The 72,089-nt window shown below is 38.2% G+C and overlaps 2 protein-coding genes and 1 pseudogene across 2 annotated transcripts; 2 read left to right on the top strand and 1 right to left on the bottom strand.

The window, feature by feature from the left end:
* The first annotated feature begins 41,623 nt into the window (after window positions 1–41,623).
* LOC131150609 (CASP-like protein 1) lies at window positions 41,624–46,131 on the top strand. The gene is made up of 3 exons (XM_058101434.1): window positions 41,624–42,232; window positions 43,550–43,676; window positions 45,741–46,131. Exons 1-3 carry the CDS (start codon window positions 41,910–41,912, stop codon window positions 45,963–45,965), a joined length of 675 nt encoding a protein of 224 aa, XP_057957417.1. The 5' UTR covers window positions 41,624–41,909; the 3' UTR covers window positions 45,966–46,131.
* A 3,277-nt stretch (window positions 46,132–49,408) lies between these two features.
* On the bottom strand, window positions 49,409–51,059 carry LOC131150608 (divinyl chlorophyllide a 8-vinyl-reductase, chloroplastic). The gene has a single exon (XM_058101433.1). The coding sequence runs from the start codon at window positions 50,820–50,822 to the stop codon at window positions 49,566–49,568; it is 1,257 nt and encodes a 418-aa protein (XP_057957416.1). The 5' UTR covers window positions 50,823–51,059; the 3' UTR covers window positions 49,409–49,565.
* A 2,641-nt stretch (window positions 51,060–53,700) lies between these two features.
* LOC131151196 (large ribosomal subunit protein eL27y-like) lies at window positions 53,701–54,124 on the top strand (annotated as a pseudogene).
* The last annotated feature ends 17,965 nt before the right edge of the window (window positions 54,125–72,089 follow it).

The following is a 72,089-nucleotide window of genomic DNA, read 5'->3' as shown; positions in this document are numbered from 1 at the left end:
ACCACACAATTTTGACTGATAAATCATAATATAATAAAGTGCGTGGGGAACATAAAATTTGCTGAAAACAAGGGTGTGATCATCTCTAGGGTTTAATTTAACTCAACTATATGTTTTACAAGAAAAAGGAGATGATCAAACCATTCACTTTAGATTTCCCTAAATACGTATAATAATCAAAACTATCATTTTCATAAGTCTGGTTCGTTTAGAAAATCACATATACCATTTCTAAAATCATATACATCAGTTTAATCAATTTATATTTCAAAAAGAGCTGACCTAATCTAATCCCCTTACCTGTTCTCGAAAAATTTGCCTAAAACCTTTAGAAACACGAAACCCTAGCCACTTAAATCTACCGAGGATCAACAACCTATAAGCCAGGAGGAGGGAGAGAGGATCGAGGAGCACGAGAGAGTGTTTCGAGAGGCTTAGGAGAGAGAGAGAAACGTGAGAGAGAATGAGAGAGCTCCCAAAAACCTAATTTAGAGAGAGAGAGAGAGAGAGAGAGAGAGAGAGAGAGAGAGAGAGAAATGAGAGTTATAAAATTGTTAAACTTGCTTCCTACTTAAGTAGGCTCAGCCCAAGGAAAACCATCGACAGTTTTCCAAAGCTTTACAAAATCACCGACGGTTTGGCACTTAAAATGTCCTCGGCACTTTTAATCGTCGACGGTTTCCTGAGATTCCCTGAAACTATTGACGGTTTCCTGAGATTCTGAAACCGTCGACGGTTTGGTCCTGTGCCAAACTGATTTCCTCTTTTCTTTCCCTTTCTCTTTTATTTTTATTTTTCCTTTTATTTTCTTGGTTTGGGTTCCTACATCCTCCTCTCCTTATAAAAAATTTCTTCCTCGAAATTTGATAACTAACTTTCACCACAATCACTGGATTATCACTGATCGGCTGGACCGACTCTAGGAAGACCCAGTGGCCACCCACATAGTAGCCCCGTCCCAAGTTTATTAACTATACTCACTTATCGCTGAGGAATACCCTAGTTACATACAATGTCTCTGGGAGATTAAAATAACTATTCAAAACTCTCCCAAAGACCATCCATATACTAAAACAAAAAATAAACAGATAAATTAAACAAACATATATACAAAACCAAACTCCTACTTATACTGCCATACTTACTTGTCTAGCATTGAACCTCATTGAATAACTGTGGGTACGTCTGACGTATCTCCTCCTCAAGTTCTCATTAAACTTCCTCTACTATGTGATTACGCCAGGGTACCTTCACTAGAGGAATTCTCTTAGTACGTAGCTCCTGTTCCTTACGGTCTAGGATATTAACTGGTATTTCATCATATGCCAAAGTGTCCTTAATCTACAAAGACTCATAACTTATCACATATGAAGGGTCTGGGATGTACTTCCTCAGCATGGACGCTTGGAACACGTCGTGGATCCTAGACAGTGCTGAGGGTAATGCTATCCTGTAAGCTACTGGACCAACCCTCTCTAGAATCTCAAATGGTCCGATGTATCTAGGGCTTAGCTTACCCTTCTTTCCAAACCTCATCACTCCCTTCATCAGAGAAACCCTCAAAAATATCATATCTCCCACTTCAAACTCTAGCTCTCATCAACGTGTATCTACATAGCACTTATGCCGACTCTTTGCTGTTTTAATCCTTTCCCTGATGAGTTTGATCTTTTTAAAGGTTTGCTGTTTCATTTCCGGCCCTAAAATTTGTCGCTTACCAATCTCATCCTAAGATTAGCACCTTCGACCATATAATTTTTCATATGGTGCCATCTCGATATTGGTCTGATAACTATTGTTATAAGCAAACTCAACTAATGACAGATATTGAATCCAACTACCTCTAAAATCCAATACACACGCTCGTAGCATATTCTTTAGAATCTGAACGGTCCTCTCTGACTGTCCATCGGTCTGTGGGTGAAATGTGGTACTAAAAGTGAGTTAAGATCCTAATGCTTCCTACAAACTCTTTCAAAATCAGGAAGTAAATCGTGGGTCCCGATCTGAAACGATGGACACTGGCACGCTATGCAATCTGACTATCTCCTGAACGTACAACTCTATCAATCTGTATAGGGAGTAGTTAACTTTAATTGGAACGAAGTGAGTAGTCTTCGTTAGTCAGTCAACAATTACCCAGATGACATTTTGTCCATGAAGTGCTAATGGTAATCCCGTGACAAAGTCCATGGAAATGTGCTCCCACTTCCACTAAGGAATGTGAAGTGGTTGCTATGGTCTTGTTGGCCTCTGATCCTCGGCCTTCACTTGCTAACATGTCAAGCACTGCTCTATGAATCTGGCACAATCTCCCTCTTCATATTATTCCACCAGAAAGATTCTCGTAGATCCCTGTACATCTTAGTGCTCCCTAAATGCACTGTATAGAGAGAATGATGTGCTTCTTCCAGAATGGTTCTTTTAATCTCAACATCATTTAGTACACATATCCTGGTGTAAAACCTCAACACCCTATCGTCTGAGACATTGAAACCTACCCTCAACCCACTATGTACTTTATCCATCAACTTCACCCGCTCTACATCTTTCATATGAGTTGCCTATGCTAGCAATGAATAACTGGTGATCTCCTTCCACTATCTCCACACCAAACCTTTCTAGGTTCATCCTGATCTAATGTTGAGCTACCACTGCCGATACCGACGCGTTCACTAACTTACGACTCAATGCATCTGCTACTGCATTAGCTTTTATTGGGTGGTAATTGATGGTACAGTCACAGTCCTTTATTAGCTCTAGCCACCTTTGTGGTCTCCTATTTAGTTCTTTCTGTGTGAAGAAGTATTTGAAGCTCTTGTGCTCTGTAAAGATCTCACATCTTTTACCATACAGGTAGTGCCTCCAGATTTTTAATGCATACACTACTGCTTCCAATACCATGTCATGTGTGGGATAGTTCTTTTCGTACTCCTTAAGCTGCTAATGACCCATCCATGCTGCATTAGAACACACCCGGGCCCTTTCTGAGACGCATCACTATAGATCACAAATCAACCATCTCCTAATGGAATGGTCAAAACTAGTGCAGTGACTAGACGCTACTTAAATTCCTAGAAGCTCTGATCGCACTCACTAGTCCAATCAAACCTCACATTCTTCCTTGTTAGCCATGTCAGAGGATCTGATAGTCTAGAAATCGCTTTACAAACTAGCGATAGTATCCTACCAGACCTAAGAAACTTCTAACCTCATGCACATTTTTTGGTCTCGTCCAATCAACTATCGCCTCTATCTTACTTGGGTCCACTGAAACACCTTCCTTGGATATTACGTGTCCTAGAAATGCAACTTGTTCCAACCAAAATTCACATTTCTTCAATTTAGCATACAACTTCCTTTCTCTAAGCACTTGAAGTACTAGTCTCAAATAAGCCTCAATGTCCTCAAGACTCCTCGAATAAACCAAAATTTCATTGATGAACACCGCTACAAACTAATCCAAATACCGATGGAAGACTCTATTCATCAAGTCCATGAATGTTGCAGGAGCATTGGTCAATCCGAAAGGCATAACCAGAAATTCATAGTGGTCATACCTGGTTCGGAATGCAGTCTTTGGCACATCCTCTGATTTAACTTTCACCTGATGATACCTATATCGAAGATCAATCTTGGAGAAGACATGTGTGCCCGGAAGCTGGTCAAAAAGATCGTCAATACGGGGTAACGGGTACTTATTCTTAACTATCATTTTATTGATTTCTCTGTTGTAATGACCTGCTTAATTTCCATAGATTTTTTTTCCATAACATAAGATAAACATAATCCACTTGAACTCGTGGGTACCAGGGATATAACAAAAATAAAAAACGGAAGCCTACGCAGTAGGAAATGCAAAAATCATAATTACTCATAACACCATACACTATACCATCCATCATAATAGCAGAGTTACTACATCCATTATATACACATCCCAAATAAGAAAGACCTAGGGACATTTCCCACAAAATCCAACCGTCCCCAAAAAAACTTACCCTTCAGACAGGACTGATCAATGGTACTATATCAGCGGAGCTTTCCCCACTCTCTTATCAGGGGCTCCTGAAATATTTATAAAATTTTGGGGTGAGACACCTCTCAATAAGGGAAATAAACTAATAATAGTGTGTGGTAACATGAGTATGTCTGTATTCTATCTAAAATCATACATAAACATATCAGTATAACTGTCTATATCATATCTGGGTAACATATAATCTCATATCATGGCAGAACGTACATGATTTTCATAAAAACAATTCATTTCATATAATATAATACAAAACCACCCTAGTAGGTTAGCTGGCTATTGTCATGTATTACCCCCACATGACTGGGTTGTGTGGCCCGAAGGTGAGACCTAACAATGGTTTTTCCGACCACGGCCAAGTCAAGTGTATAGAACGTAAGTCCGATGAGTCTGCCAAACCTGGTCCGTACACCAGGGGCGCTCACACTTCTTAAAACCACATTGACCATCTAATCTCACTCCACTCTGTACAACGACGTTAGCACAAATATCATGATGAATCATGAACACATAACATCGATACCGTGCAAGTGCTACCCTAAACCAAGCCAACCAGGTTCTGATAGCATATAACATATAATGAAACTGTGATACATGGATATTTCATACTATTAATTGCCAAAACAATATCATTATGTCGTTTTGCATATATACGTATATCATGAAAATCAACGGCTCGTACGCTGGTATTTCACATTTTACCATAGCACAGTTCGTATGCCAACAAATCATATCCATAGCTCAACCCGTACACTAGCAAATCATATCCATAGCTTGGCCCATATGTCAGAAAATCATATACATAGTACAACCCGTACGCTGGAAAAACATATCCATAGCTCGGCCCGTACGCCGACAAATCATACACATAGCTCGACCCGTATGCCAGCAAAATATATCCGTAGTTTGGCCCATACGCCAACAAATCATACACATAACTCGACCCGTATACCGACAAACATATAAAAGTCTCGGCCCGTATGCCGTTTTTCCATTATAAAAATCCATATCTTTATCATATTCCCAGAAAACAGTATTTCATAATAATTTCTACTCATGCCACATGAAACAGGTTTTTCGTATATTTAACATACCATCATTTTCAGTAGTATTTTCCAAATATAAAACTTATATATATATTTATTTTCCTGAAATAAAATGTTGTAATAACTTACATACATTTTCATAAAATAACTAGCTTAGTTTATCCCCTTACCTAATTCCTGAAAGCCCCTAACAGATATATTCCTGCACCTGTAGGGTTCACCGCTCAACACCCTAAAAATGATATTTCTTAAAACTAAACTTCAGTATTTTTCTATATACAACACTTCTTATAACTGTAGGGAAAACATATTATAAATAAAACACATTACCCTGGATTTGGGATGAATTTCAAATCGACTTTCCTCACTATTAACTTAGGCAGAATTGCAAAGAACTTCGCCACGAGCGTCGTGGTGGCCTCAGATCTTCAATCCAGCGAGAAATGGGGCTAGGATTAAAGAGAGAAGGGGAGGGAAACATAGAGAGAGAGAGAGAGAGAGAGAGAGAGAGAGAGAGAGAGGAGAGGTTTCTGCGCTAAAAATTATGTTAAAAATCTGAGTTTCATCTATTTATAGAGCCGGATTCGTCGACGAGACACGTCACCTCGTTGACGAGTCCTATAGAAAATTCGTCAACGAACTCGCACCCTCGTCGATGAGTTTTATTCTGCCTTAAATCCTCTCTCGGTATTTTCTCGTCGACGAGATCCTGAAGAGCCCTTGTCGACGAAATCCCTGTGTTCGTCAACGAGTCTTATAAAAATTTCTTGGGTTATTACATTCTCCCCTCCTTATAAAAATTTCATCCTCGAAATTTACTATCTACATTACCTTCTATCATCTCATAAAAGCAAATGGTCTACTTATTTTATTACTTACCCTCACTTATAGGGGAGGAATACCATGGTTACATTCCAAGTCCTGGGAGATTACATATACAAAAGAAAATTTCTTCCAAAACTAAAATGCTACACTAATTAAACCATTATATGTACCTGCAAAAGAAATATTACCTAACTACTTAAACTTCTTGAAATAGTTGTGGATACTTCTGCTTCATCTGCTCCTTGGAATCCCAAGAAACCTCTTCTACCGCATGATTCCTCCAAAAAACTTTTACCAGAAGAATCTCTTTGTTACATAACTCCTGCCTTTCCCTATCCAGAATCTGTACTGGTACCTCCTCATACACTAGTGAATCACTGAGCTCTAATTCACCATAGCTGATGATATGAGAAGGGTCTGGAACGTACTTCTTCAACATAGACACGTGGAATACATCGTGAATTCTGGATAACACAAGTGGCAAAGCTAGCTTGTAGGCACCAGCCCCACTTTCTCTAGAGTCTCAAATGGACCGATAAACCTATGACTAAGTTTACCCTTCTTTCCAAATCGTATAACCCCTTTCAACGGAGCTATTTTCAAAAATACATGATTACCCACATCAAATTCTAGATTCCTGCGGCAATTATTTGCGTAACATTTTTGTCGGCACTGAGTTGCACTGATTTTATCTCTAATAAGCCGAACTTTATCACGGGCTTGCTGAACAAGCTTTGGTCCTACAACCCTCCGCTCATCCACTTCATCCCAAATTAAAGGAAAACAACATCTCCTACCATATAAAGCCTCAAATAGTGTCATGCCAATGCTGGCCTGATAACTGTTATTATACGCAAACTCTACCAACGACATGAATGGAGTCTAACTACCCTCAAAATCCAATACACACACTCGGAGCATATATGTATCATCCTTTTAGTCTGCCCATCTGACTGAGGATGGAATGTCATACTAAACGATAACTGAGACCTTAGTGCCTCCTGCAAACTCTTCCAAAAACGTGACATAAAACACAGGTCTCGATCTAACACAATCGATATTGGCACCCTATGAGAACGAACTATCTTCTGAATGTAAATTTATGTCAAACGGTGGAGGGAGTAGTTGATCTTGATAGGTAAGAAATGGACAGTCTTAATCAAAAGGTCAACAATCACCCAGACGGCATTCTGGCCGTGCAACGCCAATGGCATTCTATATACAAAGTCCATAGATATGTGATCCCATTTCCACTCTAGGATAAATAGTGGCTGTAACTGCCCTGCCGGCCTCTGGTGCTTAACTTTTACCTGCTAGCACGTCAGACACTGGGCTTCATACTCGGCGATCTCTCTCTTCATACCACTCCACCAGTACGACTCTCGCAGATCTTTGTACATCTTTGTACTACCGGGATGAACTGTATACAAAGATTTGTGAGCCTCCTCTAGAATGGTCCTCCTAATATCCACATCAGCAGGAACACATAATCTGGAATGGAACCACAAAGTTTCGTCATCTATAACACAAAATTCCTACCTCTGGCCACTCTGCACTCTATCCATCACCTCTGCTAACTCTAGGTCTTCTCTCTGAGCAGCTTTAATTCTTTCCTGCAGGATAGGTTGCACTACTAAATTGGTAATGTGAGCCAGAGAATTACTCTCAACTAATTCAATGTCGAGTCCCTCCAGATCCATCATGATCGGATACTAGATCCCCATAGTCGTCAATGCTGATTCCTGCGATTTCCTACTCAACGCATTAGCTACCACGTTTGCTTTCCCTAGGTGATAACTGATGGTACAATCGAAATATTTAATTAGCTCCAACCACCTTCTCTGCCTCATATTCAGTTCCTTCTGCGTGAAAAAGTACTTCAAACTCTTGTGGTCGGAAAAGATATCACACCGCTCGCCATAAAGGTAATGCCTCCAAATCTTCAATGCGTGTACAACTGCAACCAACTCAAGATCATGGGTAGAATAGTTCTTTTCATATTCTTTCAACTGTCCGGATACATACGCCACCACCTTGTCATGCTGCATCAATACACAGTCAAGTTCCCTCAAGGACGCATCACTATAGATAGTATAACCCTCACCCCCTAACGGGATGATCAGCACCGGCATTGTAACTAGTCTTTACTTCAACTCTTGAAAACTTTGCTCGCAGCTGTCGTCCCATTCAAATCTGGCATTCTTCCTAGTCAGTCATGGCAGAGGTCCTAATAAAGCTGAGAATCCTTCAACAAACCAACGGTAATAACCAGCTAACCCCAAGAAAATCATGATCTCCTGGACAATCCTCGGTCTAGCCCAATTCACAACCACCTCAATCTTACTAGGATCCACGGAAATACCATCTCCATAAATAACATGCCCCAAAAACACGACCCTCTCAAGCTAGAATTCACATTTATTGAACTTGGCGTATAACTTCTTCTCCCTGAGCATTTGTAGAACTTGCCTCAAGTGCATCTCATGCTCCTGATAGCTCCTCGAATAGACCAGTACATCATCAATAAAGACAACAACAACCTGATCTAAATATGGATGAAAAATCTTATTCATCAAATCCATAAATATAGTAGGAGCATTCGTCAGACCAAATGGCATAACAAGGAACTCGAAATGTCTGTACCTGGTCCTGAAGGTCGTCCTCGAGACGTCTTCTGCTTTCACTTTCACTTGATGATAGCCAGATCTGAGGTTAATCTTCGAATACACCCGTGTACCCTGGAGCTGGTCTAACAAATCATCTATACGGGGTAGAGGATATTTGTTCTTGATTGTCACTTTATTAATCTCCCTATAATCTATATACATCATCACAGATCCGTCTTTCTTCTTCACAAATAGAATTGGAGCTCCCCACGGAGATACACTAGGTCGTATAAAGCCCTTATCAAGCAAATCTTGCAACTGATTCTTCAATTCTGCTAACTCCGCTAGTGCCATTCGGTAGGGTACTTTAGAAATCGATATTATACCTAGAAGTATATCAGTAGGGAAATCTACCTAACGATCAGGTGGCAAGCTTGGTAACTCATTTGGGAAAACATCAGTAAATTCTTTTACTATAGGCGTGCTAGCAAGTTTCAATTCATTCTCTGACATTTCTTTTACAACTGCTACAAACCCCTGACAACCACTTAGCAGAAGTCTCCTGGCCTGGATAGCTGAAACTAGCTGAGGCAGGGATTGCACTCGCGACCCTACGAACTTGAATTCTGCTCGTTCTAGAGGTCTGAATATCACTTCTCGTGAATAGCACTCTATGCTAGCAAAATTAGCTACTAGCTAATCCATGCCGAAGATCATATCGAATCCATGCATATCAAGTACTATTAAATTGGCAGACACAATTTTCCCTTGAATATCAACTAAGCAACCCCGGAGCATTCTACTACATCTCACTGTTGACCCAGCCGGTGTAGATACCAACAGTTCAATACCTAACAACTGTGTTTCTACCCCACATAGTCTAGTGCACTCCGAAGACACAAACGAGTGTGTGGCTCCTGAGTCAAACAATGCAATAGCTTTAAAAGAAAGCATGCTAATCATACCTGTCACCACGTCGTCTGTCGTCTCAGCATCACTTGGCATCAGAGTAAACACCCTAGTTGGAGCCGTATTCCTCTGCTAGCCCCACGCGGCACCTGATAACCTCCCTGGTATGGTCTAGGAGCTGGAGCTGTATCTGGTAGTGTAGGGCAGTCTCGGACCATATGTCCCGGTCTATCGCAGCGATAGCAGACCACACCACCAGCTCGACACTCTCCCTGGTGTCTCTTACCACAAGTCTGACAAACTAAAGGACCCTGCACCGCCTGAACCTCACGACCTCCAGTATCCAGCCTCCGCCCTCTGCCATGGTTTCCTTTCCTCCACTGACCCTATCTATGACCCTACTGATAACCTGTAAATGCAGATCTCTTCCTTTGTCCTTGCTCTTCTACATCCAGCCGTTCACCAACCTCTGCCAAGGCTGCTCTATCGACTAGCTCAGCAAAATCCTGGATCCGCAACACTACCACCTGCTTGAAAATACTCTGCCTCAAGCCTCTCTCAAACAGCCTCATTTTCTTCACCTCATCAGGTACAATGTACGGGGCGAAATGAGAGAGCTCGATGAAATGCGTAGCATACTGCTAGACTGATAACTGTCCCTACTTCAGACTCAGGAACTCTTCCACTTTAGCCTCCTTAACAATAGCTGTAAAATATCTATTGAAGAACAACTCTTTAAATCAGTACCATGTCATAGCTATCAGAGTCGTCCTCTGCTGCTCCAGAAGCCTCACAGCAGTCCACCATCTCTCGGCCTCTCTTGTCAGTCTATAGGTGGCGAAGAGGACCTTTTGTTTTTCGGTACACTACAATACGACCAAAACTTTCTCAATCTTCTTCATCCAGTTCTCAGCAGCAGCAGGATTGACTCCTCTTGAGAATGTCGGAGGATTCATCTTTGTAAACTTCTCTATGGTGCACCCATGGCCTGCATATGGACCACCCTGCTCCCTCGAGCTCCTAGCGATCTCAACTATAACCTACTGAGCCACATTACATAATACCGCGTCAGAGTCAATCCCACCTGCACTCGAGGGCTCTACCCCATCACTGCTGCTCGCATGGGCACTACCTCCTCCCAGATCCATCCTGAAAAACAACAACGCAACTTAGTAATCCTATCCTTATAATTTACCCACTTAACCTAGCCTCTTATTTCATCATTCTCAACTCATTCCTAACCCCAGTCCTACATTCTAGGAACATAACCCGACAATAGTTTACTATGGTTTTCCTGAAATCGTCACCCTAGGAAAAACACAGAAACTACAACGAAAGTCCTGCCTCTATCCTGTAGAACAAATCCTTAAATCATTTTGTATACTCTGGTATCGTTTCCGCTGCATTCTAAAGTCTATAGAACCTAGCAACCTAGACTCTGATACCAAACTGTAACGACTCCCTTTCGGGCGTTGTCACTTTCCTTATGAGCCTTGCGCCTATGGCAACAACGGGTACCTATCAGAGCACTCACTGAGATTGAGGCGTTACGTATTGCCATCCCTCAATTCAGCAAGCCCCCGAGCGGAGAGCCTTACTATGCCACAATCATTCATAAGCAAGAGTTCCCGAGGATTGAGGGTAACTACCCCTTTGCTCTGATACCAAACTATAACGAACTACTTAATTTCCATAGATTTTTTTCCCATAATATAAGAAAAACATAATCCACCTAAACCCATGGGTACCAAGGATATAACAGAAATACAAAACGGAAGCCTACGCAACAGGAAATACAAAAATCATAATAACTCAAAACACCATACACTATACCATCCATCATAATACCAAAGTTACTACATCCAATATATACACATCCCAAATAAGAAAGACCTAGGGACATTTCCCATAAAATCCAACCGTCCCCAACAAAACTTACCCTTCAGAGAGGGCAGATCAACGGTACTATATCAGCGGAGCTTTACCCGCTCTCCTATCAGGGGCTCCTGAAATGTTTATAAAATTTTGGGGTGAGACACCTCTCAATAAGGGAAATAAACTAATACTAGTGTGTGGCAACATGAGTATCTCCGTGTTCTATATAAAATCATACATAAACATATCAATATAACTATCTATATTATATCTGGGAAACATATAATCTCATATCATGGCAGAATGTACATGATTTTCATAAACATGATTCATCTCATATAATATAATACAAAACCACCCTAGTAGGTTAGCTGGCTGTTGTCATGTATTACCCCCTACATGACTGGGTTGTGTGGCCCGAAGGCGGGACCTGACAATGGTTGACCGACCACTGCCAAGTCAAGAGTACAGTTTGTAAGTCTGATGGGTCTGCCAAACCTGGTTCGTACACAGGGGCGCTCACACTTCTTAAAATCACATCGACCATCCAATCTCACACCACTCCGTACAATGGCGTTAACACAAATATCATGATAAATCATGAACACATAGCATCGATGCCATGCAAGTGCTAGCCTAAACCAAGCTAACCAAGTTCTGATAGCATATAATATATAATGAAACTGTGGTACATGGATATTTCATACTATTAATTGCCAAAACAATATCATCATGTCATTTTGCATATATACGTATATCATAATAATCATCGGCCCGTACGTCGGTATTTCACATTTTACCATAGGTTGCCCCATACGCCGAGAAATCATATCCATAGCTCAACCCGTACGCTGGCAAATCATATCCATAGCTCGGCCCGTACACCGACAAATCATATACATAGCATGGCTCATACACTGGAAAAACATATCCATAGTTCGGCCCGTACGCCAGCAAATCATACACATAGTTCGGCCCGTACGCCAACAAAACATATCCATAGCTTGGCTCGTACGCCGGCAAATCATACATATAAATCGGCCCGTACGCCAGTAAACAAATAAAAATCTTGGCCCGTACACCAGTTTTCCATTATAAAAATCCATATCTTTATCGTATTCTCAGAAAACAGTGTTTCATAATAATTTCTACTCATGCCACACGAAACACATACCATCATTTTCGACAGTATTTTCCAAATATAAAACTTATATAAATATATTTATTTTCCTAAAATCAAATGATGTAATAACATACATACATTTTCATAAAATAATTAGTTTAGTTTATCCTCTTACCCGATTCCTAAAAAGCCCCTAAGAGAAATACTCCTGCACCTGCAGGGTTCCCCGCTCAACTCCCTCAAAATGATATTCCCCAGAACTAAACTTCAATATTTTTCTGTATACAACACTTCTTATAACTGTAGAGAAAACAGATTCTAAATAAAACACTTACCCTAGATTTGGGATGAATTTCAAATCGACTTTCCCCATGATCAGCTCTGGCAGACTTGGAAAGAACTTCGCTAGGAGCGTCGCAGTAGCCTCAAATCTTTAATCCGACGAGAAATGGGGCTAGGATTGAAGAGAGAATGGGAGGGAAACGTAGAGAGAGAGAGAGAGAGAGAGAGAGAGAGAGAGAGAGAGAGAGAGGAAAGGTTTTTGTGCGGAAAATTATGTTAAAAATTTGAGTTTCAACTATTTATAGAGCCGGATTCTTCAACGAGACACGTCACCTCGTTGACGAGTCCTATAGAAAATTCGTCGACGAACTCGCACCCTTGTCGACGAGTTTCAGTCTGCCTTAAATCCTCTCTCGATATTTTCTCGCTGACGAAACAGGACCTCATCGACGAGATCCTGAAGAACCCTCGTCGACAAAACCCCTATGTTCATCGACGAGTCCTGTAAGAATTTCTTGGGTTATTACACCTGTAGTCGATACACATTCTCATAAACCCGTTTTTTTTTTCACGAACAACATTGGTGCTCCTTAGGGTGACACACTAGGTCTGATAAACCCTTATCTAGTAGTTCCTGTAGTTGCTCCTTTAACTCCTTTAGTTCAGCCAGAGCCATTCTATATGGAGCCTTAGAAATTGGTGTCTTCCCTAGAGGCAAATCAATGGCAAACTCCACTTCATGATTATGAGGCAAACCTGGTAAGTCTTCCGGAAAAACATTTGATAACTGTAATGCCCCAAAAATTTTGGCATTATTTTACTTAATAAACTTTCATACCACAAACTATAAACAAAGTCAACCCGAACCCAAAGTCAACTTGAACCCAAAGTGGGGTACCGGGGATATACCTGTTCATAAATACATATCAACTATGCAGAGGAAAACATGATATACTTGAACCTTATACACAATACAAGATTCCTACTAACTTTATAATTATACATATACATCCCCAAAAATCCATACAAATAATCTAGGGACTCACACAAAATTCCTCTTCTAACTCAAATACTTACCCTGCAGCTAGGCCAGTACTAAAACCTCCTTTATCTCGGAGCTTGCTCCGCTCGTCTGTCTAGTTTTCCTAAAATGTTTGAATTCTGGGGTGAGACACCTCTCAGTAAGTGGGATAGATTAGCATCAGTGTGTGGCACATGAGTTTTATTGTGCTATAAACATATACTGTACATAAGTAACTGCATATGATAAATCAAGTAAATATGTTCTGTATAAATCTAAAGAATTCATTTTTCAACATAGACATGCTGTGTCATAATAAATTTGTAACGTCCTGCAAAATTTTTTTTATACTAATAAATACTATGAAATTCCACTACTCCGTTATTTTCTAATTAATATACAACCATCAACCTAAGCAGCAAGAAGCTGAAGTCGAGTATCCACCACCATATACATATACAATACAATACAAAAGTGCTAAATACTCCCAAAATATACATACATAACGGAACTAGGGCCACACAAAAATACCCCTCTTTCCCAAAAACACTCACCCTACTAGTAGGGTAGCATTGTAGCCCCTCTACCTACAAGCTTGATCTGCTCACCTAGTTGGATCAACTGAAAAATATCAATTAAATGGGATGAGGTGACGCTCAGTAAGAAGAAACATGTTATTACTAGGGTGTAGCAAGTGAGCCATATACTTGTAAAATCTGATTTAAACAAGATACTATATATATAACAAAACTGAGAAAAACCTGAATACCTGTTATCATATAAAACATGCTTATATAACTTAACATAAACTGATTATTCAGAATGTGCTATTCATAATACTGATAATACTTATAGTATAGCTGTCGTTTGTAAATCTGATCATAATATGTATAAATAATAACTGTGAAAATTCCCTAGATGAATAACTGAAGTAATGAATTAACCCCTCATAATAGTGTTGTGCGGCCCAAAGGCGGGACCTAACCTGGCTGGCCGACTAGGGTAAGTCAACTGAACTCCGACAGTCAGATTGGCCCCCTTAACCCATATATAATGGGGAGCCTATCCACAACATAGGCAAGATCGCTTCTGAATACCACCTATTATTTGAATAGGGGTTGCACTCTGAACTAAATATAGCTACGGTACCATGCTCTGCTGCTGAATATGGTCCATCAGGGTCTGATACTATATACATAACTGATATTTCTAAAAAAAAAAATATTGTTTTTACCATGATTCTGTAAGATCTGAAATAACCATAAAATCATATAAATTGTTGAGTAAACTGTAATAACAGAGTTTCTGAGATATCTGCGTATCTGAATAACTGAAATATCTGATTTACTGTATGAACTGAATGTTATGGTTTTGAAATAGGTATATCATAATATTTTGAAAATACTAAAAAATACAAGTTTCTGCGTGTATGCTGAAAATCATGGTATTCTGAAAATTATGGAAACCTTGTACTGAACTAATACTAACTCATGTCACACAATTAAATATCAACATTATCAAGTTCTAAAACTGCATAAATAATCTGAATAATAATTTTCTGAAAACATATAATTTATACTGAATCATAATAGGTTTGCCTAGCATAGCATATTTCACTTACTTGATTTTGCTAAAATCCCTTACTGCATCGGGTCCTACACCCGCTGTGCTTCCCACTCAACACCCTAGAAACCATATATCCCAGAAAAAAAATGTCATTATTTCTACGTCTACAACATTTCCTACAACTGTTGGAAAGCCAAATTTTGACAAAAAGGTTTTACCCTGAATCTGAGATGAAATCTAACTTCGTCCCACCGATGATCTGCTCCAGCAGACTTAGGGAGAACTTCCCCAAGAACGTCGTGGTGGCCTCAAATCGTTGATCAGGCAGCCGATGGGGCCGAAATTGAGGAGAAAGGGAGGAGGAGCCGTAGGGGAGAAGAAAGGGAAGAATTTCGGTTAATTTTCTGCGATAAAACTGAGTTTAACACTATTTATATGGCGGCCTTCATCGATGAGCCACATCATCTCGTCGATGAGGTCATGAAGAAGGTTTTTTGACGAACACCATCTCCTCGTTGATGAATTTCAGAATTTAGAAAACAGCCTCTCATTATCTTTCGTCGACGAAATATACCCTCGTCGACGTGACCCTATGTTATCCTTGTCGACAAATCCCCTATATTCGTCGACGAGTCCTTGATTAAATTCTTGGATTATTACACCCAAAGTGCAACATAAGCCTGCTACCTCCTTCTATTTCTGTTTCCACTTCTCTCCCTCTTTATTATTTAAATACCATTATTCTTAAGGTCACTACATTCTCCCCTCCTTATAAAATTTTGTCAACGAAATTTACTATTCATATAACTTATCATCCCTTAAAGGCAAAACGGTCTACTTATTTTATTACCTGCCCTCACATATGGCGGAGGAATACCATGGTTACATGGGTAGTTCTGGGAGATTACAATTTTGAAAGAAAATTCCCCCAAAACCAAAATACTACCTATCATATACACTACATTACAATTCCACTGTGCTAAACAAAATAAAATTACTATTACTTTAATTATACATCATCGTTGTATTCACTAAACAAGTGGAGATATGTTCGTCTGATCTCATCTTCAAGCTCCCACAAGGCTTCTTTTATCGCGTGATTCTTCCACAAGACTTTTACTAGTGGTATCTTTTTACTGCGCAATTCCTTCTCTTTTCTATCTAAAATCTGTACTGGAGCTTCCTCATACGCTAGAATATCACTGAGCTCCAATTCTGTGTAGCTAATAATATGGGAAGGATCTGGGACGTATTTTCTTAACATAGAAACATGAAATACGTCGTGAATCCTGAATAAAGATGGTGGTAAAGGTAGCCAATAAGCAACCGACCCAATCTTCTCGAGTATCTCAAATGAGCCAATAACCTAGGGCTCAACTTACCCTTCTTCCCAAACCTCATAATCCCCTTCAATGGTGCTATTTTTAGAAATACATGATTACCCACTTCAAATTCTAGTTCCCGGTCGCGAGTGCCAACTCTGTGCTGTATTGATTGTATCTCGAATGAGTCGAACTTTATTATATGTCTGCTGCACTATTTCTGGCCCCAAAACTCGCCTCTCACCCAGCTCACTCCAGTATAAAAGGGAATGACACCTCCTACCATAGAGTGCTTCATAAGAAGCCATGCCAATGCTAGCCTGGTAGCTGTTGTTGTAGGCAAATTCCACCAATGGCATATACTGAGTCTAGCTACCTCCAAAATCCAATACACACGCTCACAACATATCCTCAAGTACTTGAGTCGTTCTCTCTGTCTGGCCGTCTGTATGAGGATGGAAAGCGGTGCTAAATGCTAATTGAGTCCCCAATGCCTCCTGTAAGCTCCTCCAGAACCACGATGTAAAACGTGGATCATGGTTCGAGACTATGGATACCGGCACTCCATAGGGTCAAACAATCTCCTGTATGTAAATCTCTGCTAACCTGTTCATAAGGTAGCTAACTTTAATAGGCAGGAAATGAGTTGTCTTTGTCAGCCTGTCAACAATTACCCGTATGGCATTCTGGCCATGCGGCGCCAGCGGTAACCCAATAACAAAATCCATTGATACGTGGTCCCACTTCCACTCAGGAATGAAAAGTGGCTGCAACTGACCAGCCGACCTCTAGTGCTCACCCTTAACCTGCTGGCATGTCAAGCACTGCTTCACAAATTCTGTTATTTCCCTCTTCATGGAAATACTCCCGTAGATCCCTATACATTTTCGTACTGCCAGGATGAACAGTGTATAAAGATCTATGTGCCTCTTCTAGAATTGTTCTCCTAATACTATCATCCGTAGGCACGCACAATCTGGTGTGAAATCTTAGAGCCTCATCATCATAAATGTTGAATTCCTCTCCCTGACCGTCTTGTATTCTAGCTATTACCTCTACTAATTCTGGATCATCCCCCTGGTCAGCTTTAATCCTTTCATAAAGTGTAGGCTGCACAACCAAACTGGAAATAAGAGCCTGAGGATCATCCTTCGCTAATTCCACACTGAGCCTTTCCAAGTCCATCTGAATTAGGTGCTGAACTACTACAGCTAGCTGTGCTGTATCTTCTGATTTACGGCTCAAAGCATCAGCCACCATATTTGCTTTACCCGGGTGGTAACTGATGGTGCAGTCGTTATCTTTGATGAGTTCTAACCACCTCCTTTGCCGCATATTCAATTCTTTCTGTGTAAAGAAATAATTTAGGCTCTTGTGATTAGAAAATATTTCACCTTTCTCACTATATAAGTAATACCTCCATATCTTTAGCGTGTGTACCACTGCAGTCAATTCTAGATCGTGAGTAGGGTAGTTTTTTTCATAGTCTTTCAACTGCCTAAATGCATACGCTACCACCCCACCATGTTGCATCAGTACACAACCGAGCCCTCTCAAATATGTGTCACTGTAAATCACATACCCATCACCTCCTGATGGAATCGTCAGTACTGGTGCAGTGATGAGCTGCTACTTTAATTCCTAGAAACTCTACTCATATTCTTCATCCCACACAAACCTGGCATTCTTCTTGGTCAAACGTGTGAGAGGCCCTACCAAAGATGAAAACCCCTCAACAAATCAAAAGTAATAACCTGCCAGTCCCAAGAAACTTATGACTTCTTGCACATTTTTCGGCCTAACCCAATTCACCACCACATCAATCTTGCTGGGATCCATTGAAATATCGTCTCCTAAAATCACATGACCCAAAAACGCAACTTGCTCAAGCCAAACTCACACTTGCTAAACTTGGGGTAAAGCTTTTCCTCCCTAAGTGTCTGCAGTACTAGACCCAAATGCACCCCATGATTCTCAAAATTCTTCAAGTACACCAGTATATCATCAATAAAAACCACTACAAATTGATCTAAATACTGATGAAAAACTATATTCATCAAATCTATGAACACAACTGGTGCATTCCTCAGACCAAAAGGCATAACGAGAAATTCATAGTGCCCGTACCTGGTCCTGAAGGTTGTGTTTGCAACGTCCTCTACTTTTACTCTCACTTGATGATACCCTGATCTGAGGTCGATCTTAGAATACACTCATATACCCTGGAGCTGATCAAACAAATCATCTATACGGAGTAGAGGATATTTATTCTAACCTTGTTGATTTCTCTGTAATCAATACACATCCTCAAAGACCTGTATTTCTTCTTTACAAACAATACTGGAGCTCCCCATGGTGATACACTGGGAAGTATAAATCCCCTACTCAGCAAGTATTGCAACTGATTCTTCAATTCTCCTAATTCAGCTGGAGCCATACGAAAAGGAACCTTAGAAATCAATGTTGTCCCTGAAGGTAAATCTATGGAAAAATCCACCTCGCGTTCGGGAGGCAACCCTGGTAGCTCCTCTGGAAATTATCGTACGACCGGGCTATTTTCAAACTTCGATTCATTCTCTGACGCTTCCTTTACAAAAGCCACAAACCTCTGACTTTCATCCCGAAGTAAGTTTGCTTATCTGTATGGCTGATATTATCTGCAACGGAGCATGTACACATGAACCAACAAACCTGAATTCTTGCTCACCAGGAGGTTTGAAAATTACTTCCTTCTTATGGCAATAAATACTGGCATGATTAATTGCCAACCAATCCATTCCCAATATTACATCAAACCCGCACATATCAAACACAATCAGATCTGTTGGTAGCACTCTCCCCTGAATTTCTATTGGATAGCCCTTGAGTACCTTTTTACACCGCAACACTAACCCTGACATTGTAGCTATCGACAACTCTATATCTAATGACTAGGTCTCACTTCTAGATAATTTAACATTGGATGCAAAGACAAATGAATGTGTAGCACCTGAATCAAATAAGACAATAACTAGATATGATAACACAGTAAAAGTACCTGCCACCACATCTGTGGCAGCCTCAGCATCACTCGATGTCAAAGCGTAAACTCTCGCTAGGGCCGCATTCCTCTGCTGACCTCCTCAGGTCGCCCGATAACCTCCCTGATAGGGCCTGGGAGCTAGGACCTGGTCTGGCGGACTTGGGCATGCACGTGCCATGTGGTTGGGTCTCTCACAATGATAGCACACATCTCTTCCTACTCGGCACTTCCCCAAATGACGTCTCTCGCACGTCTGACATACCCGAAAAGTCGGCGTACCCTGATTCTCGCGAGGTCCTGTCGTCTGCCGTTGATCACCCCTATCTTGATCTCCTCTCCATGGACCCCTATTGGAGCCAACCTGAAAATCCTGAGGTGTCGGCCTCTTTATCTGACTCTGAGCTGCTAAACCCCTCTAAATACCACTCTTAATGATCACGGCTCTGTATACAACTTCCGTAAATGTCTGAGCCCTGAAACCAATCACCTGCTCAAAAAAATTCTGCCTCAGTCCTTCTTCAAACTTCCTTATTTTTTTTCTCTTCATCAGATGCTAGATGTGGAGCAAAATGTGACAACTCGATAAACCGAGCTGCGTACTAGGATGCGGTTATTTGCCCCGGTACTAGATGCATAAACTCTGCTACCTTCACGCTTCGAATGACAGAAGGGAAATATTTCTTGAAGAACAGCTCCTTGAATCGATCACATGTCATTGGTACTGAAATCGGCCTCTGCTCCTTTATCAGTCGCGCTGATATCCACCAACGCTTCGCCTCCCCTATCAGTTTAAATGCTACAATCTGGACCCAATTCTCAGCTACAACCAGGTCATCTCTTCCAGCAAAGGATGGGGGCTTCATCCGCGTAAACTACTCAATCGTGCAGCTACGCTCCCTTAAGCTCCTAGCCATCTCAACCATCACCTGCTGGGTGACGCTGCGTAGTACTACATTTGTATCACCATCACCCATGCTGGAAGGTCATGACCTGTCTCCCCCAACATTCATGCCAGTGCTTCCTGGATCCATCCTAAAAACTCTAAGAATCTTATCTCCTACACAGACCTAATCTATTTTATTCCCTTCAAATCCCATATTCATAACTAACTACCTTCCCCGATCTTAATTCATAATCCAATTCTACAACCAAGACACACGACCCGACGATAGTTTACTATGGCTTTCCTGAAATTGTCACCCCAGGAAAAACATAAAATCCACCACGGAAAATCATGTACCCAGACTACAGAACAAACCTTAAATCATCCCTTATACTCTGGTATTGCTTCCGATGCACTCTAAAGTCTACATAACCTAGCAACCTAGGCTCTGATGTCAAATTGTAATGTCCTGCAAAAAAAAAAAATTTATACTAATAAATACTATGAAATTCCACTGCTTCGTTATTTTCTAATTAATATAAAACCATCAACCTAAGCAGATAGAAGCTAAAGTCGAGTATCCACCACCATATACATATACAATACAATACAAGAGTGCTAAATACTCCCAAAATATGCATACATAACTGAACTAGGGCTACAAAAAAAAATACCCCTCTTTCCCAAAAACACTCGCCCTACTGGCAGGGTAGCACAGTAGCCCCTCTACCTGCGAGCTTGATCTGCCCGCCTAGCTGGATCACCTTAAAAATATCAATTAATGGGATGAGGCGACGCTTAGTAAGAAGAAACATGCTATTACTAGGGTGTAGTAAGTGAGTCATATACTTGGAGAATCTGATTTAAACAAGATACTATATATATATAACAAAACTGAGAAAAACCTGAATACCTGTTATCATATAAAACATGCTTATGTAACTTAACATAAACTGATTATTCAGAATGTTCTATTCATAATACTGATAATACTTATAGTATAGTTTTCGTCTGTAAATCTGATCATAATATGTATAAATAATAACTGTGAAAATTCCCTAGATGGATAACTGAAGTTATGAATTAACCCCTTATGACAGGGTTGTGCGGCCCGAAGGCAGGTCCTAACTTGGCCAGCCGACCAGGGTAAGTCAACTAAACTCTAATAGTCAGATCGGCCCCCTCAACCCATATCTGATGGGGAGCCTGTCCACAACATAGTCACGATCGACTTTTGAATACCACCTATTATCTGAATAGGGGTTGCACTCTGAACTGAATATAGCTACGATACCGTACTCTGCTGCTAAATATGATCCATCAGGGTCTGATACTATATGCATAACTGATATTTCTAAAAAAAATACTATTTTTACCATGATTCTATAACATCTGAAATAACAATAACATCATATAAATTGCTGAGTAAACTTTAATAACTGAGTTTCTGAGATATTTGCGTATCTGAATAACTGAAATATCTGATTTACTGTATGAACTGAATGTTATGGTTTTGAAATAGGTATCATAATATTCTGAAAATAATGCAAAATACAAGTTTCTGTGCGTATGCTGAAAATCATGGTATTCTGAAAATTATGGAAACCTTGTACTGAGCTAATACTAACTCATGCCACACAATTAAATATCAACATTATCAGGTTCTGAAACTGCATAAATAATCTAAATAATAATTTACTGAAAACATGTAATTTATACTGAATCATAATAGGTTTTCCTAACATATCATATTTCCCCTACTTGATTTTGCTAAAATCCCCTACTGCATCGGGTCCTACACCCTCTGGGCTTCCCACTCAAAACCTTAGAAACCATATATTTCAGAATAAAATGTCACTATTTCTACGTCTACAGCATTTCGTACAACTACTGGAAAGCCAAATTTTGACAAAAAAGCCTTACCCTGAATCTAGGATGAAATCCAACTTCGTCCCACTGTCAATCTGCTCTGGCAAACTTAAGGAGAACTTCCCCAAGAGCATCGTGGTGGCCTCAGATAGTCGATCTGGCAGTCGACGGGTCCAAAATTGAGGAGAAAGGGGGGAGGAGCCATAGAGGAGAAGAAAGGAAAGAATTTCGTTAAATTTTATGCGATAAAACTGAGTTTAACACTATTTATACTGCAGCCTTCGTCGACGAGCCACGTCATCTTGTCGACGAGGTCACGAAAAAGATTCGTCGATGAACACCATCTCCTCGTCGATGAATTTCAGAATTTAGAAAACAACCTCTCGGTATCTTCTCGTCAACGAAATATAGCCTCGTCGACGAGACCTTATGTTATCCTTGTCGATGAATCCCATGTATTCGTCGACAAGTGCTTGATTAAATTCCTAGATTATTACACCCAAAGTGCAACGTAATCCTGCTACCTCCTTCTATTTTTGTTTCCATTTCTCTCCCTCTTTATTATTTAAATACCATTATTCTTCAGGTCACTACAAAATTTCTGTATAATACTAAAATTATGTATGCATATAAATCATCTTATGCATATAAATCATCTACTATATCTATATAATACTGAAATCTCTATATGCATATAAATCGTCAGTTATATCTGTATAATACTTAAATTTTGCAAGCATATAAATCATCTGCTATATTTATATAATACTGAAATCATTCATAGGATGGCTAGCTAGCTGATATCATGTAACACTTTCTTAATTTCAGGGTCAGCAGGTACACACATCCTGGAACGGAACCTCAAGGTTCCATCCTCTGAAATACTGAAATCTGCCTATTGACCATCCTGTACTTTCTTTATAAGCTCCACTAACTCCGCATCACTCCTCTAAGTCACTTTAATTATTTCCTGTAGAGCCGGCTACAACACCGGATTGGTAATAATTTCCTAGTGATCGCCCTCTACTAGTTCTATCCGAAGTCTCTCCAAATCCATTTGGACCGGATGTTGTTTCGCCACTGCAAAAACTGATGCACCCACTGATTTCTGGCTCAAGGCATCAGCTACCACATTAGCCTTTCCTAGGTGGTAACTGATGGTGTTATCATAATCTTTAATCAGCTCCAACCATCTTCTCTGCCTCATGTTTAGTTCTTTCTGCGTGAAAAAGTATTTTAAACTCTTATAATCCGTGAAAATTTCACACCTACCCCCATAGAGATAATGTCTCCAAATTTTCAGCGCATAAATCACTGCTGCTAATTCCAGATCATGGGTAGGGTAATTCTTCTTATATTCTTTCAACTTTCGAGAGACATATGCTATCACTCTCCCCTGCTACATTAGAACACAACCGAGTCCTTTAAGCGATGCATCACTATAAATCACGAAATCCTCTTCACTTGAAGGAATCATCAACACTGATGCAGTGATGAACCATTACTTCAACTCCTGGAAGCTCTACTCACATTCATCGGTTCACTCAAACTTCCCCCCTTTCCTAGTCAATTTAGTCAACGAAACCGATAATTTAGAAAAACCATCAACAAATCTGCTGTAGTATCTAGCCAATCCCAAGAAACTTTTGATTTCCTGCACATTTTTCGTTTGTATCTATTATACTACTGCTTCAATCTTGCTTGGATCTACTGAAATACCACCCTTGGATACCACATGTCCAAGGAAGGTAACCTGCTTTAACCATAACTCGCACTTCTTAAGTTTCTTATACAATCTTCTTTCCCTCAGCACCTGAAGCACTATTCTCATATGTTCCTCGTGCTCTTCTAGGCTCTTTAAATATACCAGTATGTCATCAATAAACACCACTAAAAATTGATCCAAATACTGGTGAAAGACCTTGTTTATCAAATCCATAAACACTGAAGGAGCATTTGTCAGTCCAAACAGCATAACCAAGAATTCGTAGTGGTCATACCGAGTCTTGAATGTCATCTTTAAAACATCCTCTGCTCTAACTTTCACCTGATGATACACAGACCACAAATCTATCTTCGTGAAATTCGGTGTCCCCTGTAACTGATCAAATAAATCATCGATACGGGGAAGCAGGTACTTATTCTTGATAGTCACTTTATTAATTTTTCGATAGTCTATACACATTCTCATCAACCCATCTTTCTTTTTAAGAAATAATACCGGTGCTCCCTAGGGTGACACACTGGGCCGAATAAATCCCCTGTCTAATAGTTCCTGTGACTGGTCTTTTAATTTTTTAAATTTCGTCAGTACCAATCTGTACGGCGCTTTCGAAATCGGCGTTGTCCCTGGAACTAGATCAATAGTAAACTCTACCTCACGATCAGGAGGTAGTCCCGGCAAATCCTAGGAAAAATCATCGGTAAAATCCCTCACTATCGGGATGTCCTCTAATCTCAACTTATTTTCTTATATCTCATTCACCCAGGGCACATATCCCTGACAACCCTCTAGCAACAACTACCTCGCCTGAATGGCAGATAACAACTATGGTGAGGTACGCACACAAGACCCCACGAATCTGTACTCGTATCCTCTTGGAGGTCTGAACACTACCTCTCTCTGATTGCAGTCAATACTGACATAATGGGCAGCTAACCAGTCCATCCCTAGTATCACATCAAACTTATGCATATCAAAGACCACCAGATTAGCTAATAACGATCTCCCTTGAAAGCAAACTAGATAGTTTTCGAGTACCTTCTCATATATCCCTACAGCCCCTGTCGGCGTAGCCACTAACAAACTGACTCCCCACTGTTGTCTTTCTAACCCATAAAATTTAACAAACTCTCAAGCGATAAAAGAATGAGTCACCCCTGAATCAAACAAAGCAGTAGCCATAAATGACAGAATTGAAACTATACTTGTCACAACATCTCCTACTGCCTCAGCATCCCTTGGTGTCAGTGCGTAGACTCATGCAGAGGCGATATTCCTCTATTGTCCGCCTCGGGGTGCCTAATGACCTCCTCTGAATGGTCTAGAAAAAAGCGCAATAGCTGGTGATGCTCAATAGTCCCTCGCCGTATGCCCAAGCTAATGGCACTGATAACATATCATCTCCCTGCCCCGGCACTCTCTCGAGTGTCTCCTGTAGCATATGGGACAAGAAGGGGACATTGTCTGCCCGGTACTGCCCAATCTCCCACTACCTGTCTCCATCCTCATCTGTTATCCTACCTCCTACAAGGCCCTCAACTAGACCATGTCTAAAAATATGAAGGCAAAGACCTCTTCCCCTGACTCTGTGCCGCAGCACCTCTCTATAGATAACTTTTAATCACTATGACTCTATCCACTACCTCTATAAATATTTGGACCCGAAAGCCTATAACATGCTCAAATCTACTCTGTATCAAGCCCTCCTTGAACTTCCTCGCTTTCCTTTCCTCATCTGGTACTAAATACAGAGCAAACCTAGACAGCTTAATGAATCTAGTTGCATTCTGTTGTACTATCATCGGTCCCTACGTCAAATACAGAAACTCCGCTGTCTACAAATAGTAGCGGGAAAGTACCTCTCGAAAAAGATCTCCTTGAAGCGGCTCCACATCACCGCTACTAGGTCAGGTCTCTACTCCTTCAATAGTCTCGCTGATCTCCACCAGTGCTTTACCTCCCTTGTCAGCTTAAACGTATCAAATAGTACTTTTTGCTCATTTATACATGAAAGAACTGCCAATATATCCTCTATATCCTGAACCCAGTTCTCAATCACAAGTGGGTCAGCTCCTCCAAAAAATGATGGGGGTCTCATATGCGTGAACTTCTTAATCATGCAGCTCCACTCCCAGGAACTTCTAGCCATCTCTGACATCACCTGCTGGGTGATGCTACGTAACATTGCATTGGGCTCTCCGCCCCCCATACTGATAGGCTTTACATCATCACCCCGAGTATGTGCACTACTACTCCTTGAATCCATCCTAAAAAACGGTATAACACAGTTTTAGAACTCTATCATCAACTCACTAACACACCCAGCAGCTAAAACCCACAAGATATTCCGCAATGGAAATTCCTCTTAACATACACAATCCCCATTTAAGATTCAATCCTACCACTTAGAAACAAGAACTGGCGATAGTATCTATTGTTTTCCTAAAATCGTCACCCCAAGAAAAATAACAAAAAAACCATGAAACTCCTGCCTCCAGGTCGCAAGACAGAACCCTAAATTCCAATCTCATCCTCTAATAATCACCAACTCGTAACTCAATATATCTATCCACTATTTTCACCAAAATTCATTCCTATACTCTGGTATTGTATTCCGCTGTTTACTAAAGTTTGTAGAACCTAGCAACTTAGACTCTGATACCAAACTATAACGCCCCAATTTTTCATATCATTTTTGTTATATAAATAAAAATATAATCATATAATCACGTATCAGCCACGTCAACCTCTGATACCACCATACATAACCCGACCCGAAAGTGTGTACACTCTCAATATTTGGAGGCATTATCTATATGGAGGGAAATGTGAAATATTTACGAACCATAAAAGTTTGAAGTATTTCTTCACTTAGAAAGAGCTAAATATGAGGCAAAGAAGATGGCTGAAACTTATTAAAGATTATGACTGCACTATTGGCTACCATCCAGGGAAAGCAAACGTGGTAGCTGATGCATTGAGCAGAAAGTCAGTGGGAGCAGTATTATCTGCAGTGGAGATTCAGTACCCTATTCTGATGGATTTGGAGAGATTAGGCGTGGAGCTGATAGAGGATAATTACCAGTCATTCATTGCTAACCTGGTGATTCAGCCTATGTTGCAAGAAAGGATTAAAGCTGGCCAAAATTATGATTTAGAGTTAGCGGAGTTGATAGAGAAAGTGCAAGATAGACAGGAGGAGGATTTCAACGTATCAGATGATGGAGCCCTACGGTTCCATACCAGACTATGTGTTCCTACAAATGTAGAGATCAGGAGAATTATATTGAAGGAAGATCACAAATCCCTATACACCGTATGTCCAGGAAGTACTAAAATGTATCAGGATCTATGGGAATCCTTTTGGTGGAGCGGCATGAAGAAGGATATCGCTAAATTTGTTAAGCAGTGTTTGATGTGCCAGCAGATAAAGGCTGAGCACTAAAGACCCGTGGGGCAGTTTTAGCCACTCTTTATTCCAAAGTGGAAATGGGATCACGTCTCTATGGATTTTGTTACTGGGCTACAACCAGTGCGATAGGGGTTGAATGCTATTTGGGTGATCGTTGATCGTCTGACGAAGACTGCTTACTTCATCCCTATTAAAGTCAGTTATTCCATGGACAGATTGGCAAAAATATATGTTCAAGAAATAGTTTGCGTCATGGTGTATCGATATCTATAGTCTCAAACCAAGATTCCTGGGCTTACCTTACGATTTTGGAAAAGCTTTCAGGAGTCTATGGGAACATAGTTAGCATTCAACACTGCTTTTCCCTCTTAGATAGATGGTCAGACTGCAAGAACGATCCAGATATTAGAAGATATGCTTTGTGCATGTGTGCTCGATTTTAGGGGTGGCTGGACCCGGTTTATGTCGTTGGTTGAGTTTGCTTACAATAACATCTATCAGACCAGCATCAACATGGCACATTACGAGGCACTTTATGGTAGGAGGTTTCGTTCTCCTCTTTTCTGGGATGAAGTAGGCGAGAGGCGATTTTTGGTTTCGGAGATGGTGCAGCAGGCATATAATAAAGTCCAATTATTAAAGAAAGAATCATTACTGCTCAGAGTCGCCAAAAGAGCTATGCAGACACTCGCCGCTGAGAGTTAGAATTTGATATGGGGGATCAGGTATTCTTGAAGGTAGCTTCTCTGAGAGGGGTTATGAGGTTTGGGAAGAAGGGTAAGCTGAGCCTTAGGGTATATTGGCCCTTTTGAAATACTAGAGAGAGTGGGGTTAGTTGCCTACAGGCTAGCTCTGCCACTAGCTTTGTCTAGAATGCACGACGTATTCCATGTAGCCATGCTAAGGAAATACGCCCTAGACCCGTCCCACATAATCAGTCATGCAAAAATAGAGCTTAGAGATTCACTAGCCTATGAGGAAGCACCAGTACAGATCTTAGACCAAAAGACACAGGAATTGCGCACCACGAAAATTTAGTTGGTGAAATTTTTATAGAGAAACCATGTTATAGAAGAAGCTTCATGGGAGCTTGAGGAAAAAATTAGACAGAAGTATCCATACTTATTTAATGAATTATAGTATTAGTCAGTGTTGTTTAGATAAAGACAAAGTTGTTTAGTGTAGAGAGATACATATATGGTTGTATTTTAGATTATAGGATAGGTAATGTTTTGGTTTTGGGAGAATTTTCTTTTATGAGTATATTTGTAATCTCCCAGGACCTTGAATGTAACCACGGTATTCCTCCGCCATAAGTGAGGGTGAGTAATAAAATAAGTAGCCAATTTTTCTTAATGGATAGAGTTCAATACAGGTAATTGGTATACAAATAGTAAATTTTGAGGACGAAATTTTATAAGGAGAGGAGAATGTAATAACCCAGATAATTATTGGAATTAATTAATAAATAAAAAGAGAGGGAAAATAATTTTAAATGGGGTCACAGTAGGGCCTTTTTGACGATAATAACCCTGATAATTATTGGAATTAATTTATAAAGAAAAGAGAGGGAAAATTAATTTTAAAGGGGGTGGTAGCAGGGCTCCGTGTTCGTCAATGAAAAGTATTCTTGGGCTTGTCAGCATGGATGCGTGTCTCGTCGATGAGAAGTTACCGAGAGGGCATTTTCAAGGTCTGAATCTCGTTGACGAGGAGTAGGTGTTCGTCAACAAGGCTACAACTTGGACTTGTCGACAAGGTGACGTGGCTCGTCGATGAGGCCACGTGGACTAGTTTTCTATATAAAGCTAAAAATTGTTTTTCCTGCGAGCATTTAAGATCCTATTCACTCTCTCTCTCTCCCTCTCCCTCTCTCTCTCTCTCCAAAAAACGCACCCTCTCACTTCTCTCTAAATTTCTGGCTCCGATTCTCCCCGGTTCGACGATCAGAAGCTACCACGGTGATCCTGGGGAGATTCTCTACATTATAGCTGGAGCAGAAGTTCAATTTGAGTAGTTTGGAAACCATCTTAAAATTTGGGTAAGTAGATTTTTAAGTATTTTAGTATTACCAGTATTATTTGAAGCTAGATTTTGTATACCATGAAAATATACTGGTGTTTGGTGGAATAAATTTGGGGTGTCATATTTTCAGGAATAGGGTGTTTTGGGCCCCTATAGTCATGGGTTGAGGACCCCAACAAATATTTGTTCAGGAGCTCAGGTAAATTATAGTTCAAGAAATTATGAATAGACAACCTCAGGAAATATGGGTGTATTGATTTACTCGAAAATTTGTATATGTAAATGCAGGTTTTTGGGATTAGTACACTGGGGATATAGGAGTTGAGTGGAGGCCAGCCTTCCAGTCAGATAGGTAAGGAAAATATGCTAATCTAAGAATTTTAGAAAGTATATTAGAAGATTATGTATATGTATATACTATCTTATTATTTAGTTTTTCCAGAATATTATTATTATTATTATTATTATTATTATTATTATTATTATTATTATTATTATTATTATTATTATTATTACAATAGGAGTTACATATTTTAGAGCATGAGAATCTAATTTCTTAATCGTGTGGCATGAATTCATAACAGTTTAGTAAAGTATTAATACAGTTTTACAAATATCATGTTTTACAATATACTAGCAAAAGATATCAATATGCAGTTTCCAGAAAATATGATTTATAGTATTTTTTCAGAATGCCATGACTACAGAACCATAACACTCAGTTATTCAATTATTCAGTTATTCGGTCAGATATTTAGATTATGCAGATCAGTTTTGAAATGTTATGGTTATTTCAATATCATGATAAAAATAGTAAGATAATTATATATATCGTACCATGAGGAAATATTCAGTCAGATTCAAACAGCAGAACACGGTACCTTTGCTATTTCAAATCAGAGTGCAACTACATATTTAGATAGTGTGTGGATTCCATCTACCGTTCCATGAGAGATTGCAGTCTTCCCATAGAGCTGGGTTAAGGTGGTCGGTTTGATAAGGTAGAGTAGTATCGTGCCCGGAGAGACTACAGTGGGCCAGATTGTTGATTGATAGAATTTCATATTGACTTACCTGGTAGGCCAACTAGAGTTAAGACCCACCTACGGGTCGTACAACCTTGTCATGAGGGGTTAAATCATGACATTCAGTTCCCAAGGTATTATCACAGTTGTTTCTATATATACAGATTTACAGTGCAGCTAAATTTTTATTATAATACTAGAATTATGTGCAATTAGAAAACTCAGATATACAGTTGTATTTTAAGTTATAATAAATGTAATATGTACGGTATACTAGACTAACAGTTTCATAGTTTCAGTATTGTATCAGTATATTAATTGTGTAACTCATGGGCCACACACTAGTGATAGCATATTTCCTCTTACTGAGTGTTGCCTTATCCTAATGACTTAACATTTTTCTGGTGATCCAGTTAGACGAGCAGATCAGGCTCATGGGTAGAGAAGTTCTTGCGTTGCCCTTTTTGGAAGGGTGAGTGTTTCCTAGGTGTTGGTTGTTTGGGGTAGATCCTAGGGTTTTTGATTGATGTCACTGGGTATTTTGTGATGTATGTCTTGGGACATTTTAGATTTATGGTATTGTAAATATAGTTTACAGTTTTATTTCTACAATTGCTTAGAAATGTAATATGATCAAAGTTTCCTCAGTGCTCCCTTGGGGCCTGAGATGTTTTTAGAAAATAATACAGAGAGATTTTGCTATATATTTTATATATTAAGTGGGAAAAAATGGCATGAAAAATCATGTCATTACAAGGTCTAGCTCGATTTTCTGAAATATTTAAATGATTGGGTAAGACACATCTCAATAAGACGGAATAAATTATCTACAGTGTGTGGCAGTATGAGATTCATTATATCATAACATATAATCATTGAGTGATAATATCTTTGATAAAATATACCATTTCCACATTCATAATCATATATATAACACAAGCTTTTACTTTCATTTCCAAAACCATTCACACGCAACCCATGTTTACCAGCGAAGTTCCTGAGAATAGGGGAGATTACACGCCCATACATGTAGCTCCCCTTTGTTCTGATACCATTTGTATCCTCGCCCGATTAACTCAAATTCGGCTACAACTGATGCTTATCAAGTTACTTCCCTTAGTTAGTAAGCCCTCAGGCGGAGAGTTTTACTTCGCCTCAATTATTTATGTTATTAGCTCACACATATCCATTTCTATTTTCATTTCACTATCCAGCACATGAGTATCGTTAGTACCCAGTACCAATATCATGTCTGTAACTCATGGCTACCTTGAGGATCTATTTTCCACGCCATGCTTCCCCCCCCCCCCCAATGGTCAGGGTTGTGCGGCCTGAAAGCTGGATCTAACTGCGGTTGGCCGACCCGATTAGATCAAAATATCATATCATATATCCTGCGTTTGTAGTACGACTAGCTGGCCTATAGCCCTAATTCAGACTCAAGGGGCACAACAACTCTACTAAACGGCTCAGTCTACTGCCACGTCACACGCTCCAAGAGTCCGTGTGGTTGCATTATGACCACTAGCAACGGTACCGTGCTCAATATCACTACCCATCATTAGGGTTTCCATATCCATCCGTGAGGGTTATCATTACCACATACCTACAATCATTATGCGGTATTGGCATTTCATCAATCACATTTCATTGATCCCATTACAGCTTTCGCACTTCACAATGTTCACATTTCCCAGTATTTACATTCATCATTCTTAATTCAGTATTCACATTTCAAAAATCACATATCAATTTCCACATTTCAATATTCATATTGCAGAATCTACATTGCAATATTCCCATTTTTAATGTTCACATTTCATCTCATACTATATATATATCATTTCACGTTATTCAGCATTTCTCAATAAAACATTTCCATATCTCATTTTCATCATTTCTCGGAAGGTACTTTTTAATACATATCACTTTTCATCATCTTTCACATTTCAAATCACATATCTCAATTCATATTTCATAACTTCATATTCTCAATATAAATCAGTTAACCCAATTACAAATACATTTTAGTATAAATCATATGTCACACAAATTTTCATCTGATATTCATATCATAATAAATTTCAGGTAAAATATCATATTTCCATTTCTTATATTTTCTCAACCAATAATATTCAGAAAATACTGCAATAATTTATTCCCCTTATCTGAATTACTAAGAGGTCCACTAACACCCTAAAGTATATGCTCATCGGCGTTCGTAGCCCAAAAGCCAAAAATTCACATTTACCCCAAATTATTCAACGCAGCCTCCACAATATTAACATTTAATATTCCCTATGCCCCAAACACTCCAATTTAACCATTAAAACTAACATTTAACACCCTTACCTCTGATTTGGAGTGGTGCCCCAGAACCGCAAACTGAAAATCTACTCTGCTTAAGTTGCAGAGAATCTTCCTAGGAACCTCGTGGTGGTTCCTAATCATCAATCTAAGTTTTAATGGAGCCGAAATTGAAGAGAGAAGAGAGAAAGGTTTGTAAGGTTTTGGGAGAGAGAGAGAGTGTGTGTGTGTGTGTGATTTTTGTTTTGTTATAAACAAATGACTCGCGGGACTTCCTTATCAAGCTCACTGCAGAAAAAATCGTCTACATTTTCTTCAATGTTCAAAAAATCGTCGACGGTTTGGGTTTTAACCCGCCCATTTTCACTGTTTTACCTATTACCAGCTCGCAGTAAAAAGAAAACCGTCAACGGTTTCCATCGGCCCTCACGAAACCGTTGATGGTTTGGGCTTCCCAAATCGAATTTCCTCGTTTTCTTATTTTTCTTATTATTTAAAATTTCTCGGGTCTCTACATTCAACCTGCAAACTAAATTTTCTTTTCCTGGTTCAACGAATCCCTCTGGCTGTACCATATAGATTTGTTCCTCCAAGTCATCGTGAAGAAACGTCGTCTTCACGTCCATTTGTTCCAAGTGAAGATCATAATGGGCTACCAACCTCAACACAATTCTGATGGAAATATGTCAAACCACTGGAGAAAAGATCTCATCATAATTTATCCCCTTCTTCTGTGAGTATCATTTAGCCACCAACTGTGCCTTGAATTTCTCACCTTCCTTTTTTGAAATTGTGTCTTTCTTCATGTAAACCCATCTGCAACCTATCGGTCTCTTCCTATCTAGAAGCTCCACCAACTTCCAAGTTTGGATTTTACGTAGTGATTCCATCTCCTCAATCATTGCTTCCATCCATCTACCTTTCTCCTGACCATGCACTGCCTCTTGAAATGTAATTGGATCATTGTAACTGGTAAGAAAAACATAAGACACCAACTCTTCAAAACCATACCTTGGCGGAGGTCTAATAGTGCATCTAGATCTTTGTATAGGAAGATCATCAACTTGCTGGTTTTCCAAGCTAGAGCTCCCTGCAACCATAGGACCATGATCATTTTTGTTGCCTTGAGCTTCCAACTCCACCTCATAACATGTTTATCACTGCCCCAGCTTTTTGGCTCTAGTTTCTGTTCATCAAAATCTTAAGTACGCTTCACCATAGCCTTTTCATCAAAGACTACATCCCTGCTGATCACCACCTTATTTGCCATTAGGTCCCATAACTTGTACCCCTTTTACATCCTCTGGATATCCCAAAAAAATGCAACGACGAGACTTTGGGTCAAGCTTAGACCTCTCCTCACTAGATACGTAAGCATAGGCTTGACACCCGAATACCTTTAATCTAGAGTAGTCTACTGCATCTCCCGTCCAAACCTCTTCTGCCACTCTACCCTCTAGTGACGCCCTTGGTGATCGGTTTCTCAGAAAACAAGTCATACTGACAACCTCGGCCTAGAAGTTCTTCGGTAGCCTTGCATTTAATCCGAGACACTGAGCCCTTTTAGCAAGAGTCTAGTTCAACCGTTCTACCACACCATTTTGCTGAGGTGTCTGGCGAACTCTAAAGTGTCTCTTGATGCCCTGCTCCACACAAAACTCCATAAACCGAGAATCAGCATACTTGGTCCCATTATCCGACCTTAAGTATTTGATTCTCCTCCCTGTCTAGTTTTCTACTTTAGCTTTCCAAATCTTAAACCTAGAAAATGTATCTGATTTATGACACATGAAGTAAACCCAGACCTTCTGTAAGTAATCATCTACAAAACTTACGTAATGCACATGTCCACCCTTTGATGCAACTTTGACTGGGCTCCAAACATCTGAATGCACATAGTCAAGAATACCCTTTGTCTTGTGTATAGCTGATCTGAACTTTGCCCTGTTCTGTTTTTCAAGAACACAAATCCTAAAAAATTCCAGTTAACATGATTTCAAGCCCTTCAAGAGTTTCCTTTTGTGTAGTTCCTTCATATCATGTTCCCCCATATGCCCAAGGTGCATATGTCATAAGACAAACTCATCTGATTCAACATCTACGGCTGCAACTCCACCTACAACGGTAGTTCCTTGCAATGTGTAGATATTCCCATCCAGTTTCTGCCCTTTCATTACAATCAGATTACCTTTCCATATCGTCAGAACTCCACCTTTGGACTTGTAATTAAAGTCATTACAATCCAAAGTACCGAGTGACATCAAACTCTTCCTCAACTCTAGTATATGTCTTACATTACACAACGTTCTCACAGCACCATCAAACATTTTTATCTTTACATTTCCTATGCCAATGATTTCGCAAGAAGCATCATTACCCATAAGAATTGATCCAGAATTCACTAACCTATAAGTGTTGAATCACTCCTTATTCAAAGTCATGTGATAAGAACATGCTGAGTTAAGTATCCAAGAGTCCGTTAGATTATCCGACCCCGCTAAAACTTATAGAACATCACTATCACTATATGTTGAATCTCCTTCTTGAACAACATTCGCAGATTTTGAAATACCCTCATGTTTTTTAGAATTTCCCTTTTTCCAATCCAAACACTCTGGTTTCACATGCCCTTTTTTACCGCATTTGTAACACCAAATTTCTTTCTTCTTCTTGGATTGATTGCGAGATTTCTGACTTGATCCATGTTTGAATTTTCCTTTGCCTCACTCGTTATTACCCTTTACCACAAGTCCTTCTCCTTCATCACATATTTTCAATCTTTGATGAAAATTCAATAAAGCACTTGTTACCTCTTCAAGATCAAGAGTTTCTTTTCCCAATGTAAGAGTGGTCACAAGATTTTCATAGGTATGAGTTGAGGGCAAAAAATTCAGTAACATCAAAGTTTTATCATTCTCATCAAACTTAACATCAACTCTTATCAAATCACTAATGATTTGATTAAAGACATTAATATGTTGATCTAAATTTGATCCTTCAACCATTTAAAGTCAATACAAACATTGATTAAGAAAAAGTTTATTATTGAGAGATTTTTGACATGTATTGGTTTTCTAACTTTCGCCATATAGCAGCTAGAGAATCCTCCTCCATCACCTGATAGAGTACTTCATCGGTCAAACACAAGCGTATTGTAGAAGCTACCTTTGCTTTCAAATCTCCTCATGTTGCCTCATCCATTCCATCGGTTGAACATCAAATAAAGTCTTAGTCATTCCTTGTTGCACAAGAATATTCTTAACTCTCCTCTGCCATAAACCAAAATTTCCGGTTCCATCGAATTTGACAATGTCAAATCTCGCCAGAATGACATATATCAAAGTACACAATTCACTTCACAAATGATCACTCTCTCGATCAATACATGCCCAAAATTACATATATAACAATCTTTCGGAGGTTTTCCTCCAATTACCCAACTACCCCAACATTCAAGTTCAAATTTTGAATTTCTTCTCACAACCCAGACACACTCGTCAACGAGTACAGGAGATTCGTCAACGATTCAAAGATGACCACTCGTCGACTAGTCTATCCTTTTGTCGACAAGTCTTTAACTCTGAGATTTTCTAACTCTCGATATCTACTCGTCGATGAGCACAGGGCACTCGTCGACAAGTCACTATTGTGCTGTCTTTTTATATTTTTCTTCCTTCTTTGTTTATGAAATTCAAAATATAAGAGTCACACCATAAACAACACCAATAAATGAGGACCATTAAATCATGAGACGAACAACAATTCGAGTGAACCCCACTTTTAATCATATGGCTACCAATCAAACATTAGAGTATCTAACTGCAACAAAATTTTTTCGAATGTATGATTATGTTCACATGCACAAGAAAAGGTTATGGTCAAACCTACATCTCATCAAGCTAATTAAACGATTAGGAGTAGGTATTAACTTTGACAAAAAGTAGGAAAAGAATAAATAAAAGATAGAGAAGATGATGGGCATTAGAAAAAATTTGATTCCATTTTCAATGTTTTCTTGCCACTAAATCTTTCATTTTTTTAACACCGCATTTAAAGGAGAAATTTTTGTTCGAAGTTGATCTTTCCTTATCGTGGATCCTATTAATATATATATATATATATATATATATATATATATATATATATATATAATACTACCCAAAAAAAAATTAAGAAATATGTTTAGTTAGAAATATATATCTTTTGTGAATTTAGATATAATTCAAAAGTCTCACTTGTATATCCCCCAACAATCATTTTCCCCATTTGACGAACATCTTCTCTCATGAACGGTGACCGCCACCATCACTGGCGGTCGCCGACGCCAACAACGGTGGCCACCCAACCCACAGTTGTTATTAGACCCTGGCCAATATTTTTAGATTATAGTTTTTATTTTTGAAAAATTTAAGTTATATTTAATTATTAAACATATTTTTAATAACAAAATATGCATAAGATCACTTATATTATGCCCAGAAGAATTATGAATTTTAATTTGTACGGGTCATGAATTTAGATCAAATTTAACTTAATTTTATATTATATGTTGCTTAAATTCAAGTAAATCTAAATTTAAATTCTAAATTTAAAATTCTAGGTTATTTTTTTATTTTTTTGAAAGGTTACTATTTTTATTTTCTAAAACAAAACAAAAAACTCCCATACAATTTTTTTTTATTTTCTAAAACAAAAAAAATGCCCATGCAAATTGTTTGAATCCTTAATCAAACTTGTGACTTTGGTGACCCCAAAGTTACGAGTTTGATTTCCCCTTGAGACATTATGCCTGTGAATTATGACGGGTGCTAAGGTGCTTGAATGGAGGGGATGGCTTTCACCCCTCTGAGTTTGGTACTGCGCCATAGTGTCCAAAGTGGCGCGATGGTGGCTAGAGTCCCTAAATTATCAAAAAAAAAAAAAAAAACCAACATGAGGTATTTATTTCAGCCTAAATAGCCAATTAATCTTCCTACAAACTTGTAGGAATAGGTTATGGCTCATCTTCAGAGTTCTTTAATTCGAAATTAATGCATAATTTTATCTTTAATTAATTAATTAATAGGTTTTGGTTTGACTAGTTAGTCTCAATCATTTTCCATAGAATGGTAGGTGTTATATCGTTGTCCTCACAAACTTAACCCTTGATTAAGATAGATGGTAAATGTGAGTAATTTAAAAGGAGCCCTCAACCCTTAATTTTTCTTTTACCATTGTAATTTTTTTATAAACTAAAATAGAATTTGATGACGACGTAACTCGTAAGGTAGTGTTTAAAAGCACAAATTACGTATCTTCAATTTAGATTTGTATAAATTTAAATAAAATTTAATGTAATTTTATGCTATATTACTATTTAATTGGAAGCATAAATTTTGAATATAGGAATTGAATCTTGCATATTCAAAGGACATTAAATATAATTATATATTTAATTTTGTCCAAATCTATATAAATTTAAATCAAATTTCTCACTCCGTCCATGCTCCCCAATGCATAATACATTTTATTTTAATTTATACAAATTCAAATCGAGACTCAAACTCCATATTCTCAAATGCAGTGCAAAAGGGGAAGTATCCCTTACAAATCAAAATTCTATTAAACTATAGTTTTAATCTGATAAACATATTTAGCACGTACCATCACCCTTCCTCTCTATTTATGATCGATCATTAAACTTGGAGAACGTGGAATTTAAAAAATTAATCCATTAAAGATGAATATTTCTTGAAATAATGGTATATACATAATACTGGCTACATGCTACCTTGTTATATATTCAAGATAGTTTATCGGAAAGACTTGTAAGAAACGATCTCTTTTACGTACGTAGGATTAGGAATCACCAATTGTAAGATGTCATGTTAGGATTTGAATTCATACAAGTGAGAAGAAATTATTAGACCAAGTTAGGTCATCTAATCAAGTCATGTTTTAGACAAATAATCATATCTTTATTTTCGAATGATTAGGTGATGTTGTCTAATAATGATATTAATGTTGCCACTTCCCATATTCAAAATATAATTATTTTCATTAAATTTGAAATTCTTGGCTCCTCACTCTATGTTCTCCTAATTTTTATTTTTATTTTTTATTTTTTGAAACGGTGGTATCCAAGGCCCTTTGGACTCTTGACTAATCCACCGGAATAATAAGTCTACCTCTCTACCCTTCTTCCCTTAAATGTCAAGGTATTATCTAAAATAAAAAACCATAACCCTCAAGACTCGACCATGATTATTTAACTATTAAAATCTTAAGTTTACCACCTAAGCCAGCTTGGGAGAAATTATTAGATAGACTAGGTCTACCACATCATCTATAGACAAATCCAATTAAATTTTTTTTTTTTTCTTTTTATAACACGGGGACTCTAGCTACCATCGCGCCATTTTGGACACTATGGTGTGAAACCAAACCCAAGGGGTGAAAGGCAAATCCAATTAAATGTTGACAACTCTTAAGTAGACATCTCAACAAATCCTAACAATTGTTCCTTCCCAAAACAAGCTCTAATTTCCTTTCTCGCTTAGGATATAAATGCATTTTTTTGCCCTTTTTAATGCAATTGAAATATATATATATATATATATATTAAAATAAAAAATCATATTGAAAAGGGGGAAAAAAATATTTTGAGTTTGGAACATAATATAGTCTTATTTACTTGAAGAAATGGAAAAAAAAAAAATTACATTCCCAAATACCATGAATCTAAAATTCAGAATATAAATAAATGTTCGTATATATATAAAGTTGTAATAGAATATAAAAAGATTATAAAAGTCCGTTTCTTAATTCTTTAAGAAAATGTGTCACGTTGATTACGTTTTAGGACAACTTATATATATATATATATATATATATATATTTGAGTAATTATATAAATTTTAGATCCATGGAACTAGGAAATGTAATTTTTTTTCTTTTCTTCCTCAAAATAATTTTTCTTTTTTACTTTTCAGTGTCATTTTTTAGAACTTATTTTTAGAGAGAAACAATTGACTATGATTTGTTGATGCATCTACTTAAGAGCTATCAACATTTAATTGGTTTAGCCTATGATGTGGTAGATCCAGTCTACCCAATAAGGATTTCTTTAAAACTAATAACATAAACTTACATAATAAATGAAAAGACTATTAGGATTTCCTACAATTAATATGGAATCTCAAATAATAAATAAAAGAAAACTTGATTTATTTCCTACAGAAAATTCAAATAAAACACTTGTAATTACAATAGGATGACACGTGGAGATTAAAGACTACTTGAAAACTATTGCTACCTTGTTATATATTTAAGATGATTTGGGTATGTTATTACTATAAAATCGAAAAAACTTAACGATCCCTTTGTATGTACATGTATGTAGGATTTGGAATCACCAATTATAAGATACCATGTTATTTTTTTTTATTTTTTATTTTTTATTATATAAGAACTTCAGCCACCAACATGCCCTTCGAACCACCTGATGCGGCACCAAACCTACGGATCAGCGTCCTCCTCCTAGGTCTCGCTGATTAGGTAAAGTTCGGAATGCGGACACGGCTTCCGTGCATCAGTTGGACGTTCGACCAACCCGACCCCTAGGACACATCTTCATTACCATCCATGGTCCTCGCTAGCTCACAGAGAACTCTCACCATCTACGGTCCCCGCTGGCTCACAGAGTGAACTCTCACCATCCACGATCCCCACTGGCTCACAGAGTAAATTCTCACCATCCACAGGTACCGCTGGTTCCGTGAGTATATCTACTTGAAATTGAACCTCCAATACCCTTTCTTATATACTGATGTCTTTCCACCGCTCCATGCCCGTGGGGGCTACCATGTTAATATTTAATTCCATACAAGTAAGGAGAAATTATTAGATGATGACAAACAATCATATCCTTACTTTCAAATGATTTTTAAAAATTTTAGCGAGAGGTATGAATTTGTGTAGATCTTGCATGACTTTTGTGTGCTTCCTCTTTAAAAGTTATCACATTAATTGTTTTAAGCACTCATCATGTGACAACTACAACACAAAAAAAAAAAATTAGTAATCAATAATACCCTTGTTCTCCATTGACAAAAAAGGAAAAAGGGAAAAAGGAAAAACACAAGCTACTTAATTAATTAATGCCTTTCTATGATTTTCATTTTCATTAAATTTGAAATTATTGGCTCCTTACTCATCTATGTTCTTGTTTTTCCAAAATAATGATATCCGAGATCTTTGAACACTTGACTAATTCATGGGGAGAACGGATCCACTCCTCTACCCTTAAACCCTGTTCATTTAATTGAAAAAGTCTTGAATTTATTACCTAAGTCAATCTTAAAAGATATGTTCTTGTAATTTTTACAGCTAATCCATGCAATATGCATATACCAATTGTACAATTTCTTCAATTCAAATTTTTACACTATTCCACATAAACACGACAAAAATGAACTATCACAATGATAGGATGGTGGTTAAATACTAAAATCGATCATGCCCTGTAAACATATGTAACGCCAATCCCAGACAAGAAATTTTTTAACATTATATTATCGCCTGTATCAATCATGAGCTGGCTGGCTGCCTATCTTCGTCACTTACCATCACCTATTAATATATATAAAATCAAATTATCGTCGATCAAACAAATCAACAAATCATAAGCGCACACGTATATAATACCAAAGCATCAACGTTAATTCTGTCAATATCTTCCACCAGATTCATCTGACCAATTAAGCACATCCATCCATATATGTCCCGTGAACTCTATCCAAGCTTGCTTTTCCAATCCCTAATCCTAATTAAGAACACTCCTATTACAAGTTACTGAATACATTTGACAAATCCATTTCTAATCAGATATTTCATATTTTTCAATTCGTTCTTACGTGTGGGAAACTCAAACTCCCTTCACGTACCATACACCACCTAACAGTATATATACATCCATACCATACATACACTTACCTCTTATCTACCGAGGCTTTCGTTAATTGGGCAACACTTAGGTACGTACGGGAGTCATCATGGCGACCACGGATGATAAGCCGGCGGCGGCGGCGGCGGCGGCACCGGAGGAGTACAGCAAGAAAGAGGCCGTGGCGGCGGCGGCGGCGCCACAGGCGGGTTCTAGTATTGAACAGGGAAAGGCGCCGGCGGGGCTTCGAGGAGTTTTACTGCGAGCAGACTACTTGGCGGCGGACGTGGGGCTGAGGATATTAATATTCGCGACGACGCTGACGGCGGTGGTGGTGATGGCCACCAGCAAGCAAACCAAGTTGGTTCCGGTGCCCGTCCCCCCCTTCTTAGCCCCCGTCGCTGGTAAATTCCAAAACAGTCCGGCCTTCATGTAAGTACTACTCTGCATGTGCGTGTACGTATATATACTAGCATTTAATGTTATATAGCTTGGTGGAGGAGGTAAAGGTGACTCCTTGTCCCACAGTTGCGGGGGAAGAATCTAATGTTGAACCTTTTGTAAACTCACTCTCTTCTCTACGTGCGTCAATGAGATCTCTCTCATTATTTTGAGACCCAGCAGACATATAATGATAAACCATTCAATAAATAACTTACTATATTTACCTAAACAACTAGGGGAGCATAATTCAGCTGAAACTGAATTAACCTTATAACTCTATCGATTTAGTTTGATTCAATTTTTATTTTTACTGAATTTTGATTTTTGATTTTCGACTTGATTAATATGAAATTTCGTTCTTTCAATTAACATGATTCTTTAATTCATACACATAATACAAGAAATTTTTGAGGAAGGAATCATAACTTGTAAACTTCAGTTATGCATGACTTGAAAAGATATGCCTCTACTATTGAAGACTAATTAATTAACCTTGAACGTAAGCTTAGCATAGCAACCAAACAATTACGTCTCGGGCGGAAATTACCTTTCAAACACACTTCTCCTTTTTTAGTTTTATTTTATTTCATCATTTCTATAAGCTAGGTACCACCACGTGCGCAGGACCAAACCAACACCCATTTTGTTCCTACCAAACACTGAACAACATAAAACTTTTGATGGTTGATTACAAAGACATGAACCACCAAAACACAGCAGGCACTAATAGAGTGTTTTTGAAAAAATGTCACCCAAATTTGGTAATATAGCTAATTGGGCGAGTCAAAATCAATTAATCATGCAGTGACATTAGCTAGATTGCAGTGTTTGATGCCTTACACTAAAAAAAAAAATGCAAAATAAAAAAAATACAAACCCCATATTTGAAGAGGTCTTGAATTTGAAGTTGTAATGAATTTAAATAAAATATAATATAAAATTGTATTGAAATTTGTCTAAATCCATCCAAATTCAAATTTAAGATCTGAAATTCATGCTCCCAAATTTCACCAGAGAAAGAAACTAGTAATGTCAAGTCATGAGGCTAACTAGAATGACTTGATGCTTGGAAATACACTCCACTCGGTAGAAATCTAGCTCTTGCCCATTTCATAAACTAGAAAAGCTAACAAAACGGGCTCTACATGTTACATTTCACAAATGAAGTCGGGACAATTCTTGAATGTATTGCCTATTAAGAAATTTTTGTTTTATCTTACTGTAGAACAATCTCTATCTTCTTCTTGTTATTAGCATTAGATTTAAGAAACCAATATTTAATTATATAGTTATATTCCTGTGCAGATATTACATAGCAGCATTATCAGTAGCTGGCCTGTATAGCATTATTTCAACACTGGCATCTTTGTCAACCATCTCAAAGCCAGCTTTCTCAAAGAAGATATTTCTCTATTTGGCATTACTCGATGTGGTAAGCTAGCTGTTACCATTATATTCACTGTATAATAATCAGTAAGAATAATCAAACAGCCATACCTCTGGACAAGATATAAAACAGCCAAACAACTGCAAGTTCGAGAAACTGCATCGATCAAAGAAGCTCCTATGCTCTCTGTGTAGTTCATAGGGTAGATGCCAGAAAATTAAAACCAGACTTCTCTCCTTTTCTCTCCTGCACAATTTGTTGATTGGGCTTCAATTGTTTCTGAAAATATTCTAGTTCCTTTCCATCCATAGGTGGTAAAAAGTCCCTGCCATGGCACTGATGGCGGCAGCATCAGCTCTAACTCTGCTAATAGCATCCCCTTTCTTAACTTCAAAAAACATGAACTCTTATCTCATTTCTAAATGTTCCAAGACAAGCTCAATTGAAACTGCTTCTTATGTAGGAGCAGTTGTGCCCCCACCCCTCACGCCCCCTCACAAAACCCAATCCACTCTTGAGTGTTGACAGCCAAAGAAGAGATGAGGCATGCTTACACATTTGCATCCATCAGTAACACCCTTCCCCATGAAAACATATTGAGCTAGAAGCCTGAAGCTAGCTAGAGAATACAACTATTTTTCTTTTCTTTTCTTCTTTTTTTTTTTTCTTTCTGGAATAAATCAGACACAGGACAAACAATGCCTCGGTATGCATCCTCTTCCCCACACTAGGCCCTCTGCCATTGCACAGATAGAAGCTTTTCTCTCATGATATACCAATCACCCTTCATAGAAAACTGACCATTATGGTCTAGCTACTGTCCACATGAACCAACATTGCCCAACAGAGATTGCCCTAATAACTTGCTACAAGTTGCAACTTCAAAACATCTTCATCCACTGCAGCACGAAAAATTCACCTCTTACTGCTACTTATATCAACTTTAGTCCGCATGTGTTTGTGGTTTCAATAGTTCTTCCGTGGTTGTTAAAATATTTATATGACAACTTCCAGATAAACACCCTTTTCAAATATTCTCTAATAGAGAATCACTATCCTAACAGAAACATAGAAATTCGTAATCATTCTTTTGCTTGGTTGTTTTGTGAAGCTGTGCCATTAAAAGCTTAAAAACTATCAGGTGGTAGGTCAACAATGTATATCAAGCTATCCAGCACTCTCACACAAAATCAAACCCATCTCACATGTGAAGAGGCAAAATGTTGAAATTAAATGGATGCACAAATTCTAACAGAACGAAGCACACTACAACAGACAAGGGAAAATACAAATTATAAGACCTGAACTCAAGACCTCCTGATACCATGCCAGATCACCTCTTGACCTAAAAGCTCAAGCTGATAACTGGTGTATATTACAAGACTTGAACTCATGAGCTCCTGATACCATGTTAGATCACCTCTTGATCTAAAAGCTCAAGCTGTTAATTTGTGGACCAACGGTGTATATATCATGCCATCCAGCGAAGACCATTTTTGTAGTAATAAAAGCAGTGCAAGGCAACAAACCACTATTAACACAGCAACATAAACAATGACGTTAAAAAAAAAACTACAATGCCTATGGTGCAGCCCATGTTACTCATATGAGTCACTAGCCTAATATAAACCTAGAAATTTGAACCCATTCCAAATCTCTTTATACAGTGTAAAAAAAAAATAATAAAAACGAAGATGTTAACACAGTAGTAGGAGAGATGATGTTAACCAACCTACGGTGTCTATGGTACAGAATTTTTTTTCTTGGCTATGGTGTAAGTACTAACTGGACATGAAAACAGAAACTGGTACTCATTCATTATACAGTTTGCAAGATGATAGTAGTAATAAAAGAATGTGTTCCCAGATATACAATGCCTATGGGGCAGAAGTTAGTGAGCCACTAACTTAGCAGATGTTAGTGAGTCGCTAACGTAACATACACAGAAATATGTATTCATTGCAGACTATACCAGTAAATTAATAACCTAATACAAAAATGCAAGATTTTACTCATTCTCACCCTCACCATACGTTTTTGGTTGTATTCTGTTCCATTAAATACCAATTCCTTAATGGTGCTAACAAACCTAAAATGTCTATGGTGTAGCTAATGTTGGGGCTGGTAGCCTCAGCCACAGGCACAGCAGGGGGTGTTGGATATATAGGATATAAGGGCAATTCACATGCCAACTGGCTCAAGGTGTGCAACATTTATGACAAGTACTGTCGATATGTTGCAGTATCTATTTTTATCTCCTTGGCGGCCTCTATTCTGCTCCTGCTGCTCGTGATGCTCTCCATATTCTCCCTGCACTGTCGGAGTCGCCCTTAGATTGGTTTCTAAAGTCCGGACAGTTGAATGCCAGCTGCATCCTTACTGAAATTGTGTTACATTGTGAACCTTAATGCTGTTTATCTGTCAAAATCTGTAGTTTGTATATGTCGTTGTCTACTTCTGCTGAATCTTGAATTTAATTTGTCCTCTATTAATATTTAAACTGGGAATTGGGGGTGTGATTAAATACCTTAGAGGAAAATATGAAAACAACATAATTTTCATCAGCCTTTGGTTCCAAAAAAATGGAATAGCCATTGTACAAGGATATAACCGTATGCATATCCACACATATATAAAGGTGGTGTCCTTTTAAGACAAATGAACATACAAAAGTTGGTGTTATTCCAATCAACATAGAATAGACTAGGAATATTATCCCCCCGTCTCGGGGTGAAATTTTGGAACAAAAAAACAAATGAGGCACAAACTACGTATAAAATTTGCCACCCTGCAATAATGACAATTTTCTTGGTTATATTATGGTATGAAAAATTAGCCCCTTTTAAAGGGTTTGCATCTTGTACAATGACCTTATCACCAACTCTCCCCTCTTTCAACTTGGACTTGCAATTAGGTTCTTTTTTCCACCACGGTCATGCAATTGGGGATGAACTTGAAAGTGTCCAATACTAGTTTTTATATTTATACATGCTAAATTTGGATCTATTGAATGAAATATTTATTAACTTGACTTTTTTTAGATATATTTTTTTAACGCAAAGATGAAATCCTAGTTTTTTCCATGCTCACCACAGGAATGTCTATAACTACGCTACTCCATGTAGATTGAAATAACAACTTTTGCGTAGCATTTGCTTAAAATGACACTAACTTTATTTCATCAAACAATATATTCCCATATAATAACTATTTCATTCCCACCATCCATTTCACAAACTAAATGTCACACCCTAAGGTTTTGCAGGCGGACTGGAGTGTTGATGAGCTTTGTGTAAGGCAACATCCAACATTCTGACCCCAAATAGGAAAAAGAAAGAGACTTCAAATCAACTTGACACAGCATGTAAACAAGACCTGTTTTAATTTCCTAATTTTGATTGTATTTTCGTTTTTTTTTTTTATTTAGGGTAATTTTACAAGTGTCATATTTCAAAATTCTAGGATATTATTATTTAGAAGGAATATTCTAGGGCACTATTATTTAGGAAACTAGTATTAGTATTTTGTTTTATTTAGGTTTCTTACAATAATTTTCTCATTCCAAACAGCGTAAGCCTATAGGCCCTTATGTATTAGTTTTTAGACATTAGAATTGAAAATTAAAGTAGTTGGACATTGGTCCTGCATCACAACTCAAGGAAATAGTAGTGTAATGAAGTCCTAAAACTGCATCCTTTTGGGGGTAACATACTAATAACTAACATATGAATACAATAATTGACACACATCTCTGGGTCATTTATATCTCAAGCCTATTTGTCTGATACTCAATTTAGTGTTACAACACCCTCAATTCAATTTTTTGTGATGCCCTGCATATGACTAATATTTGTAGTGGCTGGAGGTGAGGAAAGAAGAGATTAAAGAAACATTACAAAAGCACACTCCCCCCCCCCCCCAAAAAAAAAAGGAATCATTCAAATTTGTAATAGCCTTGGTACCCATTCATCCCTTTAATCGAAATGGTAACAATAAGCCTAACAGAGTGACAAGCTATTGTTTTTTTCAGATATGAAACCTGCTGGCATTCTTACAATAACTAAAACCACAAATTTTCATGCCCAACATAGCCCAAGGGAAAGGGACATGATCGTATTTGGCTGTTTAGAGCTAAGTCCTACAACCAACCAGATGTCTAGAGCCATATGCAGACCAGTCCCAGGCCAAGCCAAGACTAGCTTGGAAGTTTAGGCTCAAGTTGGAGCTAATAAATTTTTTCAGACCTCATTGCCCAAGAAAAATATATCTTTTGGCCATCTTAGTAAATAAAAACAGTAACTATGTTATAGATTACCAATATGTCTCACAAAATTATTGCTCTTGTTAGAAATGCTAATCAACTGAAAGAAATCGACTTCATTTAAATAATTTCAAAAGTTAGAATACATGGAAGGAGCATTCTAGAAACTATAAAAATGAAAATATCACTACACATGACAATAAAATCACCCCATTTTTATTTTCCATAAACATTTTAAATTTTTCATTTCAAATTATACCTAGTTCTTTTTAGGATATGTAGCAATCAAAATGGCTGCTGCACACATGATCTAGTGGAGTTGTCAAATGTGGCTTGCTGCATCTCTCCTTTAACTTTCCCTATTTTCAATATTCATACTCTTGACACATGCTTAAGTTCACAATTTGAGGCTAATAATTACAATCCCTTTTCCCTCACCTATTCTGGATGGAAGGATATTCTGCCAGAAGCAGTTGTCTGGTTCCTCTGGATCGAACACCTGACCTAGTTTCTCAGCACTTCTTTGGGGTATAAGATAAGTACTACACTAACTTATGGCCTGTTTGGTCTCGTTTCTGTTTTCAGTTTTCAGTTTTCTGTTTTTATTTTTGTATAGTGAAGAAATAGATTATGAAAAAATGTTTGTTTACTTGCCATTTTTCACTTATGTTGACGATTTTCAGCTGTTTGTCAAATTTCATGGTTTTCAGTTATTTTGACAACTTCTTGCAAGAATATTTTAGTATTCATAATTAACTTTTTTGGATTAAATCATTCATTTTGTCCATACTATTTAATCAAAAATTAAAATAAAATGGCCATATAAATTTAAAACATAATTAAAATAAAAAATAACCATAAAATTTCAAAAAAAGAATACAAGTCATTTACAAAATATTTTTACTATAATAATAATTAAGGGAATTTTGAAATATAATAATTAAGTAAAATAATTATAATAATAATTTTTATTTTTACTATGCTATTTTAAATTTATATTACTTTGTAGTTTTATTATTTTAATCATATGTTGTAATTGTTAATTGATTCAAGAAAAAAAAAGAGCATTTTTTTTATTCAAGTTTTTAATTTATTTTAGTTCTAAAAATATTAACCAAACAAGTTGCTGGTTTTTGGATTATAGTTTCTATTTTTTCTTTTTAGTTTCCTTTCTAGTTTTCATTTTCATAAATTTTGAAAATAATACAAACAGCCCCTTACATGTTACATCTATCAATAGTAGATATTTCTTTGACACTTCCATTTAGCATCAACCTGAGAAAAAAAAATATTGCTCTACAAAAAGAACACTAGACAAAATAACAAATCAGAATGGGTAAAATTGAGCTTCAAGGCATCAAAATCTAACCAGTGATAACAAGTAGTGCTCAAGTATATTACAAATGATTAATGCAACAAGTACATTCATATGGGCATCTAATTGAAGAGCTATAAGGCATTTTACAATATTATTTTCCAAACAGTAAAAAAGATTTTTTCTGCATACTGAAAACGGTTTAACAAATTAACGAATTCATTTGCAAAACTGCACAACCAAGATCAGTTTTTATACACACAAACCATACGTGACATACCTTAAAGTAGATCAGGTTACAACAAAATCAGTCCAATTGATGACTCGAATTTACAAACTTTAAACTGGATGGGAACATCTAAAAAGTTGTTTGTTCCCCTAGTTCCTGACCAGCCATTCCTTCCCTCAGCACCCTCTCAAAGAATTCTTCTAATGTATCTTTTCCATAACTTGGTGTCTTCTCAGCACTATATTCTCCTGTCTCTGGATCCAAAATCAACATACTCTCAGCAGCATAATACCTGCCTATTTTCCCAAACTCAACAGCATCTTCCATGGAAGGAAATATCTTTACAAGGAAATCAAGTACTCCAATAGCAAAATCCATTATACCAATCGGCACCTTCAAAAACTTGGGCTCTCTCCCGAGAATTCTAAACAATATCTCCCCCTGCTCCAATGGTGTCAATGCCTTTCCCGGCCCGCCAATTGGCAAAACACAATTAATCTTATCTTCACTCAACACACAGTCTGCAATAAATGAAGCCAAATCCTGTTCACTGATGGGCTTGCAAGCGCACAACTTCCCGTCACCAAACATCACATAAGGCTTTCCATCTTTCACCAATTCAACCTGCCCTCCCAAACTCTTAAAAAATGCTGTTGGCCTCACAATACTATAAGTAAAACCCTCATCCTCTCTGGCTTCTTTCATCAATTCGGCTTCGAATTTCAGCTTTGCACGCTGAAATTCCAAAAGGGGCTTCTGTACACAAATTGCTGACAGCAAAACAAAATGTGACGCCCCACAATTCCTACCGGCAACAAGACTGTTTTTCGTCGCCTCATAATCAATTTTCCATGAGTCCTTCACACCGCCCGTGCGACTAGCAAGGCATGACACAACAACATCAACCTGAAATCCTAAATTCTCCAAAGATTTCTCTATAGTATCCAGCTGGGTCACATTTGAAAAGCACACATTGGCTCCTTTCAACTGATCTAAGGTCTCCTCCCTGCTGTTTCTACCTCTAATTCCACTCTTCTCTCTAGCAACTGCAATAACATTGAAACCTCGATCAACTAACTCCTTAACCACAAATTTTCCAATGTACCCAGTTGAGCCCACCACCAAAACATTGATGTCTTTAGGGGTTTTGTCTCTGAATGAAGAAGAGATGATTTGGGCAGTGGCTGAGGTTGAAGCTGTAACATGGTAGTGTTTTCTTCTGCTAAATTTACACGATTCTGATGAATATAGAGGCAGAAATGGAAGAGCATAAGGAATTGGGCTTACCTGAAAATCATTTTTCAAATGAAGAGAGAAGCATCGTTTGAAGATCTGACCCTTTGGAGAACAGACGGTGTACCCACTTGGGGAGAGAGCAAGGGACATTTTAGCACGAAATGAGAAAGGGCTCTGTTAAAAAGTTCTGGGTAGGAACTAGGAAGGAACTGCAAGGACGATAATAGAAAGAAAGAACAGAAAGTGGAGAGAGCTGAGCGACAATTGATGAGGAGTGCGGCTTTTCATGGTCAAGTGTGAACTATGGAGTATACTCCCAAATCCAAAATTCCAAATGATAGGTGGATATGAATCGTATGATGATCGAAGAAGATGTGTGATAGATATTCCCAAGTTATGCCCCTATAATTTCATTTACTTGGAGAGTCCTTAAATTTTAATTTATATTAAATTTAAATAATACCTAATACAAAATTATATTAAAACTTATTCAAATTCATATTCAAATAATTAAAACTTTCATTTATGCTTTGTGGTACAGGTTGTCCCCTCTAATACCTAAACTTCATACTCTCAAAGATAAGGTACGTGTTACCATGATACATTTTTTTTTTTTTTTTTTTTTATATCCTTTTTTACTTATTCTAAAAAAAAATTGCATCAATTTTTCCTCTCACATTATTTTTTTTTAATCTTTATATCTTGATTTAATATTTTGTTTTATCAAATATCATAGTTATTCTAATTATTTTGGTGTTCGGTATTGCAAGCAAATAAAGTTCATCAATAATCATTAACCTATATATTAACCAAATTTCATCGGACTCGCTAAACTTTCAGTTATTTTAGAAAAGTTAATGTGTTTCAATAGTATTGCAATGTTTACAATTCGTCCAATCTCGAACCTTTTCTCATAAAAGTGACATGGCCTCAAAATAAATTCTTACCTTCTTCAAAACTATCACCTTCCCTTCGCAAAGAACACATCCTTTTAATCTCTTCTTGAGGAGCCCTTCATTCATGATCACTCTCAACTTCATGTCCTCGCAAGTGATTTTTTCGGTGATGCATGAGCCCACCATCACTCTTTCGAAATTAATCAAAGATTTTCATCGAAGTTTCGAACAGGATTTTAAAACCCAAATGGTAATGAGTTCGGTGTGATTACTAGATCGGTTGGATTGGTCAAATTAGTAAGTCAAATCGATAATGTACGTCATCATGATATTATTTGGGTTATAGTAATAATATTACGAATGTGAAAGTCTAATTGCTAGTAAGAATTTTGGATGAAATATGCATTTTTAATTAAAAAAGTTTAAAACCATGCTTAACCAAATCACATAGCCTAGAACTAGTTGATGTTTGGTTATTAGGTGAAACAAATTATTAAAATAGGCAAAAGAGCTAAAGACTATTATCTAAATTAAAAGTTGTAGATAGTGTCTCAGTGCAAAATCTAATGAATACTAAATAAATGTATGTGGATAGGTGCAACTAGCCTAGAAGGGACCAAATATTAAGTTGTAAACATTGACTGCAAATATAATTTTATGAACCAGTTATGATGGAAGTTGAACCAATCACTAAATTTTAATTTTGAATTATTTTAAACTTTTTTATATAATATCTAAATATGCATTGTTTTTTATTTTAACTTTTTTAGCATTTAGGAACTTAAATATTTAATAAAATCAACAAGCAATTACATAAACTAAAGTTTGTAATTTAACCTAACTAATAGTATCTTTTCAAATATATATAATTAATAATTATAAGTAAAAATAATATAATTTATTGTTATACAAGAATAAAATTTATTATTTTAATTTTAATCACTCATGTATTGAGTTTTTGCTAGTATTTTTATAAGGGATTGTAGACACCCCATTTTGTTCGGCCATTATATAATCAAATTTGGGGAATTTTTTTTTTAATTTTAGTTCTTTTTAGTCATCATTATTTTTTTGTGACATCTAAGGTCTTCATAGAAATCGGTCTCTCATTTTTTACTCTCTCAACCTGTTCACTTTTTGAGTCTGATCCTTATTTTGATACTAACAAAACACTTGGATCTAATGTGTGTGTTTAATGTTTTGAACAGGTTTACAATTTAAAATGCACACACAGAAGAAGAAAATGGAAGTCAAGACAGATCTTAACGCACATACAGATTGGCGCATTCCACGAAAACAGAAGAGCAAAAGAAAAAGAAGAAAAAAAAGACTATTTTAAATTGTAAATGCATTTTAGTTTTTGTTTTTGTCTGTAATAATGCATTGCATGCATAATGTGGATGGAAGCTTAGTGATAACCATAGACTAACCATAGTAGGGGTGAGCAAATGGTCGGTTCGGCCAAATTCGATTAATTAACCGAATTAATCGAAATTTTCGGTTAAAGAATACTGTTAACCGAACCAACCGAACCATTGGGCCAAATCGAACCGAACCCGACCGAATTTTTTTTCAGGTAATTCGGTTAATTGAATTTAACCGAAAGGCAGGTTCATGTATTAAGGCTGGGAAAGAAGCTCTTCAAAGAATGCTTATCCTCATCAAGTTAAACTATAATTTCCTTGTTAATTTCAAAGCCAGAATCAAAAACAACTTTCTTTATCTCATCCGTGTAGTTACCCAATAATCCATCAGGTTTTATCATGGCTAATGTTTTTTCCTTCTCTATACTTCCATTGCTTGAAGATCTGACAGTGAGAGAGAAGGAAAACAGAAGGAAGAAAACCAAAATCAATGGCACGAGCTGATTGAAGCGCAAAGTCATCTCCTTTTTTTAAACTCAGAGAGAGAAAGAGAGATGGGGCACAAGGCTAGCGCTGGAGTACAGACACTTCATCTACATAACGTGCTTCTGGTTCAGCCGCAGAGTTGTGTACTCGATTACCAGCTCAAATTCTTCTTCCGAGTTGGTGGGTTCTTTCATTTGGGACCCAAAATTTGAACTGAGCTCGTTGAGTTGCATAGGGTTTTACTAAAAGAGAGAGAGAGGGAAAGGGGGGGATAGGGAGAGAATGGTGAAGTTTCTGAAGCCACACAAGGTGGTGTTCCTCCTCCAAGGCCACTATGCCGGCCACAAAGAAGTGATCATCCGATCGTTCGACAATGGCACCTGTGACCGTCCATACAGGCACTGTTTGGTTGCTGGGATAGCCAAGTACCCGAAGAAGGTGATCTGCAGACTGCAAGGACTCCGCCAAGAAGACCACGAAGAAGTCCCGCGTGAAGGCCTTCATCAAGCTGGTGAACTACAACCACGTTGTGCCCACGCGGTACACCCTCGATGTCGATCTCAAGGACATCGTCACGCTCGAAACCCTTCAGTCCCGCGACAAGAAGGTCACCGCCACCAAAGAAACAAAGGCCAAGCTCGAGGAGAGATTCAAGACTGGCAAAAACAGGTGGTTCTTCAGCTCTAGTTTTGAGTATCCTTATTAAATCGGTTAATCAGTTAACCAAATTAATATTTTCTATTCACCGGACCGAAACCCGATTCACCAAAATGTTGGAAGGCATAACCAAACTGACCGAATTGGTTTTTTTAACCGAACCGAACAGATCAATTTCGGTCGGTTAATTCAGGTTTCCTCGAATTATGCTCACCCCTAGACCGTAGGGAATTAAACTTGACCTTAGGGGACCCAACCTTAAATCAAAAACTTTTTTTCTTAAAAGCTAAACTCATACAAAGGTTTTTAAAATAATTTTAAGGTCAAAAATAGGGCTAAAATTAATTTTACAAAGACGAAGGTCGACCAACGTTGTATTTTTTTGGCTCAATTAAAAAGCTTAGGTCGACCGACCCTTTTATGTTCAAACGCACCTTGACCAACCGATCTGTCTTTTGTGCTTGGTCGATTGACCATTTTTTAACTCAATTTTCACGATCGACCAACCTCCTTTTGGTCTTCCTCAGCCGAGCGCTTCAGTTCAAAATGCCCTTAGTTGATCGAACCTCAAGTTCCGGCATATCGGCCTTATGCCATGGTCGACCGAACCTACGAAGGTTCAAAAATACCAAGCGTGTCCCTAACGATCATAATTTTCTCAAACTCTATATATATACCTCTTTCATAAGTCAAATTAGCAACTTTGATTAATTTCAAAATCCTCTCAAAATATTTTTTTAATCAAAGTTCCCCCACATCATTTTTAATACAAAAATTTCTTTGGGGCAAAATTTTTAATACTCTCTCAAACTTTCTTTCCTTTTATTCATTTCAAAAATTATATTAGAAGAGAGCGTTTTATGTGGGCATTTATTTTTAGTGCACTTACTCTCACATGTACTTTGATTGCTTAAAACCAATTTTTAAGAGTAAACTTAAAGTTTCTCCTGCTTATTTTTGTGGACACCCTAATTTTTACCAGGCTTTCCTGAAAAAACCAGCCATAATGAAATTGACTTTAAGTTCAGGCACGGAGCCTCGATTTGTTTTCAATCAAGTCCCGTTTAGAATCCTAATCAAAATAATCTTATCATTTTAGGATGAGTCCCGTTATTTTGAGTCCATTTACTGTAATTGATTAAAAATTCTCTAGTCACAAAGCTTTATCCCTTCCTCTTAAGGGTTGTAAAATAATTTGTGCTTAAATTAAGCCCACCCTTCTAATTTCAAAATCAATTCCTCGAATAGGGTTTTAGTTTTGAGCATTCAGTTGAGTATCAAAAAAATCAGGTCCTTTTATTTCATCCATCTTTGAGTCTCTTAAAGTATGTTAGTTACAAAATTGATCCCTTTTAATTTTAGGAGAGGTCTCACAACTTCAAAATAATCCTCTCATTAGAAGGTGTTTTCAAAGCTTGGTTTTTAAATCAAATTTTAAATGTTTAATTTTTGAAATGAGATTTTCGAAAATTTGTTGAGTGCATCCTTTAATTTTGAAATCGGGGTTTTTGCTTTGACGCTAAAGTCATGTGTATTAACTTGGGGATTTTTCTTGAGTCAAAATTGGTCAAACAATGTCGGGTCAAAATTAAAAATCGCATGTGAAATCATGTAGTAGGATGGGCAGGCGCCCTTGGTGAGGTCCATGCACAGGCAGGCAGAAAATAAAATAATGGAAAATTACATCTGAAAAAGTAAAAAATGCAAAATAAGATGTACAAGTTAATGCTGCAAGAGAGAGTTCTCAGGGTACATAAAGGATACATCAGCCAAGAAAGAAAGCTAAAAACAAAAAATAAATACAAAATAAAAATCCAAACGCTAAAAGAAGATGCCTTGCCCTCCACTCTTGGTTTGCCTGTTGGATTTTCCCCCAGTCACCTGCACACAGAAGAAATAAATAGAAGAGGTGGTTAGCAAACCATAAGAAAATTTCAAAATAAAAATAAAAATTGAGATACCTTTCCCTCCATTCCTGTGTTGCCACCTAGAATACCCTCCCTCAAAACCCCTGCACACAAAAAAGCCATTGAATCAATCTGTTAGCAGAAAATTCAAAAAATAAAATAAAAATCAAAAGTAGAATCACACATGGGAGTGGTTAAAGGGAATTATTCCCTACCAAGTCTGTTTGTGGGGAAATCGGTTGGCAGAGGAGGAAAAATTGGTGCCAAGAGGCCACCCAAACTCCCTATAAATAGGGAGGAGCTCACACTGCAAAGGACACTGAGGAGAGCTTAGAAATACCCTGCCAAATTGAGAAAAGAACTAGAAGGAGGAGGTTCTGCCAGTTTGAAAGAAAAAGGAGAGCACGGGAACACTCTGCTGAATTTGAGAGTGAGAATTAAGGGCAGAGGGAAGCTCTACACTATACAGTAGAGGAGGAACTATGGAGGAGCGATCACCAATAAAGAAAAACAAGCCTGAAGAGTAGAGGGTAAGCAGCAGAGAAATAGTTCACATTCAAACTAACTCAAACCTACCCACAGGAGGAGTACAAGACCTTAGGTAAATATCTTTTCCTTGTCCTAATTCTCAGATGATAACTTGTGTCAGCCTATGTATTGTGGGTGTATGAACGCAGGTGTTCCCCATTTCTTAGGTTCGAGTGTGAACCTGAGATTGATCCAACTCAAACCGAACACTCACCTAGCCTGAACCCGAACCTAAACCTAAACTCAGGTTCTTTTTATTTGATACCCCCTTGATCCGATCCCCATCCCTTTGAACCCAAATTTAAGTCCAGATCCTCACCCTCAACCCAGCCAACCCTATTTTAAAATCCCACTGGGCCGGCCCGTCTTTTAAAAAATCCCACAACCTATTTTTAGAAAAATCAGCCCAAAGCCCAGCGTCTTAACAAGCCCAATACCCAAATTTTTTAAACCGAACCCCTGGGCCCATTTATCCAAATAAAAGACCTTCGGCCCATTTTTGAAATTCTACCCTCTGCTCATTTTTAAAAAAACCCCTAGCCCATAAAAATCTTTTAATCCACAAATGTTTTAAAAACACTCCCAAGCCCATTCTAAAAAGACTCGGGCTCTCTTTTGTTTTTTTTTTTTTAAGAAGTGGGCCGACCCTATTTTTGAAACACCCGAGGCCCATTTTTAAAAAAAAAAAAAAAAAGAAGTGGGCCAACCCTGTTTTAAAAAAGGAAGCCTCGGGTTTGTTGTTTTAAGAATTTGGAATGGACCGGCCCTGTTTTTAAAAAAAACCAAGCCCACTGCCACCCTAAACCAAACTCAAGGCCCAAGACTTACCCACTTAAGCCCATCACGTGCACCTGCATGTGACACCCAAGTCCAACTCAGGTTTAACTGAGTTCACACTACCCCCAAGTTGACTCATGCGAGTCAACCCAGGTGTAACCCACTGGGTTGAGGACAATCCGACTTGCCTTCTTCTTTGATCTGAAAACCCTAATCCCTGAAACCTGCAAGCTCATAACTGAACCACAGCATCATCCACACAATCAAATCAACACTCTGTCAGAAATATAACACCTCGGAGCGCACTCACTTTCACATCAGATTTCACAAAGAAAAACAACAACAAAAACGTACATAAAAAAAAAAAAAAAAATCAAAGAGGGGAGCTCATCTTTCTTTCTCAGGAAATAGTGTGCAAAGCTGAATGACATTTCTTCCCTTTTCCGAACTTTGGATCCCCTGAAGCACCCCTGAGCGATCGTTGTCCTCCAGTCTGCTAGAAATTCGGTTTCAATTGACGTCCTTGAGAGAATATGGTCCTCAAAGATCAAGGTAATGGGAAGGGAGGTTGACGAATAGAACAAAGTATGGGTTTGAGACCCCTCCAAAGTTTTCAAGCTAAGGTCGAATAGAGAAAAGAAGAATAAAGAGAGATTAAGGGAGTTGCAAGGTAGAAAGAGTGATAGAAGCTAGGGTTTCGTGGGGAATAAAAGGGAAGAATGAGAGTACACTAAAGAAAAGAGGATTAGAGGAATTCGAGTGCTCGGTTGGGAAAGATAAGAAGGTGAGAAGAAAGAAAGAATAAAGGGAGAGAGAGAGAGAGAGAGAGAGAGAGAGAGAGAGAGAGAGAGAGAGAGAGAGAGAGAAGGGCTCGGGACAACGAAGATTGCAAAAATGAGGGAGACTAAAAAATTTGAGCTTAAGTACTCTAAGTCTAGAAGCACCAAGATCGCACCACGTGGCAAAACAACGTCCTTCCGATTAGAGAAAACACGTGGCTCCCTCACACCCGTCCATTTCCATTTCCTGTCAACGGCCCAGATCTAGTCGTGTCAGTACTCAGGGTAGCCGTTTGATCCTCGTAGATCATCAAAGGCTCAGATCACCTCGTTTGAAGGAGCCATCATGAGTGCTCGGGCATTCCTACGCTCCCTGAGTGATACTTGGCAAGCACGTCGCCATCATCATTAATGCGCTCGGAAGCCCCTAAGTTCTCTTCGTAAGCTATCAGATCACTTCCCCATCGAATGGACCAGATCACGCCACAACTCCATCATTGGATCCCTACAGTGCATCAACGGCCAGGATCTCTCTCATGTCAGACAACATTAAATGACAACCTACTTCTGCGCTCGCTTCGTGACACGTGGCGATCTGGTTTACCACACGCGTAGGCATGATGCGTCCTTAGGAGGTATAGCAGAGGCACTAAATGATAGCTCGTTAGCTCATCGACGCGTGGCGATCCCATCCCCTCAGCCAAATCCGCACCGTTGATTATTGTTCGCATCCATGCTCTAAATCGCGGCCACGTCGGTCTTCCCCTACCGTTAGATCTTTTCCTAGGTGGACCACCATGATTCGTTCACGTCATTAATCTGAGCCAAAGCCTTGACTCCTATTTACTAGGCGACATGTGGCGTTTCTAGTCCTGACCTAGACCTAAAAAGCAGTCTTCTTGGACCGGTCAATGTTTGACTGGTCCTGCCCCCTCCCCAAATCGGTTCTCACCTGTTAATCTTATTTTATTTTAAATAATTACCTATGAAATTTCAAAAATCCATAAAAAATAATAAAAATTCAAGAAAATTCCAAAAAAATCTAGAAAAATAAGGAAAATTCTTAAAAGCATTTTAAGTCATCCTTGAAAATAAGTCCATACTCATACCCTCACACTCACATAAATACCCCCTCATTTATGCATACATTCTAACACCTACTCACTTGCGTGCATGCATGCACATTGTCACGGTCCGACTATTTTCACACCGTTGTGAAGGGCCGTAACATTTGGTATCAGAGCTAAGTCGGTGACGCTTGGTGAGAGCCCAAGGTTGAGTTGCTATGTGAATTCGGTTGCCTTCGTTGTTGGATTTGGTAAGCTTTGGTAAGTGACCATGGCACCAAACACTACTGAGAGGATCAGCGTGCTGGAAGCACAAGTTAAGATAACAACCAACACTATGGCCGCGGAGGTGGCCCAGATGAGAGAACTTGTTGATGAGGTGATAGGATCACAAAAACGTCAAGTAGGTTTGATAGGCGACATGTCAGAGGACTTTCGCCACACAATTGAAACTTTGCAGTCGCGGATGGCAGATCTAGATGCAAAGGTGAATCTAATGGTTCTTGCTATAGGGAACTCCAACACTCTGGGAGTTAGCAAGACCAAGGTTCCAGAACCTAGGACGTATAGGGGTGCCCGAGATGCCAAGGAGTTAGAGAATTTCTTGTTTGATGTGAAGCAGTAATTTCGCGTTGTGAGGATGGCCTCAGAACAGGCAAAGGTGGATACTACGACTATGTACTTGATTGGTGATGCCAAACTTTGGTGGCGTACCAAGTACAAAGAAATTGAAAATGGAAGCTGTGTAATTGATAGTTGGGCAGACTTGAAGAGAGAGTCAAGGCCCAATTATTTCCTGGGAATGTTGAGTATAATGCAAGGAGAAAACTAAGAGATCTCAAGCATACGGGGTCGATCAGCGAATATGTGAAACAATTTTCTACTTTAATGTTGGATATTCGGGATATGTCGAAGAAGGACAAGTTGTTCTATTTTATTGAGGGGATGAAACCATGGGCAAGAATTGAACTTCATAGGCAAAGGGTTCAAGACTTGTCAACTGCACAAGCGGTTGCAGAATGCTTGACTGACTACACTGGTGATGATACCGCTTCGTCCAAACGGTTTGGCGAAGAGGGAAACAGTGGAAAGTCTTTCAAGAATGGCAAACCCAAGAGTGGGGGAGCCGACTCTAAATCATCAACCTCACAAGAAGTTTCGTCGTCTCAAGGGTTCAACACACCTAATGGAAAGGGGAAGAGTAAACTTGAGTGTTTCTTGTGTCGAGGTCCTCATAGAGTTTTTGAGTGCCCTCACAAAGCATCACTTAATGCTTTACAGGCTTCCATTGCAGAACAGGTAGTGGAAGATGATGTGGAAGAGGATGATGCCCCGAGGGTGGGTTCAGTGTGGCAGGTGAGTGCATTGGAAAAGCAAGAAAAAACACTGAAAGTTACACGAGCAAAAGGGTTAATGTTTGTGGACTTGAGGATAAATGGGAAGAGTACTTGGGCCATAGTGGATATGGGGGCTACTCATAATTTTGTTTCGTAGTTGGAAGCATAGAGACTCAACTTATCCTTAGATAAGGATACAGGACGCATAAAAACAGTTAATTCTATAGCCCAACCTACTCTAGGAGTAGCCAAGCAAGTGACTATAAAGCTTGGACAATGGGAAGGTCATGCGAATTTCACAGCGGTGCCATTGGATGACTTTCCAATCATTCTAGGAATGGAGTTCCTAAGGGGGATGAAGGTAGTGCTAATGCTTTTGGCTGGTTCCCTGCGTCTGATGGGAGATCACTCGTGCATGGTGCAAGTCGTTGCAACGAAAGGAGACGACAGGAAGTCCATTTAAGCCATACAACTCAATGAGGGATTGGGTCAGGGTGAGCAGACACGTCTAGCCATGGTGATGGTAGACAAAGAAGTAGGCCAAGAGCTAGAGCCTACGACCATCCAAGCGGTGTTGGATGAGTATAAGGAGGTGTTGCCGGATAAGCTGCCTCACAATTTTCCTTTACGACGGACTGTGGAGCCTAAGATCGAGTTGTTATCAGAAGTGAAACCACCTACTAAAGGGCCATGTCAGATTGCGCCTCGAGAGATAGTAGAGTTGGGGAAGCAACTTGATGAAGTGGAAGCGGGATGTGTTCGCCCTTCCAAAACACCGTTGGGAGCATCGGTGTTGTTTCAAAGGAAACATGAAGAGCATCTACAGAAGGTATTTGATAGGCTGAGGGGAAATAGTCTGGATATGAAGAAGGAGAATTTCTCTTTCACTCGATGGAGCAACAAATTCCTTGGTCAAGTGGTTGAACAAGGTCGTATCCGAAGGGGTATGGAGAAGGTAAGGATGATTCAAGAACGGAAGATCCCCACGACAGTGAAGGAGTTGCGTTCCTTTCTTGGCCTTACTAGATACTGCAAGAAATTCGTTGAGGGGTATTCACAGAGAATGACTCCAATGACAGAACTACTGGGAAGGTATTATTGGCCGCACACGCGGGATGATGTGGTTGATTATACCAAAACTTGTCTCACTTGCCAACAAGACAAGGGGGAGCGGAAGAAGTATGGTACTTTCATGGCCGCACCAAAGTACTGTTCGGCAGAGGAGACGACACAATTGTTCCCTGTGACTGTTGTGAAACATTGGGGTGTTCCCCAAGTTATTATTTATGACCAAGATTTAATGTTCACTAACAACTTCTTAATAGAGTTTTTTTAGGATATTTAGGTCACATCTTGACATCTCTTCGAGTTATCACCAACAGATAAACAAACAGATGAAGAGATTCAGAGAGCTACTAGATGAGTACTTGTGCCATTGTGTCAACGACAATTAGAAGAATGTCGTGCAACTACTTGATGTGGCTCCGTTCTGTGGCAACACCCAAAGGCGCTCAACAACCAACAAGAGCCCTTTTGAGCTTGTTACGAGCTAGCTGCCGATGTTACCTCACACAGTGGGTGAGCCATACAGACGAAAGAGTCCCATGGCGTACATCTTCACCAATGAAGGGAGACAGAATACAAAGTTTGCCCAAGCCTATCTAGAGAAAGCTTCTGAGCAGATGGAGAAGTGGGTGAATCAGGAGAGAAGACCGCAGTTTCATGTCAGCTGCCTCAAGCCATTCAACGCCAATACCAATGACTTAAGCAGAAGTCAGTCCAATAGAGCAGAGTTGAAGACAGTGCAACCTAACAGACGTGATGTTGAAGAGATACTTGCAGACAGAAAGTTCACATCCTCAAGGAAGAAGTGGCAGAAGTTCCTAGTGAAGTGGAAATGCCTTAATGACAAAGAAATTAGCTGGATTTCTGCGGAAAATATTCAACTGTTCGTGGAAAAATTTGAAGTGTACCTACCGCCAAAAGTCTACGAGGACGTCAACCGCATAAGTGGGGGAGAATGTCACGAGCTAAGCTTGTTCAAGGCATTATGCTTGCCTGTGACCACTTATCTCATGTGCTTTGGATGGGTTTCCATCATGTAAATACTAGTGTAGGGTTATTTTCTACTAGTAGAGTCTTTGTAAGCCAAATAAGGCAGTTTGACTCCTCGGTCACTTTGATGTTTCCTAGTGCTAGGATGATAATTACATAAAAACCTCTTTAGGGGAGGGTGAGTGTTCATCAGTCATTGTAAAACTCACAAGCAATTGTCAACGTACTTAGCCTACTTGCCTCCCTCGCTAAGTACAACATGTCAACGGAGGATTTGTTAATGAATTACGTTTGCTTCAATGTTTACTGCTTGCTTGCCACAACTTTCATGAATTGATTATTGTTTCCGCTGTTATCGGAATGAATGTTAATGAAAGTGCTTCGTGGATGAATGTTGGTAAACGATAGGCTGGCTAGTTAAGCAAAGAGTGCTTTAGCTAGCACCGCACGGCCCTTCACAACGGTGTGAAAATAGTCGGACCGTGACACACATGCACGTATACACTCACACATGCAAATGCACTTCCATTCATGCATGCATTCTAACACTCACACACATACATGCATGCACATGTATAAACACACTCACACAGGCACAGTAATTCTATCACACATACATGTTCATTCATAAGCACTCTCACACTCTTATGCTCACAAGCACACATGTACATGCACGTACACACCCACACATGTGCATTTTCATTCATGCATGTCCACATCCATGCATTCTAAGACTTACACACACACATCCACACATCCACACACTCACATAGTTACACATTCATGTGCACACATGCATATACGTAACACTCTCATGCACACATGCATGCACTCAACCCCTTCATATACATGCATTCATTTAGTCATGCACGTACATGTATGCAATACACACACTCACATACTCCTACATGCATGCACTCATATTCATGCACATGTTCACGCCTATACTCTAAACCTTATGGTCTCGACCAATACCTTAAACTGGTTTTTCCCCAAACCGGTTAGTGCTTAACCGACTCCTTCCCCAAATGGCTTACCTCGGTTTTCTTCATCTCACTTGTTTATTATTATTTAGATATTCAAAAAATTCACAAGAAAAAATCACAAAATTCTCAGAAAATTCCAAAAATATTTTCATACTTTGATTTCCATGGTTTTTATTTGTGCTATTTTGAAGTTCGGAAAAAATATTAAAAATATTACAAAAATGTTTTCACACTTAAGAAAAATCACAAAAATGTTTGTTAGGCCGCAAAAAATTATTTTCATCCTGAACAAAGTCCAAAAACCTCGTAAAATACTACTTTCATACTTAGAAAAACCTACAGACTTAAAAACCTCAGGAGTGTATTTTGTATCCTATTTTCTTGATTTTCTGTCCCGATGATTGCAACAAAGGGCACGGACTCTTTGAAGTACTGGATTGCCCCGGTTTTGAGGCAATACTTATATAGTATTTTATTTTGTGTAATTTCTTCGATTCTTGAAAGAGAGTACTTTTGAAAGGCTTGTTAAATTTATTTTGGAATAATTTTCGATTAATTTGGTAACGTTCATAAGAACGGGCGTGTATGGGGTGCTAATACCTTCCCCTCGCGTAACCGTACTCCCGAACTTGACTCTGGTAATGCAGACCGATTATACACCTAACGGGGTAGCAATCAAGTGTTCTAACCGCACTCCAAAAGGTTAGTAACGACTTCATCACATATTATTTTTCCACGAAATTTTTTTTTCTCAAAATTCACATCCATTTTTCCCAGTTCGCAGCTGCACCCACATTTTTGCCAGAGAGGTTCTCTGGCAGGGTCCAAGATGTCGCAACAATTTTCTTGATAAATATTTTTGGAGAAACCCATTTTTAGCTTATGAATATATTTGCACACTATTTTCAAACCAAAGATCATACATACTCATTTGTGCAAAAATTTCTTTAAGAGCAAAACCCTAAGTTCTCATGTTATTCTATGAAAAATTTGGAGAAAATATTTTATTAGGGTTTAAATCTTTGAAGCTTTTATTATATACATTATTGTTGACTTTTTGAGTCCTATCTCATTTGTTATAATGACAAATATAAGGTATTTAATATTTGCCGAATTTGTGTGCAGGATCAAATTAGCAAAATCATATGATGACACGAGGTGACTTGAAGAATAAAGACCCAGAATAGTCATTTATTGTATTTTATATTAAGTTTGATTTGGGTCTGTAATAGCAAAGTAGGAATGATTTGTAATAATTGATGTGCATCATGCATGTAGGGATTATAAGTTCAAGACCATAGAGTGACCTTAGGGATCACCCTTCAGTTGACCTTCTGTCAACCGACGCCAAGTTTTTATACGTACTTTCAAAGATCTTAAAATGACCATAGGTCCTTGCACTTACACATAAGATTGTCCCCAAAATCACATATACTATCAAGGGAATCAATTGAATTAAAACAGGACTTAAAGGGCTAAAAGAATAGGGTTTCGGGCAACCAAACCTTGGTGTTCAAAACACCTCAGTTGACCGAGTCGTTGAATGGTCAAATAGTTGACCTGACTTGGGGCAACCAAACCAAAAAGGACTTCACCGTCCTTTATCAACTGAATGTATACCCTTACTTTTTTCATCAACTCGGGCGCTCAAACTTTACGATCAAAATAACCTCGGGCGACCGAAGGTTCAAGTTCGGAAGATCAAACTTGAGACCAAGCAACCAAACCTCAGACAGAATGGAAAATCGCCTTGGTTAGCAAACTGAACCCTTATTTAGGCACCTAAAGTTCAAATTTGACTTTTTTTGTTGTGTCTATTCGGGCGACCGAACCATGGGTCAGGTGCCCGAAACTTTCAGGTTGTTTTAATTTTTACCGTGGTTATTTTAAGTTAAACAGTGTTAATTTTCTTAAATGGTTTTAAAATAAATTTAATAATACCCTACATATCCCCAATAGTTATAATTTTAATCTATTTTATATATAGGGGTTCATTTGCTTGGATTAGAAAATACTTAGCAAATAGATTAAGCAAAAATCCTCTGAAATTTCCTAAACCCTATTTCCTTATACAAACCCCATACACTCATATACTACCATTCTTTGGAGAAATCAAAGCTTTGTGAGTGTTTATTCATTGCTCTATTGTGTTAAGAACCCTCGTTTATGTATTGCATAATTGATTTTTGATTGAGGGTTAAGCAAAGATTTTCCCCTTGTTTTCATCTAATAAATATTTGGTTAGGAAAAACCTTATAACTAAGTGAGTCTTTGCATTATTATTGCAAGACTCATTGAGCTTGTAATTTTGTACCCAAAAATATTTTTACAAGCTCCGACTTGGGCTTTGATATTGAGAAAACAATTTTTGAGATATTCTAAATTTCTATTGGTTCAAATATTTGAAACCCTAAACTGTGATTGAGATTTTATCTTTATATAGTTTCAAAGATTAGCTTGTTGATACACTCTTGTGCTTGAATTGAGATAGTCATTACTTTAAGTGTTGATTGCACATATACACCATTGAGCTTATAGTTCTTACATTATTGGTATGCGTTGATTAATACTGGTACAAATCTACTTGGTTGAAAGGCATATATTTTTTACACATATTGTATTGTAATTGATTGTATTCCAGACATGGGCCTGAAGAGGGAGACTTGCCCTATGAAAAGTCTCGAACTAGTTTCAACCTGGTTAGGAAAGTTAGGTGCACCATCCTGGTAAGGTGTAGTTGTAGGTTGAGGTCAGCTCCGTTAATTGACCTGGTTGTAACCGGTGCCACTCCACCCATTAAGTGAGTAATAGTGGTAATCCTCAGGCTTGCGAGAAGAGGTGGGGACTTAGGCAGTATTGGCCGGACCTCGATAACATATCATGCGTGTACTTTATATTTCTAGAACTTTATATTCCTGCACGTGTATGTTATATTCGATATATTGTGAATGCTACACATGATTTAATTTTTCCATATTATCTAAGCAATTGGTATATGCTTAGAAAGATCCTAGGTTGTAAAATACTGCTATTGGATTAACTAAACCTAGGAGATAAATTTTTAAATACCCATTTCACCCCCCCCCCCTTTTGGGAATACACTAATTCCAACAATTATATATCCAAAGATTGCAAAAATATTATTGAGAAAAACACTCTTACTCTCTGAGCTATTTTTCATATCATATGAGAGTGTATTAGAGCTTTGATGTCGTACATCTTTGCTTGTATTTAGAAGCATCTTTTTGTGTACAAAAATATTTTTATGTGTCCATTGGGTTCAGCCCGTTAATTGAATTGGGGAGTGTTGGAATTGGTGTGATCCCAAGAGGGGGGGTGAATTGGATATTTAAAAACTTTTTGGCTAAATTAAGTATTTATGCCGATTCACCACATCTTATATCCCGTTCGAAATAAAACATATATGTAAAGTAAGTGAGCAATGTGTGCATACATATACGTGTGCTGCAAATCTCATTTAAATTAATTCTATGTACATGCAAGACGGTTATAAAAAAACATGAACAAGCATACACATACTAAAGTTAAAGTGCAGAAAGTAAATGAGATGGGGAGAGAAAAACACATGATATTTGTTATAGAAGTTTGGCCAAACCAGCTTATGTCTCCGCCTTGGGCATACCCCCCCAAGGATTACACTATCTCTGCTCACTTAAACGGGTAGAGCAGAAGCTATTTACATCCTCTTCTTACAGGGCGAGAAAAATCCTAGTTCAATTTTCAGACTGAATCGAACCGGTCTCACTTACAGGGTTGTGACTCCCTAGTTCAATTTTTGAGCTAAATCCAACCGGTATCACTTACGGGACTGAGACTCCACAGTTCAATTTATGGGATGAACCCAACTGGTACATTTAAAAAAAATTTGTACAAATAAATATGCTTCTGAATATAAGCAAAAATGTACATAAAGCTCTAAAATGCACACTCCAATGATATAAAATGATGCTCAGTGGAGTAAAGGTATTTTTCTTAAAATGATATTTTCAATCTTTCAAAAGATGTATAAGATAAACACTTAAAGACTTAAACTCTGTAAAATATTTTCTCCAGAAATATTTATCAACCAAATAAATAGGAGAAACTCAAAGATTTACTCTCAAAATGATTTTCTAAAAATGTGAGTTTAAGTGTGAGCAAATGAACTTTGATATGAAAATGTATGCTTGAATTAAATACTCTCTTAAAAATTATTTCAAAGAAAGAATCACAGAAAGTTTAGAGAGTATAAAGATTTTTATCCCAAAGAAAGGATTTTTGCAATAAAAACGTGTTTTGGGGGAACTTTGATTAGGATAAAATTAGAGAGAAAAATTGGCTAATCAAAATTGCTAATCTGGAGTTATGATGGGGTATTTATAGATTTTTCGAAAATTATGACCGTTAGGAACATGCTTGATATTTTTAAAAATATTTAATTAAAAATTAAGCATGTTTAGGCATTGGAAATTAACCCAACCCAAGAGGTTCGGTCTCCCGGCACCTAAGGTCAGTCGCCCAAACACTCACAAAGATAAAAAGTGATCTTTCGGGTTTAGTTGACTGTGGGCAATGATCGGTCGGCTGAGCCAGGTGATTTTCAAAAACTTCGTGGTTTTGGTCACCCTTTGGATAGTTCGGTCTGTTAAACCTCACAATTTGGTCGTCCGGGGTTATTTAGAAACATAAGTTCGGGCGTCCGAGAACGGTGGAAAAGTCAATGACCAAGGTTCGGTCGACCATGGAAGATGCGTTCAATTTTGTTTGGTCGCCCGAGGCTTTGTCAACAATTTGACTTTTTGGCCTATAGTGTGTTTAGTCGATCGAGGACTATAAAACATAAATCGGTCGATCACCTGAGGCTTTTAAATAAGCTTAAAAACCTAACGTTGGTCGACTGTGTAAGCCCTAATTTTTTACCTTAATTTATTTTGAAATTTTTTTTGTGTGATTTAGGCAATTTGGAAAAAGGTTTTATGTGAGTGGTTAGGTCCCTAAAGTCAATCTATGATCATCTGAGCATATTATCTATATCATGCAGATTCATGCATTATTATAGACCAAATGATAAAAATAAATACATATAAAATTAAAATCTATGTCTTTTTTTCCTCTTTGTTCTTCTATCTTCATAGAATGCACCAATAATATGTGTTATTTAAGTGCTTCTAGCTTCCATTTCCCTTTGTCTTATGTGTGTGCCAAAATAAAAACTTGTACAAACACTTAGCACACAGATAAGATGTAACGACCTACTATTTAAATGGGTTTTTTTTTGTACTATAATATTTAAAATGCTCTGATACCACACTGGATTAAACCCAATCATCAACCTAAGCAGCAAGAAACAGAAATCAAATAAACATAACCATACATAGCTATATACAATACCAGAATGCTAATTTGTTTCCCAAATTATACATGAACAAATGTTCCCAAAGATAACCTCAACTGGCTAGGGCAATACAAAAATACTCCAAAACATACTCACTATCTACTAATAGGGCAGTACAGCAGCCCCTCTATCAGTGAGCCTGGTCTGCTCACCTACTAGGGTCACTTGAAAAATGTTAAATTAATTGGGATGAGCCAACGCTCAGTAAGACGAAATATGTTATTGCTAGTGTGTGGCAAATGAGTTGCAATACGGTGAAAATCTATCACTATATAGTCATGTATCATTAAATCTGTAAAGTATAATACCAATAATATAAATCTTCATCCTTTACATATTGCTTAACATTTCTGTACTCTAGGTTTCTACTCAAAATACTGCTAATATACATATATATTTTTTGTTTTTGAAAAACTATATAAACATGGTAATAATTGTAAACTTCGTTGTGGATAAATGTGTGTCATGATTTAACCCCTCATGATAGGGTTGTGCGGCCCGTAGGCGGGATTTACCCTGGCTGGCCAACCAAAAATAAATAACTATACTTCATAGTCTGATCACCCCTCCTCAACTCATATCTGATGGGGAGCATGTCCACTCATGGGCTCTATGCGATCGACCTTTATACCACGTATTATATGAATAGGTGGTTGCACTCTATAAACTGTATGTAGCTACGGTACCGTGCTCTGTAACTGTATGGTCCAACAGGGTCTGATACTATATAATACATCTCTATATACAACTATATGTTTTACCATGATTCTATAATAACTGTATAAACCATGACGTTGTGGAAAACTGTATCTATATCAACTGTGTTTCTGTAATAAATTTTAAAACTATATGTCATGGTACTATAAATTGTATCTATATCAACTGTATAATCATGGTATTCTGTAATTGCTGTAAAATATATTTACTGTCTGTATATTCTGTAAAACACATCTCTGAAAAATACTATAAAGCATGTTTCTGTACTATATCTATATTCTTAAGCCACACAGAAATTTTAAAACATTTAAATCATATTTGATAAACTGTATAAATTTCTGCTGTAAACAATACTCTGGTGGAAGATTTATAATTTTATACTGAAAACATACTCAAATAACCTAGCATAGCATATTTCCCTTGCCTGTTTCCTGCTAAAAAAAGTATCCCTCACTATAACGGTCCAACACTCGCAAGGTTCTCCACTCAACACCCTGAAAACCATAAATTTCAAAACAAAACATCACTATTTCTATGTCTATATCATTTCCTACAACTACTCGAAAGTCAAATTCCGAAGAAAAGGTCTTACCCTAGATTTGAGATGAATTCCAACTTTGTTTCACCAATGATCCGCTCCGGCAGACTTGCAAAAAACTTCACTAGGAGTGTCGTGGTAGCCTCAGATTGTCGATCCGGTGACTGACGGGGCTGAAATCGAAGAAAGAAGGAGGAGGAGCCATAGAGGAGAGAGAGAGAGAGAGAGAGAGAGAGAGAGAGAGAGAGAGAGAGAGAGAGAGAGAGAGAGAGAGGGGTTTTGGTTGAGATTTCTATGTAAAAATCCGAGTTAAACATTATTTATACTGCGGCCTTCGTTGACGAGCCACGTCATCTCGTCGATGAGTCTTTCAGTAATTTCATCGAAGAACCTTACTTCCTCGTTGACAAATTTCAGATGGACTAAAACCCCTCTCAGTATTTTCTCGTCGACGAAGCTCGCCCTCGTCGACGAGGTCTTGTTGTACTCTCGTCGACGAATCCCCTGTATTCGTCGACGAGGCCCTGATAAATTTATTGGGTATTTTCCAAAAGTACGATGTCGTTGACAAAGTCTACTGCCTCCTTCTGTTCCTGTTTCCATTTTCCTCCCTCTTTATTATTAAAATACTATTATTTTTTGGGTCGTTACATTCTCCTCCCCTTATAAAAATTTCGTCCGCGAAATTTCCTATCTATATCTTTATCTATACACTCCATCATTCAATAAAAGAAAATGGTCTACTTATTTTATTACCTGCCCTCACTTATGGCGAAGGAATACTGTGGTTACATGGGTAGTTCTGGGAGATTACAACCACAAAATAAAATTCTCCCAAAACCGAAATACTACTTATCTTATACACTACATTACAATTCCACTATGCTAAACAAAATAAAATTACTATTACTTTAATTATACATCACTGTTATGACCCATTAAACAGGTGGGGATATTTCTGTCTAATCTTGCTTTCAAGCTCCCACGAAGCTTCTTCTATTGCGTGATTTCTCCATAGGATTTTTACCAACTGTATCTTCTTATTGCGCAATTCCTATTCTTTCCTATCTAGGATTTGTATTGGAGCTTCTTCATATGCTAAAGCCTCACTAACTTCCAGTTCCGCATAGCTGATGATATGGGAAGGATCTGGGATGTATTTCCTTAACATAGAAACATGAAATGCATCATGAAATCGAAATAGGGATGGCAGTAAAGCAGTCGATAGGCTACTGACACAATCTTCTCAAGTATCTCAAATGGGCCAATAAACCTAGGGCTTAACTTACCCTTCTTCCCAAACCTCAAGATCCTCTTTAGTAGAGTTATTCTCAAATATACATGATCACCCACTTCAAATTTTAGTTCTCGACGGTGAGTATCCGCATAGCTTTTCTGCCAACTCTGCGCTACACTGATCTTGTCTCGAATAAGTCAGACTTTATCGTACACCTATTGTACTATTTCTAGCCCCATAACTCGCCTCTCACCTAGTTCACTCCAATATAAAAAGGAACGACACTTCCTACCATAAAGTGCCTCACAAGGAATCATACCGATGCTTGCCTGATAGCTATTGTTGTAAGCAAATTCCACCAATGGCATATACTGAGTCCAGCTACCCCCAAAATCCAAAACACACGCTCGCAACATATCCTCGAGTACCTGAATGGTCCTCTCTATATGACCGTCAGTTTGAGAATGGAAAGCAGTACTAAATGCTAACTGAGTCCCCAATGCCTCCTGTAAGCTCCTTCAGAACTGTGATGTAAAACATGGATCACGGACCGAGACTATGGATACTGGCACTCCATGGGGTCGAACAATCTCCTGTATGTAAATCTCTGCTAACCTGTTCATAGGGTAGCTAATCTTAATAGGCAGAAAATGCGCTGTCTTTGTCAACCTTTCAACTATTACCCAGATGG

The sequence above is a fragment of the Malania oleifera genome, chromosome 3 (genome assembly GCF_029873635.1).
Source record: "Malania oleifera isolate guangnan ecotype guangnan chromosome 3, ASM2987363v1, whole genome shotgun sequence".
NCBI classification, from domain to species: Eukaryota; Viridiplantae; Streptophyta; class Magnoliopsida; order Santalales; family Ximeniaceae; genus Malania; species Malania oleifera.
The sequence above is the reverse complement of the archived record's forward strand: the minus strand, read 5'-3'. Positions and strand labels throughout refer to the sequence as shown.

Bases quoted from the DNA above. Each gene is read 5' to 3' on its own strand.
- LOC131150609 (XM_058101434.1), top strand. From the start codon at position 41,910: ATGGCGACCACGGATGATAAGCCGGCGGCGGCGGCGGCGGCGGCACCG. The intron at 42,233-43,549 runs GTAAGTACTACT...ATTCCTGTGCAG, and splicing joins CAAAACAGTCCGGCCTTCAT to ATATTACATAGCAGCATTAT. The intron at 43,677-45,740 runs GTAAGCTAGCTG...TCTATGGTGTAG, and splicing joins ATTTGGCATTACTCGATGTG to CTAATGTTGGGGCTGGTAGC.
- LOC131150608 (XM_058101433.1), bottom strand. From the start codon at position 50,822: ATGTCCCTTGCTCTCTCCCCAAGTGGGTACACCGTCTGTTCTCCAAAG.